This window comes from Heptranchias perlo, chromosome 1 (genome assembly GCF_035084215.1).
Source record: "Heptranchias perlo isolate sHepPer1 chromosome 1, sHepPer1.hap1, whole genome shotgun sequence".
Lineage (NCBI taxonomy): Eukaryota > Metazoa > Chordata > Chondrichthyes > Hexanchiformes > Hexanchidae > Heptranchias > Heptranchias perlo.
Genome location: NC_090325.1, coordinates 35664993 through 35737081, shown reverse-complemented (window position 1 = coordinate 35737081; position 72089 = coordinate 35664993).

Here is a 72089-nt window from a genome sequence, read left to right as displayed (position 1 = left end):
TTACTAAAAAACAGATTATCTGGTCATTTATTTCATCACTGGTTGTGGGATCTGTCATGTTTCCTACATTAGTGAAGTGACTACACTTCGTTAATACTTCATTGGGTGCAAAGCACATTGCGATGTCCTCAGGTCGTGGAAGACGCTATAAAAATGCATGTTCTTTTTTTGCACTGCATCACTGTGACATTTATTTTTCCCGCACCAGTCATTCCTATAACTTGTAAGATTTAATGGCAAATTATAACAGCCAGTTCCACAGATACAAGGAACTGTACTGAAAGTGTACAAGTAATTTCTCTTAAGTTGTGCCCCTATCTATTAAAAGAAAATCAAAAAGTTGGGGTGGAAATCAGAAAGTTGAGGTAAGCAGTTTGATTTTTGGAGAGTTCTAGACTAAAACTTCCACAGACCCTGATGTTGGGGTGGAAATGCAGTTGAATGAGACTTTTGGCCACCGTTTTGATCTCACCTTGACCCCCCCCCCCCACTAAATCTCATGGATGGGGCAATTTAAATATATCAAGTACATACCTTACTTTGAACCAGAAACTCATAATAGCACCCTAACGCTCTGAGGAAGGGGGGATGAAGTGTTAGAGAATTAAAGCATCTTCAGGGAATCGAATGGGCCACGCTCTAAAGGCAAGTGGTACCTCTGGGATCGATTATCTTTGGTCTTACCCTTAATTGGGTCTTTCAGGAGGCCCAGAACAGGACTCACACCTACTCTCAGCAGGTAAGGGAACTACAGGGCCAAGCAGAGGTGAGATGGGTGGATTTCCTGGAATAGCCTGGGAATGTACCTACAAACTTCTGCCGGGATGTGGGTGGACAGGCAGCAGGAGCACCAGTCCTCTCTACTTTCCCGCATCAGGATTGCCATCTTGGCTTAAATGGGGCAGAATCGCGTGGAACTTTGTTCTGCCACAGTTTGCAACCACCTTTCTTGCCCCAGCCACAGCTATGCTGGAATTTCACTCCACCCTTCCCAGAGGGCAGAATACCTACTCTCCTATTTTGTTTCAGAATTGAGTCAAATAGAAAGACTTGATCAATTGGGATTGTTTTCACAAGAACAAAGGAGATTATGCGTTGATTTGATAGAGGTGTTTAAAATTTTGAAGTGATGGGACAGAGTAGATATAAAAAGATTTCTTTCCGGTGGTTGAAGGGCCTAGATTGAAGGGATATGGATATAAGATTATTGTAAACAATTTTACAACACCAAGTTATAGTCCAGCAATTTTATTTTAAATTCACAAGCTTTCGGAGGCTACCTCCTTCCTCAGGTGAACGATGTGGAAATGAAATCCTCGAAATGAAATCGCATTTATAATTCACAGAACAATGCTTGTTGATTACAGACAGTTTTTTCAACTGCCCGTTGCCAAGGCAATCAGTGTGCAGACAGACAGGTGTTACCTGCCAGGTCTCAGAATATACAAATCACCAAAAAAAAAACAACAAACAAAAAAAAACAGAGATGGAGAGGTAGAAACATAGAAAAGACAGCAACTGACCCGTTATATTAAAAACAGATAACATTTGTTCGCTGGTGGGGTAACGTGTAGCGTGACATGAACCCAAGATCCCGGTTGAGGCCGTCCTCATGGGTGCGGAACTTGGCAATCAATTTCTGCTCGACGATTTTGCGTTGTCGTGTGTCTCGAAGGCCTCCTTGGAGTACGCTTACCCGAAGGTCGGTGGCTGAATGTCCTTGACTGCTGAAGTGTTCCCCGACTGGGAGGGAACCCTCCTGTTTGGCGATTGTTGCGCGGTGTCCGTTCATCCGTTGTCACAGTGTCTGCATGGTCTCGCCAATGTACCATGCTCTGGGGCATCCTTTCCTGCAACGTATGAGGTAGACAACGTTGGCCGAGTCACAGGAGTATGAACCATGCACCTGGTGGGTGGTGTCCTCTCGTGTGATGGTGGTATCTGTGTCGATGATCTGGCATGTCTTGCAGAGGTTACCGCGGCAGGGTTGTGTGGTGTCGTGGACGCTGTTCTCTTGAAAGCTAGGTAATTTGCTGCGAACGATGGTCTGTTTGAGGTTGGGTGGCTGTTTAAAGGCGAGTAGTGGAGGTGTGGGGATGGCCATAGCGAGGTGTTCGTCGTCATTGATGACATGTTGAAGGCTGCGGAGAACATGGCGTAGTTTTTCCGCTCCGGGGAAGTACTGGACGACAAAGGGTACTCTGTTGGTTGCGTCCCGTGTTAGTCTCCTGAGGAGGTCTATGCGATTTTTTGCTGTGGCCCGTCGGAACTGTCGATCGATGAGTCGAGCGTCATATCCCGTTCTTACTAGGGCGTCTTTCAGCGTCTGTAGGTGTCCATCGCGTTCCTCCTCGTCTGAGCAGACCCTGTGTATTCGCAGGGCCTGTCCATAGGGGATGGCCTCTTTGATGTGGTTAGGGTGGAAGCTGGAAAAGTGGAGCATCGTGAGGTTGTCCGTGGGCTTGCGGTAGAGTGAGGTGCTGAGGTGCCCGTCTTTGATGGAGATTCGTGTGTCCAAGAAAGAAACTGATTCTGAGGAGTAGTCCATGGTGAGCTTGATGGTGGGATGGAACTTTTTGATGTTATCGTGTAGTCTCTTCAGTGATTCTTCGCCGTGGGTCCATAGAAAGAAAATGTCGTCGATGTATCTGGTGTATAGTGTTGGTTGGAGGTCTTGTGCAGTGAAGAAGTCCTGCTCGAACTTGTGCATGAAAATGTTGGCGTATTGGGGTGCGAATCTGGTCCCCATAGCTGTTCCGTGTGTTTGGGTAAAGAACTGGTTATTGAAGGTGAAGACATTGTGATCCAGGATGAAGCGGATGAGTTGTAGGATGGCGTCCGGAGATTGGCTGTTGTTGGTGTTGAGTATTGATGCTGTCGCAGCCTAACCACGTCAAAGAGCCCTATGGACAGGCCCTGCGAATACACAGGGTCTGCTCAGACGAGGAGGAACGCGATGGACACCTACAGACGCTGAAAGACGCCCTAGTAAGAACAGGATATGACGCTCGACTCATCGATCGACAGTTCCGACGGGCCACAGCAAAAAATCGCATAGACCTCCTCAGGAGACTAACACGGGACGCAACCAACAGAGTACCCTTTGTCGTCCAGTACTTCCCCGGAGCGGAAAAACTACGCCATGTTCTCCGCAGCCTTCAACATGTCATCAATGACGATGAACACCTCGCTATGGCCATCCCCACACCTCCACTGCTCGCCTTTAAACAGCCACCCAACCTCAAACAGACCATCGTTCGCAGCAAATTACCTAGCTTTCAAGAGAACAGCGTCCACGACACCACACAACCCTGCCGCGGTAACCTCTGCAAGACATGCCAGATCATCGACACAGATACCACCATCACACGAGAGGACACCACCCACCAGGTGCATGGTTCATACTCCTGTGACTCGGCCAACGTTGTCTACCTCATACGTTGCAGGAAAGGATGCCCCAGAGCATGGTACATTGGCGAGACCATGCAGACACTGCGACAACGGATGAACGGACACCGCGCAACAATCGCCAAACAGGAGGGTTCCCTCCCAGTCGGGGAACACTTCAGCAGTCAAGGACATTCAGCCACCGACCTTCGGGTAAGCATACTCCAAGGAGGCCTTCGAGACACACGACAATGCAAAATCGTCGAGCAGAAATTGATTGCCAAGTTCCGCACCCATGAGGACGGCCTCAACCGGAATCTTGGGTTCATGTCACGCTACACGTTACCCCACCAGTGAACAAATGTTATCTGTTTTTAATATAACGGGTCAGTTGCTGTCTTTTCTATGTTTCTACCTCTCTATCTCTGTTTTTTTTTGTTTGTTGTTTTTTTTTTGGTGATTTGTATATTCTGAGACCTGGCAGGTAACACCTGTCTGTCTGCACACTGATTGCCTTGGCAACGGGCAGTTGAAAAAACTGTCTGTAATCACCAAGCATTGTTCTGTGAATTATAAATGCGACTTCATTTCGAGGATTTCATTTCCACATCGTTCACCTGAGGAAGGAGGTAGCCTCTGAAAGCTTGTGAATTTAAAATAAAATTGCTGGACTATAACTTGGTGTTGTAAAATTGTTTACAATTGTCAACCCCAGTCCATCACCGGCATCTCCACATCATGATATAAGATTAAACATGGGAAATTTAGGACAGAGAGCAGGAGAAACATTTTTTACATAGATAGTTGTGAGGCTGTGAAATCTGCTACCAGAGTTAATAATTGTAGCAGAGACCACGGCCAGGAATGTTCTTGGAGCTATTTCTGGCAATTTTGGAAATCTGTTCTTTTAGAAACCAATCAATCTCCCATTGTGTTGCACACAAGGAATCAATTCAGGTGGAGAAGGGTTAGCAGGTGGACCAAGGTGGGGGAGGGTAAAAAGAGGAAGGTGGAAGGAGGGCGAAAGGGAGAGAGGAGGGAAGAGGGGGAAGATAGAGTGGGTGAGGATGAAGAGGAAGGGGATGGGAGGAGGGGAAAGGGGAGAAGGGAGGGCAGGGGGAGAGAATGGAGTGAGGGGAGTTGGGACAGGGATAGGTGAGTGGGGACTGGGGATGCAGGAGGGGGGATGAGGCAGAGAGAAGGGGTGGGAAAGAGGGGAGAGGAGGTGCCAAAAACTGATCGGTACAGAGGGGTTTCTGATGGTCAAAATGATGCTCGGGGTGGGATGGGGGTGCGAATGGGCAAAATGCTGGTCCATGTTGAGGGGAGGTTGCGGAATCTAAAGTGCTTCTCAGTATGGTTGAGGGGGTTGGTGAACTATAGAGGGTTACTGTTGGGCCCAGAATGATTCAGTGCAATCTGGAGTCAGGGCCTAGGTGTGGCATAGCCATCAGACTCGTAACAGTTCAGGAGACCAGTCAGGTCTGAATTGAAAGCTATCAGGCCCAGGGTACAGGAAGGACCTTGGGGCTGAAATGAAGGATAGCAATACAGCCCAAAGTGCTGGAGGGATGTTGTGCATGAAGTATGGTCAAGCGTAGGGAAAGAGGTGCCTTCGGGCAAAAAGTTGTGAGGGTGGGAGGTCAGTGGAGGTTCCAAAATTGATTCTGTTAACATTTTTCAAATCTATGCATTTCAGTTACGAAAACATATATTTAAACGTTCGTTCCTATCATTACGCTTTAAATCATACTTGCTTTCTAACAGTACACTCTGACATGCAGTGGGAGCACCAACATTGCTGCAGACCTGCCTGGTGGCTATGGTCTGGAACTGCATGAATATTTAAAACAACCACTGCTTTATCTCAGCGGCTGCTTTATCTGGTAACATTATGCTAGATTTAACATTAATACCACGCATCACAGTGTTACCTGCAGGTTTAACCAGTATTACATGGAATAATGTAACTCACCTTCTGTTTTTAATGAACAAAAGGCAGTGAACATCAGGAAAATCCCTGATCCTTCCCATCTACCAGAGTTAGGCTGAGACCTGGATGTGACAAGAGATGTCTCATGGTGCGGTGGGGGGGGTGGTGAGTGGGGGCTGGATGGATTGCCAACACCGAGAGTTCCCACTTCCTCAGTTCTTAACGGAACCCGGCATAGGATCGGCGGCAGTATGCTGATGAGACCAGGCATAGCAGACTGCCAAACGGCATAAGTGGGCCCCATCTGGGGGGTGGGGGGGGTAGGTCTAGGTTGGGATTGTGGTCTGGTCTCCCGAAAACAAATGATTTTTATTTTAAATGCAGCCCCCTGGGGGCACTTTACAGTTCTTTCCAGAGGAAGCCTCGAACGCCACTGTTCTGGTGCAATTTGTGGCCTCTTTCATGGGCAGGTGCCCAAGTAGTGCGGAAGCTCACCAATCCAATTAAAATTAAGTGGTCTTCCCTGACCCCACTAGTTTTGACGGAGTCAATGGCGGAGGTCCTGGGGAGGGCATATCCTGGCACATACCTCAAGAATAACCCCCCAGTGGACTTTAGGCCTCTGGAAGTCTTGCCACTCTGTTCACAATGTTGTTAACACATAACGTCCAATCATGCAATAGCATAACTTTGTATTATGCTCAAGTGACCTGCATTGCCTGGCTCTCAGGGTTCCATAGTGCTTAGCATGGTATAATGCATTGGGGGGCACCAGTGGCACTGAGGGTTTATAAATGAGGTCACGACCCCATTTAAAAGAGGGGCTACATGCTTGGCATATTCAGTCAAATTAGTTCCTGTCCCTCGAAGGGAGATCTGCTTAGTAGTTGCATTAAGGAGCTGCATGTTAGCCCTTGGATTTGATCATAAATGTCATGGGTTTCGCACCACAGTTATTTTCATCTTCTTAAAGCTGTATGCCTCCTTGTGGGTGTTGGCCGAGGGAACCATAAATGAGCTCTGTTTAAATAGGTCCTATGGGTATTCTACTGGAAATCTTTCTATCTGCAGGTCATGGAAGAAGAAGAATCAGAAGTAGAGGAGACATACAATACAGTAAGTTTGTGTTGATGGGAGTAGTGCATTACAAAGAGACGTAGACAGACTAACTGAGTGGGCAAAATGATGGCAGATGCAGTTCAATGTGGAGAAGTGTGGAACATCCACTTTAGATCCGAGAAAGACAAATCAGAATATTTTCTTAGCGGTGAGAGATTAGGAGCTGTGGAAGCACAAAGGGATTTGGATGTCCATGAGCACAGATCACTAAAAACTAGTGCACAGGTACAAAAAGTAACAAAAAAGTCGAATGGAATGTTGGCCTTTATCTCAAGGGGATTAAAATACGGAAGTGATACTTCAGTTGTACAGAATCTTGGTCAGACTCATCTGGAGTGCTGTGTTCAGTTTTAGGCATCGAACCTCAGGAAAGATATATTGGCCTTGGAGGGGGTACAGCGCAGATTCGCCAAAATGACACCATTGCTTAAAGGGTAAAATTATGAGGAAAGGTTGTATAAACCTGGTTTGTATTCCCTTGAGTTTAGACAGTTGAGGGGTGATCTAATCGAGGTCTTTAAAATGATAAAAGGATTCGATAGGCTAGATACTGAGATTCTATTGTCTCAAGTGAGGGAATCCAGAGCAACGGGGACACAAATCTCAAAATTAAAGCTAAGTCTTTCAGGAGTGAAATCAGTAAGCACTTTTTCACACAAAGAGTGGTGGAAATCTGGAACTCTTTCCCCAAAGGCTATGGATACTGGATCAATTGAAATTTTCAAGGCTGAGATCGATAGATTTTTGTTGGGTAAGGTGTCAAGGGATATGGAACAAAGACGGGTAGATAGAGTTGAGGTACAGATCAGTGATGATCTGATTAAATGGTGAAACCGGCTCAAGGGGCTGATTAGCCTACTGCTGTTACTATGTCCCTACTGGGACATGCAGTGGGCCAATAACGCAGTCCCAGCAACGTGGCCACAGGATCACTGTTGTTTGGGCACTGCATATGGCTGAGGATCTTCTTTCATGTGTTAGTTTAGGACAGCAGTCCCTTACCTTGTTTCGTTCTACTCTTTTTGTGCTCGATGGACCTTCATGCTCATTTTCAAACATTTCAAACTCTGGCATCATTGTTAACTCTATAAGCAATCGTCACAAAAATAGACAAATCAATCAGTCGTTAAAAGCAAAAATTTAGGGGTGCGAATTCCAGTGTGTTGCTCAATGAGACACGCTGGCATTGTAAAGTTACACATTCCCATTTGCCATCCATAATGGATGGAAAGTCATGGGCTGGAAATGTGCAGTTTGGATTTCCTTAGACGTGCAGGGACTTGGAGTCCAGTACACCCAAAGACTAGGAAATGGAACAGTACCTTTCCCTCCCTCTTCCTGCATATGCTAATGAAGCTTCCACCCATATCGGGTCTCTGATGGTGGTTTTGCAAGTCAAAGAGCCCTCAGATTTGCAGACTCTTCAGTTCAATCTAGCAAAAGAAGCAGCAGAGTTTTGACTCAGAGAGAAGGAGGCCCATGAAGAGCATAGTGCAGGCATAGTAGAAGGAGGTGGTCTTGGCAGGGAGTGCCACCTACAGCAACCTTCTCGTGGCTACTTTGGTTGTGGAAAATGGCTCACAACTTAAAACTGTCACTGGCTGGAGGAGGAGCCCTAAGCCTTTCGTCTCTCACCCGGTATAAGAAAAAATCCTTCGAATTCTTGGGCAGGCATTCGGGGGGATGAGGGGGCAATGGGAAGCAGAAGTGGGATGGGGACGTATCAACTGCAGGTTGGTTAGGAATTCTTCGTATCGAGTCTTCCCTATTGCTGCTGCTCAAATGCAATCTGTCACCTCAATGCATTGCGAATGCTTAATCTCATAACTTGTTCTGAAAATGCAGTGGCCTTTGTGTAGCTCATTTACACATGTCGAGCTTTTTCCTTTTTTCTGCCCTTCTAGTTGTGCCACATCAACAGGCAGATGAAGATCAACAACAGGAATCTGGTCCCTCTGTTTCAGCATCACCCAGCCCCTGTTTACCAGTCTCATCATTGCATTTCCCACTCGCAAGCACCAGCCCCGAGACACTCACCTTAGTGAGATAGAAAGGATTTCACATGATGATGCACAGAGCATGAGTGGCCAGGGAGAAAGTCAGGAGTGTGATGGAATACTCTCCACTTGCCTGGATGAATGCAGCTCCAACAACACTCAAGAAGCTCAACACCATCCAGGACAAACTTGATTGGCATCCCATCCACCACTCTAAACATTCACTCCCTTCACCACCGGCGCACCGTGGTTGCAGTGTGTACCATCCACAGGATGCACTGCAGCAACTCGCCAAGGCTTCTTCGACAGCACCTCCCAAACCCACAACCTCTACCACCTAGAAGGACAAGGGCAGCAGGCACATGGGAACAACACCACCTGCACATTCCCCTCCAAGTCACACACCATCCTGACTTGGAAATATATCGCCGTTCCTTCATCGTCGCTGGGTCAAAATCGTGGAACTCCCTTCCTAACAGCACTGTGGGAGAACCTTCACCACACGGACTGCAGCGGTTCAAGAAGCCAGCTCACCACCACCTTCTTAAGGGCAATTAGGGATAGGCAATAAATGCTGGCCTCCCATGAACGAATAAAAAAAAGGGAGAACTGGGAGTAGAAGAGGAAGAGGCAGGATTTGCTGACCAGGAGGACAGGAAACGTCTGTTCTCGGCCTGGGGACTGAGATGTCCTGCTTTCAGTGGCACCGTATGAAAGAAGGCATGCCAGGATGACCAAGAACCAGAGTGACCTAAGTGGCCACACCCACCAAGATGCTACCAACTATGCCTACCTGACAACGATTGTGGGGAAACTGTTTTCTCAGATTTTGGATCAGCCGAGAGGCAGATACAGAGCTGTGCTGTCTGCTACAAGAGCACCTGCAGCTCTCATGCAGCACATGCATATCCAGTGATAATAACAGCTAGCTAGAGCCAGAAACGTAGCTCCACTTCCTTGAAGGCATACTGTAATGCTGACTTCTGAGGGTGGTACCATGAAGTAGTACAGAAGCCAAACTCCATTTTTGCTTATTTCTTCTTAAACCCCTTCAGTCTTACAAAAGCTACTAATGAGAAACCCTCTGCGGCTCTCCAAAGACTTTAAGCATTTTGTCCCCCTATGCGACACCACTTTTAATTGTTCCCATGCTTTTATTTTGACTTACATGCAATTTTAGACTCGTCCGAACTCACACCTCAAGTTATGCTAATGAGTTACCAAAGGAAAATTGGGTGTAAACAGCTCAGCTCCATTTCATTATGTCTAAACATCCATTCTGCTGGTAATAATGGCAAAAGAAGCAAATCTAAGCTAATGAGTGTTGACATGTTATTTGAACATGGGGAGCATCACACACGAGACAAAACTTATGTCACTCAGTTTCCATGTGCATACACTACCCAGCAGGAATTACACTCTTAAACAGTGACAAGTATCAATTGCGCCAGACAAGTGCCAGGCAATGACTATCTCCAACAAGAGAGAGTCTAACCACCTCCCCTTGAGTTTCAACAGCATTACCATCGCCGAATCCCCCACCATCAACATCCCGGGGGTCATATTGACCAGAAACTTAACTGGACCAGCCACATAAATACAGTGGCTACAAGAGCAGGTCAGAGGCTGGGTATTCTGTGATGAGTGACTCACTTCCTGACTCCCCAAAGCCTTTCCACCACCTACAAGGCACAAGTCAGGAGTGTGATGGAATACTCTCCACTTGCCTGGATGAGTGCAGCTCCAACAACACTCAAGAAGCTCGACACCATCCAGGACAAAGCAGCTCACTTGATTGGCACCCCATCCACCACCCTAAACATTCACTCCCTTCACCACCGGCGCACAGTGGCTGCAGTGTGTACCATCCACAGGATGCACTGCAGCAACTCGCCAAGGCATCTTCGACAGCACCTCCCAAACCCGTGACCTCTACCACCTAGAAGGACAAGGGAAGCAGGCACATGGGAACACCACCACCTGCACGTTCCCCTCCAAGTCACACATCATCCCGACTTGGAAATATATCGCTGTTCCTTCATCGTCACTGGGTCAAAATCCTGGAACTCCCTTCCTAACAGCACTGTGGGAGAACCTTCACCACACGGACTGCAGCAGTTCAAGAAGGCGGCTCACCATCACCTTCTCAAGGGCAATTAGGAATGGGCAATAAATGCTGGCCTCGCCAGCGATGCCCACATCTCATAAACGGATAAAAAGAAAGACAGAGATCAGGGGCTCAATTTTCAAAGGGCAGCGGGATGGCAGCGAGGTTCGCGGGGGGGGGTCAATGGGCATGCGGCAAACCCGGATAATGAAAACTTACCATTCCCCACGTGATCGTGAGTTAATTGGTGGCCCTTAACGTGGCCCTTCGGTTTGCCGTCCGAAAGCTGCACACTCGCATCACAGGCAGTCTGCTGGATCGTCTCTATTTAAAGGGCCATTGCCCCAGTGGCTTTTGCTGGAGCAAAGACCAAAAACACACAAAATGGAGCAGCACAGGCACAAGGCTGCTCCAAGGTAACTGCTGAAATGTCTGAGATAGTGTTGCAGGTAAGTGCAAGAATGTCTGCTATGGAGAGAGGGCTAGCTTCATTAAGCTTCAAGCACAGCTCACAAATGAGTCCATTCAGGCCCTGACAACGGGCATGCGGACTCAGGGTGAACTACATTCTGCTGCCTTAGACAGACAGACGGATACATTAACACTGGCCTTACAAGGCATCACATATGTCCTCCAAACTGTTGTCCAGCAGAGTGGTAAGAGTGATGTGGGCCTGCCCCTGGAGAGGGATGATAGCGAAAGGGTACATGGAAGCGGGGACGCCACTCAAAGAACTCCCCCCTCTCACCTGTTGCCCCCCTCTCAACCAGTACCTGCAATGCTGCCTTCTCTCCAGGTGGCTGTGTCAGCCCCTGCACAGATGCAGGTGGAGCAGTCTTTGGGGGACCCTCACGGGCTTGAAAACCCAGAGGGGGGAGATCAAAAGCATCTAAGCAGTCAGGGTATGGACATGAGCAACCTGCCACTACCTCTGCTTCAGCCACAGGGGGTGCACCATGTAGAAGTAGCTGGAAGAGAAAGGCTAAGGATTTGTGATCACAAAGGGTATGCACAAGGGTGTCTGACAGACTGTCATGTTCTTTATTTTATTTGGTTTTTGTTATATTCACATTAAATGTTATCATCCTCCCCACGACTGCCACGTCTTGCCCATTCTTGACTGGCTTTTGTGATAGCACCTTTTCATGTGCTTCACCATGAATGGCGACACTTGATGCCACCCAGTGGGTCACTTTACAGTGGGTGTATGTGTAGTTGCAGGACTGTTTTGTGTGTGGGGGTGGGGGGGGATGGTGTTGGCGCTGGTCTTTCCAGGTGATGTGAGGACTGGACTCTTCTCACTTCCTGATCTTACGAGAACTGTTCACATATGAGTGACTCCCTGGCCTCACGAACAGCCAGGTGAGCCGCAGTTCTGCTCATGGGTTCGTCCTCCTCCTCCTCCTCCTCCTGCTCTTGCTCCTCCTCAATGTGGATGGCAGATGTGGATAGTGAATGAGGGCATGGGGCCTCCTCAACCAGTACCCCTCTCTGTTGTGCCATGTTGTGCAGGACACAACACAACTACTATAATGCGACCCACTCTCGCTGGTGCGTATTGAAGAGCTCCCCCAGAACGATCGAGACACCAAAATCGCATCTTTAGCAGTCCAATCACGTGTTCAATTATAGACGTGGTGGCGATGTGGCTGTCATTGTATCGACGCTGTTGCTCGCTGATGGGGTTCCTCAGAGGTGTCATCAGCCACGTGTGCAGAGGGTATCGCTTGTCCCCGAGGAGCCAGCCCTTAATGGTGTTCGGTGCGTGGAAGAGGCCCGGGATGTTGGATTCCGTCAGAATGAACGAATCATGGCAGCTGCCAGGGAATCTGGCACACACGTGAAGGAATTTTTTGCGGTGGTTGCAAATGAGCTGAGTGTTGATGGAGTGATACCCCTTTCTGTTGGTGAACGGTCCTGGTTCGTGTGAATTACTATATGTGCTCGGATTGCTATATGCGTGCAGTCGATTACACCTTGTACCCGTGGGAAGCCAGCCACAGAGTGGAATCCCACTGCCCTCTCCATCTGGCTGAAGTCATCCATGGGGAAGTTGACGTAGTGCAAGGCCCTGTGAAACAAGCCTTCAGTGACCTGCCTTATGCACTTGTGTTCAGACGACTGAGAGACCCCGACGATGTCCCCGGTGGCACCCTGGAATGATCTGGAGGCAAGGAAGTTGAGGGCAGTGGTGACTTTATCTGCAACAGGTAATGAGATGCCGCTCGGCCCAGCCGGGAGCAGCTCGGCATGAAGGAGGCTGCAGATGTATGTAACCACCTGGCGACTCACTCTCAGCCTCCATATGCACTACTCCTCAGAGAGGTCCAGGAAGCTCAGCCTCGGTCTGTAGACCCTCTGACGAGGGTTGTGCCTCCTGCGACATCGCTCCCTCTGTTGTTCCCCTCTGTGCTCTTGTGCAGGTCCGTGTGGCGCAGCACTGTGTTGTGAAGCTCCAAGTGGCGGAAGTGCACACCATGCCTGATGAGGATGGTGATGTTCCTTGTCCTCGGATGTGCTGGTGAATGCTGCCATCGTGCCCACCCCCCCATCCTGATAATGTCAGTTTGAGTGTATTCAGAAAGTTGGTAAATATGTGTAAACAGAACAATTCAGAAAGGAAACCAAGAATTTTCAGTCTAAACACAAACATCTCCCAGCCAAAAGTTTGTCTGAGAGAACTGAGTGCCCGCTACAATAACTGACCTTTTATCCCCATCTGTTAAAGAGACATTTAAATGTCCAAATGGCTGCTGGCTGAAACATGGCTCCTTCAACATGGAGTGTTTCAGACAGCACGGGAAACATAGACACCATCCAGGACAAAGCAGCTCACTTGATTGGCACCCCATCCACCACCCTAAACATTCACTCCCTTCACCACCGGCGCACAGTGGCTGCAGTGTGTACCATCCACAGGATGCACTGCAGCAACTCGCCAAGGCTTCTTCGACAGCACCTCCCAAACCCACAACCTCTACCACCTAGAAGGACAAGGGCAGCAGGCACATGGGAACAACACCACCTGCACATTCCCCTCCAAGTCACACACCATCCTGACTTGGAAATATATCGCCGTTCCTTCATCGTCGCTGGGTCAAAATCGTGGAACTCCCTTCCTAACAGCACTGTGGGAGAACCTTCACCACACGGACTGCAGCGGTTCAAGAAGCCAGCTCACCACCACCTTCTTAAGGGCAATTAGGGATAGGCAATAAATGCTGGCCTCCCATGAACGAATAAAAAAAAGGGAGAACTGGGAGTAGAAGAGGAAGAGGCAGGATTTGCTGACCAGGAGGACAGGAAACGTCTGTTCTCGGCCTGGGGACTGAGATGTCCTGCTTTCAGTGGCACCGTATGAAAGAAGGCATGCCAGGATGACCAAGAACCAGAGTGACCTAAGTGGCCACACCCACCAAGATGCTACCAACTATGCCTACCTGACAACGATTGTGGGGAAACTGTTTTCTCAGATTTTGGATCAGCCGAGAGGCAGATACAGAGCTGTGCTGTCTGCTACAAGAGCACCTGCAGCTCTCATGCAGCACATGCATATCCAGTGATAATAACAGCTAGCTAGAGCCAGAAACGTAGCTCCACTTCCTTGAAGGCATACTGTAATGCTGACTTCTGAGGGTGGTACCATGAAGTAGTACAGAAGCCAAACTCCATTTTTGCTTATTTCTTCTTAAACCCCTTCAGTCTTACAAAAGCTACTAATGAGAAACCCTCTGCGGCTCTCCAAAGACTTTAAGCATTTTGTCCCCCTATGCGACACCACTTTTAATTGTTCCCATGCTTTTATTTTGACTTACATGCAATTTTAGACTCGTCCGAACTCACACCTCAAGTTATGCTAATGAGTTACCAAAGGAAAATTGGGTGTAAACAGCTCAGCTCCATTTCATTATGTCTAAACATCCATTCTGCTGGTAATAATGGCAAAAGAAGCAAATCTAAGCTAATGAGTGTTGACATGTTATTTGAACATGGGGAGCATCACACACGAGACAAAACTTATGTCACTCAGTTTCCATGTGCATACACTACCCAGCAGGAATTACACTCTTAAACAGTGACAAGTATCAATTGCGCCAGACAAGTGCCAGGCAATGACTATCTCCAACAAGAGAGAGTCTAACCACCTCCCCTTGAGTTTCAACAGCATTACCATCGCCGAATCCCCCACCATCAACATCCCGGGGGTCATATTGACCAGAAACTTAACTGGACCAGCCACATAAATACAGTGGCTACAAGAGCAGGTCAGAGGCTGGGTATTCTGTGATGAGTGACTCACTTCCTGACTCCCCAAAGCCTTTCCACCACCTACAAGGCACAAGTCAGGAGTGTGATGGAATACTCTCCACTTGCCTGGATGAGTGCAGCTCCAACAACACTCAAGAAGCTCGACACCATCCAGGACAAAGCAGCTCACTTGATTGGCACCCCATCCACCACCCTAAACATTCACTCCCTTCACCACCGGCGCACAGTGGCTGCAGTGTGTACCATCCACAGGATGCACTGCAGCAACTCGCCAAGGCATCTTCGACAGCACCTCCCAAACCCGTGACCTCTACCACCTAGAAGGACAAGGGAAGCAGGCACATGGGAACACCACCACCTGCACGTTCCCCTCCAAGTCACACATCATCCCGACTTGGAAATATATCGCTGTTCCTTCATCGTCACTGGGTCAAAATCCTGGAACTCCCTTCCTAACAGCACTGTGGGAGAACCTTCACCACACGGACTGCAGCAGTTCAAGAAGGCGGCTCACCATCACCTTCTCAAGGGCAATTAGGAATGGGCAATAAATGCTGGCCTCGCCAGCGATGCCCACATCTCATAAACGGATAAAAAGAAAGACAGAGATCAGGGGCTCAATTTTCAAAGGGCAGCGGGATGGCAGCGAGGTTCGCGGGGGGGGGTCAATGGGCATGCGGCAAACCCGGATAATGAAAACTTACCATTCCCCACGTGATCGTGAGTTAATTGGTGGCCCTTAACGTGGCCCTTCGGTTTGCCGTCCGAAAGCTGCACACTCGCATCACAGGCAGTCTGCTGGATCGTCTCTATTTAAAGGGCCATTGCCCCAGTGGCTTTTGCTGGAGCAAAGACCAAAAACACACAAAATGGAGCAGCACAGGCACAAGGCTGCTCCAAGATTTAACGATGCCTCACTCCAGGTTCTACTGGCCGGGGTGAGGAGGAGGAGGGAAATCTTTTACCCAGCTGACAGGAGGAAGTGCCCTGCCTCTGCCACCAAGAAGGCCTGGCTCGAGGTGGCAGAGGAGGTCACCAGCAGCAGCAACATCTCCCACACCTAGGTACAGTGCAGGAAGCATTTCAATGACCTAACTAGGTCAGCAAAAGTGAGTACACTTACTGATTCTCCTGCATTCTGTGTTCCACATCACCCCCCACACCCCCACACTGATTCTGCACTGCCAAGACTACTCCATCACATCACTCCTCACACCCATGTAGGGCTCATCCTCAACTTACCTGCACTTCCTCAGCACTTCCGTACCTCCCCATTTGTGACCCCACCCCTACCACTCACCCCAATCCACATCCAATGTGATGTCTGTGTCTCATACTCACCCTCTGATGCATCTCTTTCACAGTCAGCCTCACCCAAAGCAAAGCATTCATTGGCTGACCACTTCACCATCACTCACTCACACGTCTAATTTCTCTCCTTCGAGGAGAAAAGAGCTCAGAATGCACGCAAGAGGGCGAGGACTGGAGGGGGGCCTCCAAAGATAGTGGTCCTCACAGACGTGGAAGAGGAGGCCCTACAGATCAGCCGCACCCTTGAGTGCCTGTCCATCGGGGACGCTGAGACTGGCACCCCACAAACGTCTGGTGACACAACTTTAACATTCATCACACACAATATGAATTGATGATAATAACACTAGGCATGTTGAACATCTCAGTATGACACATCTGTGATGATGCTTAATATTGCCTTCTGTTCTCTTACAGGCCCTTCAACGACCACAGTGATGGCAGAGAGAGATTCCTCAGAGGAGCTCCCGGCCTCTGACGGCGCACTGTCACATCTTAGTGAGCCATCCACCAGCGTAGATACTCACACCTCAGTGGGTCCTAGTAGTCAGTTAGTTGGGTTGGCACCTAGTGAGTCACCACACACATGTGACAAGGGCAGAGACTGGTGGCAGGGGCAGCTGCAGAGAGTCCGCGTCGATGGGCGCACTCCTCTCCAGGCTCTGCTCAGCAGGACACAGATGCTAAACCCCAGGGGCCACCCTTTAAAAGGAGAATGATCAAGGGATTGCAGCACATTTGTGAGGTACTGGAGCAGGTGCCACGCACACTCTCCACAATAGCGCAGAGGATGGAGGAGCCCAACTCCTGCATGAGTGGAATGGTGGCACAGGTACATGAGGGAATCTCTGAGATAGTGTCACAGGGACGTGAGCTACTGTCTGAGATAGTGTCGCAGGTAACTGCTGAAATGTCTGAGATAGTGTTGCAGGTAAGTGCAAGAATGTCTGCTATGGAGAGAGGGCTAGCTTCATTAAGCTTCAAGCACAGCTCACAAATGAGTCCATTCAGGCCCTGACAACGGGCATGCGGACTCAGGGTGAACTACATTCTGCTGCCTTAGACAGACAGACGGATACATTAACACTGGCCTTACAAGGCATCACATATGTCCTCCAAACTGTTGTCCAGCAGAGTGGTAAGAGTGATGTGGGCCTGCCCCTGGAGAGGGATGATAGCGAAAGGGTACATGGAAGCGGGGACGCCACTCAAAGAACTCCCCCCTCTCACCTGTTGCCCCCCTCTCAACCAGTACCTGCAATGCTGCCTTCTCTCCAGGTGGCTGTGTCAGCCCCTGCACAGATGCAGGTGGAGCAGTCTTTGGGGGACCCTCACGGGCTTGAAAACCCAGAGGGGGGAGATCAAAAGCATCTAAGCAGTCAGGGTATGGACATGAGCAACCTGCCACTACCTCTGCTTCAGCCACAGGGGGTGCACCATGTAGAAGTAGCTGGAAGAGAAAGGCTAAGGATTTGTGATCACAAAGGGTATGCACAAGGGTGTCTGACAGACTGTCATGTTCTTTATTTTATTTGGTTTTTGTTATATTCACATTAAATGTTATCATCCTCCCCACGACTGCCACGTCTTGCCCATTCTTGACTGGCTTTTGTGATAGCACCTTTTCATGTGCTTCACCATGAATGGCGACACTTGATGCCACCCAGTGGGTCACTTTACAGTGGGTGTATGTGTAGTTGCAGGACTGTTTTGTGTGTGGGGGTGGGGGGGGATGGTGTTGGCGCTGGTCTTTCCAGGTGATGTGAGGACTGGACTCTTCTCACTTCCTGATCTTACGAGAACTGTTCACATATGAGTGACTCCCTGGCCTCACGAACAGCCAGGTGAGCCGCAGTTCTGCTCATGGGTTCGTCCTCCTCCTCCTCCTCCTCCTCCTCCTGCTCTTGCTCCTCCTCAATGTGGATGGCAGATGTGGATAGTGAATGAGGGCATGGGGCCTCCTCAACCAGTACCCCTCTCTGTTGTGCCATGTTGTGCAGGACACAACACAACTACTATAATGCGACCCACTCTCGCTGGTGCGTATTGAAGAGCTCCCCCAGAACGATCGAGACACCAAAATCGCATCTTTAGCAGTCCAATCACGTGTTCAATTATAGACGTGGTGGCGATGTGGCTGTCATTGTATCGACGCTGTTGCTCGCTGATGGGGTTCCTCAGAGGTGTCATCAGCCACGTGTGCAGAGGGTATCGCTTGTCCCCGAGGAGCCAGCCCTTAATGGTGTTCGGTGCGTGGAAGAGGCCCGGGATGTTGGATTCCGTCAGAATGAACGAATCATGGCAGCTGCCAGGGAATCTGGCACACACGTGAAGGAATTTTTTGCGGTGGTTGCAAATGAGCTGAGTGTTGATGGAGTGATACCCCTTTCTGTTGGTGAACGGTCCTGGTTCGTGTGAATTACTATATGTGCTCGGATTGCTATATGCGTGCAGTCGATTACACCTTGTACCCGTGGGAAGCCAGCCACAGAGTGGAATCCCACTGCCCTCTCCATCTGGCTGAAGTCATCCATGGGGAAGTTGACGTAGTGCAAGGCCCTGTGAAACAAGCCTTCAGTGACCTGCCTTATGCACTTGTGTTCAGACGACTGAGAGACCCCGACGATGTCCCCGGTGGCACCCTGGAATGATCTGGAGGCAAGGAAGTTGAGGGCAGTGGTGACTTTATCTGCAACAGGTAATGAGATGCCGCTCGGCCCAGCCGGGAGCAGCTCGGCATGAAGGAGGCTGCAGATGTATGTAACCACCTGGCGACTCACTCTCAGCCTCCATATGCACTACTCCTCAGAGAGGTCCAGGAAGCTCAGCCTCGGTCTGTAGACCCTCTGACGAGGGTTGTGCCTCCTGCGACATCGCTCCCTCTGTTGTTCCCCTCTGTGCTCTTGTGCAGGTCCGTGTGGCGCAGCACTGTGTTGTGAAGCTCCAAGTGGCGGAAGTGCACACCATGCCTGATGAGGATGGTGATGTTCCTTGTCCTCGGATGTGCTGGTGAATGCTGCCATCGTGCCCACCCCCCCATCCTGATAATGTCAGTTTGAGTGTATTCAGAAAGTTGGTAAATATGTGTAAACAGAACAATTCAGAAAGGAAACCAAGAATTTTCAGTCTAAACACAAACATCTCCCAGCCAAAAGTTTGTCTGAGAGAACTGAGTGCCCGCTACAATAACTGACCTTTTATCCCCATCTGTTAAAGAGACATTTAAATGTCCAAATGGCTGCTGGCTGAAACATGGCTCCTTCAACATGGAGTGTTTCAGACAGCACGGGAAACATAGAAAAATAGGAACAGGAGTAGGCCATTCGGCCCTTCAAAATGATCATGGCTGATCGTTTATCTCAATACCGTATTCCCGCTCTCTCCCCATACCCCTTGATGCCTTTTGTGTCTAGAAATCTATCTATCTCCTTCTTAAATATATTCAGTGACTTGGCCTCCACAGCCTTCTGTGGTAGAGAATTCCACAGGTTCACCACCCTCTGAGTGAAGAAATTTCTCCTCATCTCAGTCCAAAATGTCCTACCCCGTATCCTGAGACTGTGACCCCTCGTTCTGGACCCCCCAGCCAGGGGAAACATCCTCCCTGCATCCAGTCTGTCTAGCCCTGTCACGGTGAGGCAGAATCCTTGCCCTGCCTCAATCATCATAAAATTAAGTACTTTAATTAGTTTAAATATCTTAATGACTGCTTTAAATATCAGCCCGTCTGCTTTAATTGTCAGCGGATCTTCCGGATTCCTGAAGTGCTCGCACGCAGATGCCTCTGCGTGAAACACAGAAGTCGGCGGGTTGGAGCCGGCTTCCTTACCCGTTCCAGATTTTCCCGCCTTTTGATGCCCCCACCCCGTCCCCAACGCATCCGGACTTCGATTTGAAAATTGAGCCCCAGGAGTGGAATATTGACTAATTTTCCTCTCCCTAATGCTGAGATACTGACTAATTGTAGTACCCCTATTGCCACACCAGCAAAGAAATTGGGAGCCATTGGCCCTGATTTTCCCGAGAACTTGCGCCATTGTAATGGCGCATCTGCCGCGTAGGGATCCCTGAACGGTGCAAAAGAAAGCGGAAATTATGGAGTGGGTGACTTGCACCATTAATTCTGCCACTCAGAAGGTAATTATCACAGCACGCCCCATTAAAATCAATGATGATCACAATTTTCCTGCATTTAAGCTAGTTTTCACTCCGCTGCCACTTAGACTGAAAAATAATGGCAGTGGTGGCCTGGCAGCGGCCTGATTTATTGATTTTAAATGCATTCTCTGATTGCTAATGTGTTTGATGATCGGGACTTGTTGAAAAACAGATTCTTAAACAATTGCATTTTCATGTGAATAAAACAATTCTTTTCTTTTAAGTTTTTTTTAAACTATTTCCTTTTTAAGAATTTTTTATTGCTAATCGGCTATTACATAGAATTACATAGAATTTACAGGACAGAAACAGGCAATTCGCCCCAACTGGTCTATGCCATGTTTAGGCTTCCTCCCACCCTACTTCATCTAACCCTATCAGCATAGCCTTCTATTCCTTTCTCCCTCATGTACTTATCTAGGTTCCTCTTATGCTATGCTATTCGCCTCATGGGGTAGCAAGTTCCACAAGTTGTTTTAGCTAAAAGTTCCCTCGAGAATAAATATTTGCCTAAAAAAGACAATTCAACAATTGCACATATGTACAAACAATTAATCCTTGGCAAACAAGACCAAGCATCAGCAGGACAGTTTTAAACAAAGGTATTAGGATCTAGAAGTTGGGTCATGTAGTGCCCATTGTTTCGACACCACACGGCCTCCTGAAGTTCCAAAATGGCATCCGGAACGCACGCGCACGTTTCTAGCGTGACGTGCGCCGGACACCATCTTGGTAAATGGGTTCGCGCAGGTGCAGATAACGAACGCCAGCAGCATGTAAAGTAAGGAGAATATGTAGTAGATCAGTGTGCAATGCTGATTTAAAGGGACAGGTGCGATTTTGGAACTCAACGCGCCAGCCAACGCACAGCTGAACATGTCTTAAACAGCATGGAGAACCCCCCAACCACTGCGCTATTTAGAGGGACCGTGCAGGACTTACAGGTTAGTTGATGGATAATTGCTTTTGGCTGCTAATGCATTTGTACCTGTTTTTGTAGGTCTCCTATACATGAATACTGGGACTAAGGGACATAGCCTAGCACTTAGAGCCAGTTCATGCAGGAGTGAAGTTAGGAAACAGTTCTACACGCAAAGGGTGGAAGAAGTTTGGAACGCTCTTCTGCAACCAGCAGTTGATGCTAGCTCAATTGTTAATTTTAAATCTGAGATCGAACCAAGGGTATTAAGGGATAAGGGGCTAAGACGGGTATATGGAATTAGGTCACAGGTCCACCATGATCTCATTGAATGGCAGAACAGGCTTGAGGAGCTAAATGACGCTCCCACTTGTTGCCTCCTGTTATGGACCCCTTCTCCTGCAAGAAAGTGAGAAGTGTGTCAGTGAATGTCCTGCAGGATGTCTGGGTGATGTGCCTGTCATGGTTGCATAGCTGCCTGTGTGTGTGACCTGTGAGTTGTGGGTGTATGGTTTGCAACAGTGGTAATGTGTGAGGGTGAGAGGAAGCATCTGATTGGAAGAGTTGAGTAGTGATTGAAAGAGTTTGTTGGTAGGTGGGTGATGGGGGGTGTAGTGTGTGGAGCAGTGGATGCGGCTAGTGGTGCAGTTGGTAGGAGACGGCACTGGACAGTTGATCTCACTCACCTTGACCACTCGTGTCAAAGCATTGAACTTCTTCCTGCACTGCATCCATGTTCGTGGTGCTGTGCTCCTGGCATTGACTTCATCCCCCGCTGCCTCCCACTGCCTCTTGAGCATATGTCTGGAGGGCCTCTTGCACCCACCCCTGTGGATATAGGATGGCCCTCCTTCTGTCCACCTCTTGCACCAAGGCCTCTAATGCATCATCAGAGAACCTTGGTGCACGCAATCTCGCAGGCCTGGTACAAACTCAGATCGGCAGATTGGTCAGATCTGGCATGCAGATTGGAGGACGTGGGATTTAGTAGTGCCCAACCTTCATTCAATGTTTTAACATAACTCAACAGTTTGTAAACATAGGTACGCGACCTGCATCTGTGTTTTACGTGTGCGATGTCTGATCTCCCTTCAGACTTCGTGTGGACACATTTCTTATTTTTTGCAAATAAGTGGTACAGGCTGCCTTTAAGAGGTGCGAGCAAATCACACGATATTTGGGCCCCCCCATGCTGGTTAGAAGTGCGAACCTGGTGAGAGCATTGCAGCTAGGCCTGACTGCTGCGCTTCGATCACTTAAGTGACCAGGCAGCACCAATGTCTCGTCACCGGGAGCGGGTTAATCGCGCACTGCAATGCCCATGCCTGGATTCGGAGGTTAACCAATTTAACCCCCCAGGAATCATCAATGGAGTGACAGAAAGTGCAGTGGTCAGTGCCAGCATCACTCCTAATTCATTGCCATGCTCACTGTGGCGTTTTCTAATTAGAAATGCAGGAAAATATGGAGTAAGTTATCAACCGCGAGATTGGCGTGCTGGATGGTGAAATTTGCCATGTACGTAATCCATCTGGCCATTACAGGAAAATCTGGGCCATTGACTTTTATCGCATTTTAGTAAAGTAATTTTATGCAGTGTTGAGTCACTTCTGTGAATACATACCTCACAATAAGAGTTCACTGTTCACAAACACTCACTCACAATGGTGGTTTCCGCCTTTCCTATTAAGGGTTTTTTCAAAGACACATCTCCAGTGGCAGCCAATCCAATGTAATGGAGAACAATAACAACTTGCACTTATATAGCACTTTTCACAATTTCAGAACATCTGAAAGCTCTTGACAGCCAATGAAGTAATTTTGAAGTATAGTCACTGTTGTAATATAGGGAAAGGTGGCAGTCAATTTGCGCACAGTAACATTATATGAACAGCTCAATGAGATAAATGACCAAATAATCTGTTTTGATCATGACAAATCACTTAATAAATACCCAGATGCTAATAATTTTGTTTCGATGACTGATTATTCCCTGAAAAGAACCCGTTCTTGAGATATTGGTGGTTACTGCACAAGACTTCAGTTACCAGCAAAGGGTTTTATGCTTATTGCAAAATTAGGCAACTCAAGGCAAATAGCTTTTTAACAAATTTTAATCGACTTATCCATCTATCTATCAGTCACACTTATATATTAAACCGATATCTGTGATCTTTTTCATGGATCTGAGATGCTGCAGATCAACAAAAACGACTGCAGATTTTTGGCCCTATTACGTGCACTATATCCAATAGATAGGTAGGTGGGTGGGTGGGTAGGTGGTTGGGTGGAAAATCACACCTAGTGGTACCAATGAGGTCAGTGAAGCCCAGTGAGATACTTATCTGTATTCCAACTCCAATTACTTGGAGGCTAGAAGAGACAGCCCTCATCAATTTAGTGCCCCGGGACTCTATGGTAGCAGACTGAGCAACCATGGAGGAAGCACAGACTGCTTTTCTGTAACTGTTTGCCTCCATCAGCCTGCACCTACTAAATGTTGCATTGTTCAGGTGAGAAGTCATTCACCAGGGTACTGCACAGTTAAAGAGTGTGGCCCTGTTTGCCTGTCCACAGCATCATCCTCATCGGACAGCACTGCAATATGTGTGGTAGGTCGAAGTAGGTTGGAGGTTACAGCTGACCATTGATGGGGCCTGCTACTGCATACTACCTTGAGAGTTGGAGCCTCAGCACGTTCCAAATATATTTTCACCTCTGTGTGTAGATGTAGGTGTGAGAGGACCAGCGAGTGATTACAGAACACCTCTGGTGCAGCCTAGCCTGGCTGACATCCCTCTGCTGGTCCTCCTCCTTCAGAAAGCTCACATATATGGTCATACCCTTGGGAGACCCATTGGTGGCACTAATGGAACTATAGCGAAACAAAAACAGTCGAGCAATTAACCTAAAAAATAAGAAAAATGCCCCAGAAATACATCTGGAATAAAGGGAAGTATAGGGCCAGAAATGACACAGCAGACCATCTGACTGATCCCTCAAGTGCCTACTCCTTCAACTATCGGTCCAATTCTCCCTTAAATTTTTTACACTATCTGTCTCCACCTGAGCACTCTGCTAATTGAATCTTCTTACTATGCCCTTTAAATGAACTTCTGTCCACCACTAATCCCTAACAGTCATGGACACACATTATATATAGGCACTATTTGCTCTTGGAGTCCTGCCCGCTTGAATGTCAGAAAATATTGGCAGGATGTAATGACATCGTACTACCCTCATTTTAAAATTTTAAAGAAACTATTTCCGATGGGAGCTTGCTGCCTTTGTTTTAAATGTCAGTGGAAACGTGCATTGTCCGTAAATGGGACAGAGGCCTGGCATAACGGGGTTTCTGCTACTTTTTGTAGTCTGTATGCCCAGGCCCAATTATTACCAGGGTTGAAGACTCTGCAATTGTAAACATTACCAATCCTACATCCAGCGTTTATTGCATTTGCATTGGGACTAGTTACATGTTAGAAATTTGATAGGTGACTGCTAGGTCACGGACACAGCACAGTAGAGTTCTCTGAGTATCCAACACAGACAAGGATAAGACTTCATTCTCCTTTCCAGGGTGACTACATTTATGGTGAAAGTGAATGCTTGTAGGATTTTGCTTTCATTAACAGGTTTGCTATTGTTTTATAAATGCTCACATGAAATACATCTGGTATCTTATTGGTAATGTGATCATGGCTGTACCATTTTTCTTGGTTGTATTCTGTACATTCAAATCTCATTAAAGGACAGTTAGACCCAACAGAGGATATTGTCATCAGACATGCAATCAGTGGCAAGCGAGTGATCTCGACTATAGTTTGAGCCCAGCAACAATTGGTTAAAAAGTTCCAAATGGCTCTGAAGCGAGCTAGTGGTTCAAACGGTGCTGAAACTGTGATTGAATACTTATGATAGATTCTGTCTGTACTGGGAATTGACGATAGTAAACTGATTGAAGTACTCAGTCTGTGCTTTTGACTTTCAAATAGACAGCTGTACCTCAATATCATCGTATCTAGAATTATTAAACAAAACAAAGTGTTGATTGTAATTGATAGCAACAATGGGATTTTCTGAAGCAGACGATGGAGAATAAATATGTAGAATTTTAAATACGACAGCCAAAAAGAGCCCACAAGGATTAGGACCATTAATACAGCAGCCGACTCAGACAGATTGAATGGCCAGTATTCCTTGCAGGATCATTTATACATGAGGAATGGCACCAGGAGAGAGATGAATTCATTCATTAGTTTAAGCTGGCCGCTGAAATTGGTTTCTAGGATTATATAGTAAATGGAAGTTTCTGGATCTTACACATAACAATATCATGCTCTGATTCAAGGGACGTCTACTGACAACATTCTAACATATGTTCTTCTTCTGGTCTTATCAGCACCAATGAGGAGGAGATCCCCAGATGTTAATGTCTACCCTGTCCCCAGCATTTCACAACACCCTGAATCACTTGCCCCAACAGTAGCACGCACCAGAACAGATATATCTGATGGTTTCAGTTAGTGAGTTGCAGGAGAGTACATACTGGATGAATCGGAGTGAGTGAGGAGGAGCAAGAAGATGTGGGAGAAGTGGAACAGAAGCCTGTTGGCCAAAGAGCCAGCTTGAGTCCTCCTTCAGCTACTGAGACCAGGGATTGAAACCCATTGAGGCCTGCCTTCAAGAGAAGTTTGATATCTGAACCCCAATGTTTCATGCAATCATTTTATAGTGTTCCAAGTAAACTTTACAGCCAGTGAAGTACTCTTTTGAAGTGTAGGCACCGTTGTAATGTAAGGAAACGTGGCAGGCTATTTGCACAAACATAGTCCCACAAACAGTAATGAATAAATGACCAATTAAACCGTTTTAATGGTATTGGTTGAGGGATAAATGTTGGTCAGGACACTGGGAGCACTCCGCTGCTCTTCTTTGAAATAATGCTATGGGATCTGTTATGCCCACCTGAGAGTGTAGATGGGACCTTAGTTTAACATCTTACCTAACAGATGACATCTCCAACTGAACAATCCCTCAGTACTGCACTGAAGTCTCAGCCTAGTTTCTAGATTGGGGCTTGAACTCACAACCTTATGACCCAGAGGCAAGAGTGCTAGTACTGAACCAAGGCTAACATGTACACTATAGGAACACTGAGAGTGATCCCTAATAAACATTGTAAGGCATTAAATGAATCAAAAGGCTCTGAATGAATTCTTAACTCCTTGTCCCATCTGGAAATTCACCACCCCTTCCCCCCATCTATGCAGTGAAGTTTGACTGAACGAACTGCAGAACATTGGTGAGAGAGTGGTCACTCCGGAGCCAAACCCTCCCCCCACCCAATAACCGAGGTCATAAGCCCAATCACAGTGGGCGAGATTTTGAGGCTTCCAGCAGAGCGGAAACAGGGCGGTAGAGCTGCAAAAATCACAAGGAAGAACTTACTGCCCTATTTCCGCCATCGCTGTGGCTGGTGCCATTTTGCTGAGGTCACCAGAATAGGACCATCTCCATCTCCAACCCCACTCCAGTTTCCATACTTTTGTGGGGACTGGAGGTGGTTATTGCACTGCTGCCTGAGAAGGGCAATCTACGGGGACCGGTCTGCAACCTGGACTATAAAATCTTTACCAGGGCCATGTCTGCTCACCTTGGCTCAATGCTGGCCCACATGATTCACCTAACCAGTCGTACACAGTCCCGGGCTGCTCCATCCATGACAACATCCATCTGGGCCCGGATCTGATCGATGATTCCCAGAGGACTGGTCTGTTGAGCACATTTCTTTCTCTGGAGGCTTTCCGTTTCGGGACAACTTCTATACGTTGCTGTGGAGTATCTTTGACAACCCCCTTTTGCTTCAGGAGAAGAGCCAGCATTGCTTTTAATCAGGCCAGTTGTATTCGACCTGCATAAAACTATTCTTGCATCTCTTAAGCAAGAGGTCATCTGGACTGGATCTGTGTGGACTGAGCATGGACGCCGTCCTTTCAGCTAATGCTGGGAGACGAGATCCTCATGGTGAGGGATCCTGCTGACTTGCGGAAGACGTGCGAGTGCCAGTAGATGTACTCCACTGCGTCCTCCACAAGGATGAATTGGGATAGATGCTCTTGGCTTTCAGTGGGCCAGTGGCAGTTGCTGGAGGAGCTCCAAGCTTTCACCTACTTGTTATATCTGCGAGACTACTTGCGTCCTGCCGAGAATGTCTGGCAAGCAAACTGGACCAAGCTGAAATGAGAGTTATCGGTCATCTTGGATGTTAGAAAGGATTTCTCTGAGTGCTTTCCTATGGGGTAGAGTGCTGGTCATGTTTTGGGACCAGTTGGTCACCTTGATCCCTCCTCCAGAATTTGTCAGCTAAATCCAAGGGAAGCTGAAACAGATTGATTTCATCTGGGACAATGGGAAGCACAGAGTCCAGCCAGAGTTCTGAGTCTCCCACTTAGGGAGTGCAGTCAGGCGCTGATATGCAATCACAGCCTGGTAGAGACATTCCGTCTGCAGATCCTGCAGAGATAACTGTATGTCAAGGAGCTTCCAAAATGATGTGCACTGGCAATGCTTTTCTTCTGCCAAATACACAGCCTAAATGATAATGGTCACACCTTGGTGAAACATCCCGCCGACCCTTGGAGGTGAGCGTCCCCAGTGGAAAGCCCTGAATTTGGGGATCCTCCCCATCACTGGGGACCTGGGGTGCAAAGTGTTACACACTGAAGTAGCCTCAATTTGAGCCATTTTACTGAGATCCAGGACACGTGCTCATTCTGCAGCCAGGACAAGGTAGTACTCCACATTGTTGTACAGTGCCAGAGGTTGCAGCCCCTTTTTCAATTCCTGAGGGGTCTGCTGCTCAAGTGCAACTGACAATTACATAAAACAAATTCCCAAAACATAAAACAAAGGCCTAGAGTGGGGCTTGAATATACAACCTTCTGACTCAAAGGCAAAAGTGCTACCAACTGAGCCAAGCTATACGACAATGCTACCGCCCCCCCCCCCACCACCCCCTCCCCCTCTCATTCAAGTGTCTTTTGCTTCAATATTCCAATGGACAATTGAACAGGGTCAAGGTCGGGGCTCATTATATCATTAGCAGCAGAGAATTGTATTCCAGCACAATCTGTAACCTCATGGCCCAACATATTCCTCACTCTACTAATACCAACAAGCCAGGGGATCAACCCTGGTTCAATGAGGAGTGTAGAAGAGCATGCCAGGAGCAGCACCAGGTGTACCTAAAAATGAGGTGCCAACCTGGTGAAACTACAACACAGGACTACATACATGCTAAACAGTGGAAGCAACATGCTATAGACAGGGCTAAGCGATTCCACAACCAAAGGATCAGATCAAAGCTCTGCAATCCTGCCACATCCAGTCGTGAAACAACTAACGGGAGGAGGAGGCTCTGTAAACATCCCCATCCTCAATGATGGCGGAGTCCAGCACATGAGTGCAAAAGACAAGGCTGAAGCGTTTGCAAACATCTTCAGCCAGAAGTGACGAGTGGATGATCCATCTCGGCCTCCTCCAGATATCCCCACCATCACAGAAGCCAGTCTTCAGCCAATTCGATTCACTCCACATGATATCAAGAAACGGCTGAGTGCACTGGATACAGCAAAGGCTATGGGCCCTGACAACATCCTGGCTGTAGTGCTGAAGACTTGTGCTCCAGAACTAGCTGCGCCTCTAGCCAAGCTGTTCCAGTACAGCTACAACACTGGCATCTACCCGACAATGTGGAAAATTGCCCAGATATGTCCTGTCCACAAAAAGGACGACAAATCCAATCTGGCCAATTACCACCCCATCAGTCTACTCTCAATTAGCCGCAAAGTGATGGAAGGTGTCGTCGACGGTGCTATCAAGTGGCACTGACTCACCAATAACCTGCTCACCGATGCTCAGTTTGGGTTCCGCCAGGACCACTTAGCTCCAGACCTCGTTACAGCCTTGGTCCAAACATGGACAAAAGAGCTGAATTCCAGAGGTGAGGTGAGAGCGACTGCCCTTGACATCAAGGCAGCATTTGACCGAGTGTGGCACCAATGAGCCCTAGTAAAATTGAAGTCAATGGGAATCAGGGGGAAATTTCTCCAGTGGCTGGAGTCATACCTAGCACAAAGGAAGATGATAGTGGTTGTTGGAGGCCAATCATCTCAGCCCCAGGATATTGCTGCAGGATTTCTTCAGGGCAGCGTCCTAGGCCCAACCATCTTCAGATGCTTCATCAATGACCTTCCCTCCATCATAAGGTCAGAAATGGGGATGTTCGCTGATGATTGCACAGTGTTCAGTTCCATTCGCAACCCCTCAGATATTGAAGAATTCCATGCCCGCATGCAGCAAGACCTGGACAACATCCAGGCTTGGGCTCATAACTGGCAAGTAACATTCGCGCCAGACAAGTGCCAGGCAATGACCATCACCAGCAAGAGAGAGTCTAACCACCTCCCCTTGACATTCAATGGCATTACCATCGCTGAATCCCCCATCAACATCCTGGGGGTCACCATTGACCAGAAACTTAACTGGACCAGCCACATAAATACTGTGGCTACAAAAGCAGGTCAGAGGCTGGGTATTCTGCAGCGAGTGACTCACCTCCTGACTCCCCAAGCCTTTCCACCATCTACAAGGCACAGGTCAGGAGTGTGATGGAATACTCTCCACTTGCCTGGATGAGTGCAGCTCCAACAACACTCAAGAAGCTCAACACCATCCAGGACAAAGCAGCCCGCTTGATTGGCACCCCATCCACCACCCTAAACATTCACTCCCTTCTACACTGGCCCACTGTGGCTGCAGTGTGTACCATCTACAGGATGCACTGCAGCAACTCGCCAAGGCTTCTTCAACAGCACCTCCCAAACCAGCGACCTCTCCCAACTAGAAGGACAAGGGCAGCAGGCACATGGGAACAACATCACCTGCACGTTCCCCTCCAAGTCACACACCATCCCGACTTGGAAATGTATCGCTGTTCCATCATCGTTGCTGGGTCAAAATCCTGGAACTCCCTACCTAACAGCACTGTGGGAAAACCTTCACTGCATGGACTGCAGTGGTTCAAGAAGGCGGCTCACCACCACCTTCTCAAGGGCAATTAGGGATGGGCAATAAATGCTGGCCTTGCCAGCGACGCCCACATCCCATGAACGAATAAAAAAAACCTCTACTTTTCTTTCTGGGTGTCTCGATGGGGTCCTGAGGCAGGTCTGTAAGGGATACCTGGATCGCTGGGGAGCATTCTATCCAGTATTTCAGGCCCTTCAAGTAATCATAATACCATAAATTACCATTAAATGGAGGAGTCAGTAATGCTACCAGGGTACATAACCTTCTGCTTAAGGGCAGCTGCACATTACTTTCTGTTCATGAAGACAGTGGGAATGGAAATAGAAGTCTGCATGGTCACATACAAGCCATTGATAGCATCCTGCACTTATGGAGAAGCTATGACATCGAAAAAATGTAGTGATCTCCTATGTTACTGCCTGCTTTCCATGGGAAGTGGAAGAAGGGATTAGCATTAGTAAACAGGCCAACTGTGCCCTGCTTGATGCATTGATGCGCTGTTAGCAGCAACATTTGGCATATATCCCTTGCTGTTGCTTGAAAGGATCCACTAACTGCTAGCGGCTGTTAAGGTAATCTTAGTCTGGAACTTCTATGTTGTAGAACTTGTCTGAAGGTCATTAGTATGGCACTGTTGTACCCTTCGCACAGGCATGCCACCTGGCAGGGCCACTCCTGGAAATAGGGAAAGGAACATAAGTGCAGCTGCAGACTTGAGAGGCCTAGAGTTATGGGACTGGCAGCCAACCTCAGTGCCTTCTGGCTCCTGTTAGAAACCAGCAGTCAAAAATCCTCAAGACCCAAAAATCCATTGGGAGCAGGTAGTGCTTACCTTTCCATACTCCCTTCCCATGCTGCCTAGCCCCCTCAGATGCTCCGATCTAAGGGCATCATCGGTGAAAGGCCCACTACCAGATTCTTCAGGTGCCCCTGAACATGGATATTCTTCAATCATGAAGGGAGGAAAGTGGGGTAGGCCGACCAGGAACACCCCCCTTTTCTATTATTTTCGTGGCTTTGCTGGCCCTGTGCCTTTTGTGGGTGCAGGGCAAAGGCCATCTGTCTGGAGAAGTGCTGGAAAACGCAAGCCAAGGGGACAGTGACCTTTCCATAGTGCCTGGGAAGTTAGAGTTCCCAGAAATATCAGGGACCTATTTCAATAATTGTCTTCCCAGTGAAGTATAAACAGTGAAAGCAGATCTCCTCAGACATGTCCAGGTGGGTGTGACTTGACACTAATGGCTGGGTAAGGGTCGGTGGAGCAAATTGCCTCAGCTGCAAATGCACTTCCCTTTTGGGCCTTCTCAAATCCTTCTCTTCCACCACTAAAACCAACAAATTGCCTCAGCTGCAAATGCACTTCCCTTTTGGGCCTTCTCAAATCCTTCTCTTCCACCACTAAAACCAACAAATAATGTGGCAACTTAAAATACAGTTGTCAACAAGCCACAGATGGAAAACAGGGAGTAGCTGAAAAATGTAAAATGTAGACCATAATGAAACCATCCACAAAGAAAGAAAGAAGAAAGAATTTTCATTTTTTAGCACCTTTCACAACCTCGGGATGTTCCAAAGCACTTTACAGCCAATGCAGTATTTTTGAAGTGTTGTCACTGTTGTAATGGAAGGAAACATGGCAGCCAATTTGTGAACAGCAAAGTCCCACATACAGCAATGAGAAAAATGACCAGATCATCTGTTTTTATAGTGGTATTGATTGATGGATAAATGTTTGCCAGGACACCAGGAGAACTGCTTATGGGATCTTTTACATCCACCTCAAAGGGCAGATAGGGCCTCAGTTTAAAATCACTACCGAAAGGCAGTACTCCTGACAGTGCGGTACTCCCTCGGTACTGCACCAAAATATCAGGATATAGTATGTGCTCAAGGTCTGGAGGGGGTTTGAACCTACAATCCCCTGACAGAGGCACGCATGCTCCCATTGAGCCAAGGCTGACAAGAAATCTGACAACAAATGCAACACCGAGGCAAAAAAACTGAATGAACAAATATTGTACCAAAACAAAGTTCTGTAGCCAATAATAATAATATATTATTATAACTTTATCTCATTTAGAAGTCCGATTTCCAAAATAGCCGAAGAACCTTCAAAGCAACATCCATTTAAAAAGATTTCAGCCCACTGCTGGTGACAACAGCGTGGTATTCTGTGAGTAAGGGGCAAGAAACAGGTCTAATGTATTTTTTCCTGATAAAATGCTCCCTCCACTGCCCTCCCCCTCACCCACCCACCCACCCACCAATCCGATGCACCCAGTTGCACAACCAGCGCTTAGAAAATAATAGGTTATCATTGATCAATAGACAAAAATAGTGTAGAAATGCTCCAAAGGCAAAGAGGAATCTAAACTAGCCATATTAAAAGGTGATTGGATGTGTCTATCCGCTGAATTGGTGATTTTAGACAATGTGCAAAGAGAGTTGCCACCCAAATGAATTTCAGGTACAAAACTGAGAATGACATAAAACTGACCAAGTTTGGGGTTGCTTAAGGTTGTTGTCGTCAAAAACCCAGGATTTTGCTCTATTTCCACCTTCATAAACCAACAAACCAGTTTGCCTAATCACCATGATCAAAAGTAATTCTTTCTCATCTGCAGGAAGCCAGAGCGAAGTACGGTCTATGACACTGCACACAGCTGCTTCCTAGTGTTAAGTGGGTCAAGATATATTTCTGTGATCTGGTTGATTTATACATCTGTTCTAACCCATTAGCTTCCTTCTGCACTTCCTGAATTTTCTCACCTTTTTCTTTCTACAGTGCAACATAATATAAAATGTGACCTTGAAATACTGTTCTCCCCCAGAACAAAAATAACACATGGGATGAAGATATCTTTTGTGTGCTAAGTGGAGCAAAATCATAAACCCCTTCTTTATGATGTATTTAGAAAGAAAGAACTTGCATTTATATAGCTCCTTTCACACCTGGAGTACTGTGTACAGTTTTGGTCTCCTTACCTAAGGAAGGATATACTTGCTTTAGAGGCGGTGCAACGAAGGTTCACTAGATTGATTCCTGGGATGAGAGGGTTGTCCTATGAGGAGAGATTGAGAAGAATGGGCCTATACTCTCTGGAGTTTAGAAGAATGAGAGGTGACCTCATTAAAACACATAAGATTCTGAGAGGGCTTGACAGGGTAGATTCTGAGAGGCTATTTCCCCTGGCTGGAGAGTCTAGAACTAGGGGGCATAATCTCAGGATAAGGGGTCGGCCATTTAGGACTGAGATGAGGAGAAATTTCTTCACTCAGAGGGTTGTGAATCTTTGGAATTCTCCACCCCAGAGGGCTGTGGATGCTCAGTCGTTGAGTATATTCAAGACTGAGATCAATAGATTTTTGGACTCTAAGGGAATCAAAGGGATATGGGAATAGGGCAGGAAAGTGGAGTTGAGGTAGAAGATCAGCCATGATCTTATTGAACGGCGGAGCAGGCTCGAGGGGCCGTATGGACTTCTACTGCTCCATTTCTTATGTTCTTATGTTCTAGGACATCTCATATCGCTTTACAGCCAATGAAGAACTTTATTTTAAAAAAGTATAGTCACTGTTGTAATGTAGGAAACGTGGTGGCCAATTTGCGCACAGCAAGGTCCCAGGAACAGCAATGTGATAATGGCCAGATAATCTGTTTTTTTAAGTGGTGTTAAGGGATAAATATTGGCAAGGGCACCAAGGAGAACTCACCTGCTCTTCTTCAAAATAGTGCCATGGGATCTCTTACATCTACCCGAGAGGGTGGGGGTCTTGGTTTAACATCGCATCTGAAAGATGGCACCTTTGACAGTGCAGCACTCCCTCAATACTACGCTGGAGTGTCAGCCTAGATTATGTGCTCAAGTTCTAGAGTGGAGCTTGAACCCACAACCTTCTGGATTCAGAGGTGAGAGTGCTACCAACTGAGCCATGGCTGACTTCTTATGCTCACATTATACCTAGCAGTAGAGAAAATCCTCCCCGCTCTACAAGGCTTGAATTGGTCTGGGTAAAGTTTTCTGTTGTCATTTGCAAAAAAGGAATGAATTTAAATTCTTGCATTAGCAAAATGTTAAATTTCATCTCTTATGAGTTCTTCCCACCATGAGGAAGCTCAGGGACAAATTGATGGGGCACAATCAAATATATGTATTAGGTGAATATAGCTGTAATTGTAGTCTTTCTCAAGAAGGGGTGAGGCAATTTCCATTGGAATTGCCACTCAAAAGGCCCGATTTTAATCCTGCCTGCCTGACAAGAGTGGGGCGGGTAGGTGGTTAAGATGGTGGTATAGATTGCTTACCGCTGAGTTCCCAATGTGCTCCCGCCACTGCCATTTTAACCACGCTGTTTTCAGAGTTGGCTGAGGCACCCACCAGAGGCAAGCGGGGACCTCATGAATACATTTATATCGGGATGTTATGATACAATTAGAATTCTGACACCATTTTATCTTCAAATCGTGGAAGCCTCACCCAGTGCACAATCCGCAGGTAAAACCTGACAGGACTGGTCTCTCAGAGCCTCTGAAGCAATGTTTTTTAAAGGGGCACTCACCTGCAGCTATTTGGATCACAGGCCCTTTGTGCTGTTTGGATTGCCAGGAGCATTTCCAGCTTCCAAATTGTTTCTTTCTCACTTTCTGTGCTCCATTACCCTCTTTAAGTAAGTATTATCGGCTTATAATGGGTGCAATTATTGCTAGCTTCATTTGGATGGACGAACACTTAGAGAAAGAAGAGCAGCAGCCTGAACAATCAGCGCCACCAGCAAGTGGGCCTCTCAGAAGACAACAGGTGAGGGGGCCTGCTTGTAGGAGGCCATATCCAGCCCACAGTGTGTACAGACTAAGAGCCACTTTCTTGGATTTATCTGAGGAGCAGTGCATCAGGAAGCTGCCCTTATCCAGCCAGGCTGTTGCAGACCTCGGCAGCCTCCTGAAACAAGACCTGCCGCCTGCTGGACCAAGGGTCCATGCTTTTCCAGAGACTGTCAAAATCACCACAGTCCGTAAGGTCTTTGCAACTAGCTTCTTCCCGTCTGCTACAGGGGATATCTCCCATATCTCCCAGTCTGCAGTGCACTTCTGCATTAAGCAGCTCATCAATGCCCTGTTCGCCAGGGCTAACCAATACATCACCTTCCCCATTGACCTCAACAGTTAACAGGACAGAGCTTGGAGAATTTCAGCAGTGTTAACATCTTAGACAACATTCCTCCCTCAATCACCACCACCAAAAACTTTCAAATGGTTATATATCACATTACTATTCATGGGATCTTGTTTTGTGACAACATTCACCTTGTGATGGCCTGAGAAATGTGATAAGGTGCTGTATAAATGCAAGTTCTTTCTTTTCTTAGCTGGGCTATTTTTCTATTTTTTTTAAATTGTAACGTTATAGCTGTATGACAACCTAACCAAAGTTGGGTTCATGACACCATTTAAATCTCGATCTAGAACAACAACAAATTTCATAGATACAGCACTCCTCGTACGCAGGAACATGTCTCAGGATGAAAGGGATACAGTGGGCGCCAAGCATGGAAAAAAGGGTTAAATATATACAGGCAAGCATGGGGAGCTGAAGGAACAGGGAAAGAGAAGGAAGTTTTTGAAAGCCGGGGAGGAGGGTGGGTGGGAGGTGGCAAGATGGAGGACACTGGGTAAAGAATTTCAGAGGATTGGAGTGTAGCGGCTGAATGATCGCCCAGCAGTGGTGGGGAAGAGGAGCAAGGAATGTGGAACTCGCTGCCACCAGGAGTAGCTGAGGCAAATAGTACAGATATACTTAAGGGGAAACTAGATAACCACATGAGGGAAAAAGGAATAGAAGGGTATGCTGATAGGGTTAGATGAAGTAGGGAGGGAGGAGGCTCAAGTGGAGCATAAATGCCGGTATAAACCAGTTGGGTCGAATGGCCTGTTTCTGTGCAGTAGTTTTGATGTAACTAGATGTAATCACTCACTGCAAAGACAGACGTGAGGCATGAGGGAGAAGATTTCAGCGAGGAAGGTGTCTGGGAATCCGAGGGATGATAAAAAAAGAAGGATCTTAGAGGAAAGATGGGATTGGTGCAAATGGGTGACGTTTTCAAACAAGAAGGAACAGTAGAGGAGGTGAGCTGCGGCGGGATCTCGATATCAACACAGTGTTGCTATTGCAGCAATTTGGGTGGAATACATGGTGCAATTTAAGGTGATTGACAAAAGAATCAGAGACGACATAAGGAAACATTTTTTTACACAGCGAGTTGTAATGATCTGGAATGCATTGTCTGAAAGGGTGGTGGAAGCAGATTCAATAGTAACTTTCAAAAGGGAATTGGATAAATAGTTGAAGGGAAAAAAATTTACAGGGCTATGGGGAAAGAGCAGGGGAACGGGACTAATTGGATAGCTCTTTCAAAGAGCCAGCACTGGCATGATGGGCCGAATGGCCTCCTCCTGTGCTGTACCTACTATGATATTATGATATAAAGCCAGGTGGCGTGGCCTCAGTGAGGGTGAATGAGTCAACAGCATTGAGCTATGTTTCAGTCAGGACCAGGATGTCAAAATGTTCCACCAGGATGAGGGCCTTGTGCCTGATGGAGCAAATATTTTGCAAGATTATGCAGAGGTGGAGGGTGGCCGGAGGGTTGTTGATGTGGGAATGGGGTGATGAAAGGAGATTCATTGGTTGGGATGCACGGGAGAGAGGAATGAGGCAGTTAAGGTGACTACTGGATAGAGTTGGGGACGAGTGCCATGGTGGATACTTTGGAGGGTAACATGCTTGAGGCAGAAAGAGCTGCTCCAGAAGGGACAAGAAACTGGGGAGTAGACAGAAAGAGGAGTTTGGTGGCGGAGAAGCAGTAAGACGGGGTGAGGGGCATAGATGCTGGAGCAGGAGCAAAAGCAAGGTGATAGCATTGGAGCAAAAGGAGTTGAAATGCAGAAAGAAAAGTCCATATAGGACAGACTAGAGAAAAGCGGACAGCATATGTGAATGGTGTTGGACTCTGGGACTCGGACAGTTTGTTATCTGAACAACCAGGTTCAGGTGGGCAGTTAGGAGGCCAGAAACCTGGAATAAGACCAAAGTTGATTAGTTTTGGTAGTAAGGGCATTGAATACAAATTAGTGAGGCTTTAATGAGCTTGTTGCAAAGATCACTCACTCTTCAGTGAAGGCAATAACAATTAGGGACTTCCTGAGAAGAATCTTCATCCTTCAGTTTTTTTCAGTTGTAGCTTGAGGTCAATTGAAGGTTCATCTTTTGCTGATTTTATATTTCATCTCTGAGTCAGAACATCATGGTCTGGAGTTTCCGCTAGCAGCGCAATCGGTAAAATACATCCAGAATGGGCTGGACGCTGTTTTGGTTTTCCTGAGGTGGAGTTAAGCCCAAGTTTCCGCTCAAACTCATTAGAACGTAAGATCTCCCAGGAATCAGCACAATCAAGCAGCTTTTTCGATCGTAGTCATTATTGACTGGAACATGGCCAACAGGGCCTCAAGATGACTGAATTTAAACTAATTTAAACTGAAAATTTGTTCAAGTAATTGATGCAGCTGAGCAAACAGGCCAATAAGTGGTTTCAATTGACTGCTAGTCACAGGACTTATGTACAAAGGGCAGATCAATTGATGGAATTTAAACTCATTTAAACTGAATTTAAAGTAATTGGAAGTAATTGTAGTATCAGTATGGGAAACCGACCTGAGTGAAGCTTCAATTGACTGCAGGTCACTGCAGCTGCAGGACATTACGATGGATTCATGTGACCACGGGTGCCTGAGGGCCCGAGTTTCTAAGCGCAATGTAACAAACAGCCCCGAACAGGCACATTTGGCGGTAACTTCCGCCCCTGGGGGGGCGTGGCCAGTTTTGTGGGCGGGGACTGCTTCAGCAAATGGACTTTTGAACCTTACCACAGCGTGAAAGATCACGGAAGCTCCCGCATAAAGTGGTTATGGTCGCAACTCACTTACGCTTAAAATTCCGCGGTCTTTTGCGCTATTTCATTTAATTCTGCCCAGATTCTGCAGTTATCTGGTCGGAAATCATGCAGAAACTGCGGCCCATGTTTTAAGCTTCTGATCATAGTGCTGCAACAGCTATCAAATTGCAACAAGCTTTATGTCTCAATCAGTAAAATTCCATTCACTGTGGGCAAAGTTGTGGCGTAATTTGAGAGGCAGAAGCTTAATGGGAAGGTTGCAGCTTGGGCGTTCTCCCAACATTATACTAATATTCACAGCAAAAAGACAGTTTTCATAAGCAGACCCATATATCCGATGAATTGAAACTGGCAGCCCCATGTTTGGCGATAATTACCACAGGATGGAAAATTCCCTTTGTACCACGGCATATGGTGAATCAGAGGTGGACATCCAAGTTTTCCTCTCTGCTTCAAAAGGTGAGAAAGGTAACACTGTCAGACTATTGCATTCAGGCGAAAAATAAAGTACACTTATTTACTGTAGTAGATGAATTACATAGAAACTCACAAGAAACTAGAGTCTGAATTTCCTTGTCGTTTTTAGTGGCTATATAAACGGCACAGGAAATATCCTGAGCCAGGAAAATCATCTGGAAGTCATTGTCTCTCGCTGTTCGCCTTTAAAATGCACCCCTCACACTTTTTGAGCTATCCCGTGATCCATTCGCCAAGTCCCCACTGGCCTCATTTGCATATATCATGAATGGTGGTGAACAATTAAACAACTAACGGGAGGAGGAGGCTCTGCAAACATCCCCATCCTCAATGATGGCGGAGTCCAGCACGTGAGTGCAAAAGACAAGGCTGAAGCGTTTGCAACCATCTTCAGCCAGAAGTACCGAGTAGATGATCCATCTCGGCCTCCTCCCGATATCCCCACCATCACAGAAGCCAGTCTTCAGCCAGTTCGATTCACTCCACATGATATCAAGAAATGGCTGGAGAGAGCTCTGTGATCAGCAGCCTGAAGGAAGAGAACGGCTCGGTCACGTCCTCGCAGCCCGACATACTGAGGATCTGCAAATCCTTTTATGCCGGACTGTACGACGCGAAGCCCACAGACAGCGCGGCCTCCCACTCCTTCTTGTCGTCTATCACGGAGGTTCTAGACGACAGCAAGCGGGAGAGTCTGGATCACCCGCTAACTCTGGACGAACTGACAAAGGCCGTCCGATCCTTCGAGAAGAGTAAGACTCCCGGAAGCGACGGCTTACCGATGGAGTTGTACTCGGCTCTGTGGGACTGGATAGGCCCAGACCTGCTGGAAGTGTACGGGGGTATGCTTCTGGCAGGCAGCATGTCAGACTCCATGAGGAAAGGCATCATCACCCTCATCTACAAACGGAAGGGGGAGAGGGAAGAAATCAAAAATTGGCGACCCATCTCACTACTTAACGTGGACTACAAAATTCTGTCCAAGGTCATCGCCAATCGGGTCAAGTCAGCCCTGGAGGTGGTGATCCACCCCGATCAGACCTGCACCGTACCCGGCAGGAAGATCTCTGATAGCCTGGCGCTACTCAGGGATACGATTGCCTACGTACAGGACAGGGGGGTGAACACCTGCCTGATCAGCCTGGACCAGGAGAAGGCCTTTGACAGAATATCCCACACGTACATGATGGACGTGCTCTCCAAAATGGGGTTTGGGGAGGAAATCCGCAATTGGATCCAACTGCTCTACACAAACATCAGTAGCGCAGTTTCAATCAACGGGTGGGAATCAGAAAGCTTTCCGATCAAATCTGGAGTCAGGTAGGGCCGTCCTCTCTCCTCCGTCTTGTTCGTGTGTTGCATCGAACCCTTTGCCGAGTCCATCAGGAGGGATGCGGGCATAAGAGGGGTGACGATCCCAGGCAGCGGAGGCACTCAGGTCAAGGCCTCCCTGTACATGGATGACGTCGCCGTCTTTTGCTCGGATCAGCTGTCGGTCCGCAGATTGATGAGCATCTGCGACCAGTTCGAACTGGCCTCGGGGGCCAGGGTAAATCGTAGCAAGAGCGAGGCCATGTTCTTTGGGAACTGGACCGACCGATCCTTTGTCCCCTTCACCGTCAGGTCGGATTACCTGAAGGTGCTGGGGATCTGGTTCGGGGGGGCCGGGGCGTGCACCAAAAACTGGGAGGAGCGTATCTCCAAGGTTAAGCAGAAACTGGGACTGTGGCATCAACGATCCCTGTCGATCGTGGGCAAGAACCTGGTCATCAGGTGCGAGGTGCTCTCGGTGTTGCTGTACGTGGCGCAGGTCTGGCCCATACCTCGCTCCTGCGCCGCGACAGTCACCCGAGCCATCTTCCACTTTGTCTGGAGATCAAAAATGGACCGTGTCCGCAGGGTCACGATGTACAAATCTCCAGAGAAAGGGGGGAAAGGCGTGCCCAACGTGGCCCTCATCCTGATGGCCACCTTTGTGTGCGGCTGCATCAAGCTGTGCATAGACCCTCAGTACGCAAACACAAAGTGTCACTACGTGCTGAGGTTCTACCTGTCCCCGGTGTTGAGAAGGATGGGCCTGGCCACGCTGCCACGGAACGCTCCGTCCAGTTGGACCGTTCCGCCCCACCTGTCCTTCGTGGAAAGGTTTGTGCAGGAAAACACCTTTGACCACAAGGCGATCAGCAAGTGGTCCGCACGTAACGTCCTCGAGACCCTGCGGGAAAAGGAGATGGTGGATCCTGTCGGTTGGTTCCCCGAGCAGACTGTCAATGTCATTTGGCAGAACGCCTCATCGCCAGAGCTTTCAAACAAGCACCAAGACCTAGCTTGGCTGGTGGTGAGAAGGGCCCTTCCCGTCAGATCCTTCATGCACTCCCGGGCTCTCAGCGCCACCGCGCGCTGTCCCAGAGGAGGCTGCGGTGGAGACGAGACCGTCACCCATCTCCTTATGGAATGTGCCTTTGCAAAGAAGGTCTGGAGAGAGATGCAGTGGTATCTGTCCAGGTTCGTCCCGAGCAGTTCCGTAACACAGGATTCTGTGCTCTACGGGCTGTTCCCGGGGACGCACACTGAGACGGACATCGGCTGCTGCTGGAAGACCATCAACTCGGTGAAAGACGCCCTTTGGTCTGCCCGAAACTTGCTGGTCTTCCAGCACAAGGAGCTGTCCTCGACCGAGTGTTGCAGACTGGCACATTCCAAGGTCCAGGACTACGTGCTGAGGGACGCACTGAGGATGGGTGCGGCCGCCGCAAAGGCCCTGTGGGGAAAGGCAACCGTTTAGAGCCTTCCCGCCATTGTAAACCGAGGGGCTGCAATCAGGGAAAAACCCCCTCGGACAGAATGTAAAATTCAAATTGCTGTAATGTACCTGTAATGAATCTGAAATGGACCAGAAATGAATCTGTCAGCAATAATCTGTGTTGAGTATGATGCAATGAGACACCCAAGAGTGTCATGAACTGCAATGATGTCCAATGTTTTCATTGTACTGCACTTAACGTAACCTGCAAATTGTATAATCTGTATTGTGTACGTTTGGAAAGTGATATGACAACTGTTTTGTATGTACTGCTGCAAATTTTTATGAATAAAGTATATTTTTTGGAAAAAAAAAGATATCAAGAAATGGCTGAGTGCACTGGATACAGCAAAGGCTATGGGCCCCGACAACATCCCGGCTGTAGTGCTGAAGGCTTGTGCTCCAGAACTAGCTGCGCCTCTAGCCAAGCTGTTCCAGTACAGCTACAACACTGGCATCCACCCGACAATGTGGAAAATTGCCCAGGTATGTCCTGACGGCAAAAAGCAGGACAAATCCAATCCGGCCAATTACCGCCCCATCAGTCTACTCTCAATCATCAGCAAAGTGATGGAAGGTGTCATCGACAGTGCTATCAAGCGGCACTTACTCACCAATAACCTGCTCACCGATGCTCAGTTTGGGTTCTGCCAGGACCACTCGGCTCCAGACCTCGTTACAGCCTTGGTCCAAACATGGACAAAAGAGCTGAATTCCAGAGGTGAGGTGAGAGTGACTGCCCTTGACATCAAGGCAGCATTTGACCGAGTGTGGCACCAAGGAGCCCTAGAAAAATTGAAGTCAATGGGAATCAAGGGGAAATCTCTCCAGTGGCTGGAGTCATACCTAGCACAAAGGAAGATGGTAGTGGTTGTTGGAGGCTAATCATCTCAGCCCCAGCACATTGCTGCAGGAGCTCTTCAGGGCAGTGTCCTAGGCCCAACCATCTTCAGCTGCTTCATCAATGACCTTCCCTCCATCATAAAGTAAGAAATGGGGATGTTCACTGATGATTGCACAGTGTTCAGTTCCATTCGCAACCCCTCAAATAACGAAGCTGTCCGAGCCCGCATGCAGCAAGACCTGGACAACATCCAGGCTTGGGCTCATAAGTGGCAAGTAACATTCACGCCAGATAAGTGCCAGGCAATGACCATCTCCAACAAGAGAGAGTCTAACCACCTCCCCTTGACATTCAACGGCATTACCATCGCCGAATCCCCCACCTTCAACATCCTGGGCATCACCATTGACCAGAAACTTAACTGGACCAGCCATATAAATACTGTGGCTACAAGAGCAGGTCAGAGGCTGGGTATTCTGCGGTGAGTGACTCACCTCCTGACTCCCCAAAGCCTTTCCACCATCTATAAGGCACAAGTCAGGAGTGTGATGGAATACTCTCCACTTGCTTGGATGAGTGCAGCTCCAACAACACTCAAGAAGCTCAACACCATCCAGGACAAAGCATCCCGCTTGATTGGCACTCCATCCACCACCCTAACCATTCACTCCCTTCACCACCACGCACAGTGGCTGCAGTGTGTACAGGATGCACTGCAGCAACTCGCCAAGGCTTCTTCGACAGCACCTCCCAAACCCGCGTCCTCTACCACCTAGAAGGACAAGAGCAGCAGGCACATGGGAACAACACCACCTGCACGTTCCCCTCCAAGTCACACACCATCCCGACTTGGAAATATATCGCCCGTTCCTTCATCGTCGCTGGGTCAAAATCCTGGAACTCCCTTCCTAACAGCACTATGGGAGAACCTTCACCACACTGACTGCGGCAGTTCAAGAAGGCGGCTCACCACCACCTTCTCAAGGGCAATTATCGATGGGCAATAAACGCTGGCCTCGCCAGCGACGCCCACATACAATGAACGAATAAAAAAAAAATCAGAGTCGGACCCAGTGGCATGGCTGGGTTTGCACAGCTTATGCGCTCTGGGTAAGTTAGACTGAGGTTTATGAGGCCCAGCAGCTGTTAAGATCACCTGGTCAAAGTGTTTGTGAACCTGACGAGTCCAGAGATTTTAAACCCTGATTTCTACAGCTTGGAAAAACTCTTTAAAGCTGTTGTTTCTTCATTTGTAAGTACAAAAATCTGCACTTGATTCTGACTGCTTCTACTGGCCCTGCTGACCAGAAAATTTTGCGATCTCCCACCACCCACAATCAGGGCTTCTCAGGAATAGGTATTGTATTCCTAAGGGCATATTACTGTATCATGGAGGAGGAGCAGCACAGGATGGAGCTATGGAGAGTCAGGCGCCATTGTAGGAGAATGCAGACACCAGATATTACCCCCATAAAATGTACAGGCATCACAGGTCTTATGAGGAACTCTCTAAGGAGCTGCATTACACTAAAGAGGCAATGGGACATCTCTGTGACAACAATCAGAGGATCCTGAATATCAATGTCCCATGTGCAGGAAGTTTCCATGATGCCTTTATCCTTCAACATTCAGTTCTCTCTGACCCCTTCATGGAAGAGAATCAAGTCAATGGACGCTTTCCGGGTGACAAAGGATATCTTCTGCTCCCATGTCTAATGACCCCAATCAGAGTTACCTGAACAGGAGCAGAGGAGTGGTACATCAAGATACAAGAGCTTTGGGGAAAGAGCAGCAGAGTGAGACTAATTGGATTGCTCATTCAAAGAGCTGGCGTAGGCACGATGGGCCGAATGAACTCCTTCCGTGCTGTATGATTCTATGATTCTATACTTCCACTAAACTGGTTACCAAGAGGACCATTGAGGTGTTAAAAGCACACTTTTGGTGCCTGGACAAGTCAGGAGGGGATCTACAGTATGAATAGTTATAGCCTGCTGTGACCTTCACAACTTTGCAATTCAGGAAGGGCTGCAGAGGAGGCTGGATCCAGAACTACATGGAGCAGTCTGTAAGGCTGACCTGAACTCAGAGAAGTTCTCAGTGATTGTTGCAAGGGGCATCAGAGGACAGATCACCTCAGAAGTCTTCTCCCCATTATAACACAGAGGACATAATCCAGGCTGACACTCCAGTGCAGTACTGAGGGAACGCTGCACTGTCGGAAGTGCTGTCTTTCGGATGAGACGTTAAACCGAGACCCCGTCTGCCCTCTCAGGTGGATGTAAAAGATCCCATGGCACTAATCGAAGAAGAGCAGGGGAGTTCTCCCCGGTGCCCTGGCCAATATTTATTCCTCAATCAACATCACTGAAACTGATTATTTGGTCATTATCACATTGCTGTTTGTGGGACCTTGCTGTGTGCAAATTGGCTGCCGCGTTTCCTACATTACAACAGTGACTGCACTTCAAAAAGTACTTCATTATTTGTAAAGTGCTTTGGGACTTCCTGAGGTCATGAAAGGTGCTATATAAATGCAAGTCTTTCTTTCTTACCTTGACACCACAGTCTGACCTCCTTCTCCCCCACTTGCAAATAAAACAACATTCCCTCAATCCACTACCCCTACTGCAATATGACAACACAACAGCCCTCGTTGCCCATACATGACCATGCCAGTAATCATCACCTGAGTGAATAAATTAGCACCAAATGAATGCACTCTTTCCTGTATGACTGTAGCCTCCATGAGTAACAAAATTACATGTCAGTATAGTTAACTTTAATACAATAATTGCAAATGGCAATCACCCTTCTCTTTCCTAACTCTGTGCTTTCTCTGGGTGCCTACACATGCCTTTCCATCATATATTCTATTACTCCTTCTAAATCACCTGAGGGCGAGAATTGGACCAGTGGTTGGCTGCTCATGATGTGCAGAAGGGTTTAGGGACTGAGGTTGCCCTCATCTCATGTCAGCTGGCTCCCAAGCAGCTTGGCCACACTTCCCACATTCCATTAGCATGATGCTCTGAGGGGGAAGGCTGGAGGCTTGGCATGTGCTGCTGTCCTGAGAGATGGCCATAACAGGTAAATGGACTCCGGCGTCGCCTTTCCACTGGGCCCTGTATCTGTGGCCCCAACGAGCAGCTGGATGGCTAAGACTAAAGGCAGTTATCAGATCCTGATACACACAATTTGGAAGATGCATTGCGTGTACCCAAATGTCTCCAGAGCTGCAGTCTGTGCTTCCATGGATATGGAGACATGGGCTGGTCCCTGGCCACTTCTTAATTGCTGCAGATTTCAACAATGCTACAAAATGTTGCATTGATGTTTGCAAGGAAGAGAAAGCCTCCATGTAGTTGTCACAAACATGATTCCTCCGGGGAGTGCAGCCAGAGCCAAGTCCACAGCCATGGGTGGCTCAGCTATTCATGGGGGGAGGAGAAAGGTCAGGAGAGCAATAGTGATAGGGGATTCTATAGTTAGGGGAACAGACAGGCATTTCTGTGACGTGATTCCAGGATGGTATGTTGCCTCCCTGGTGCCAGGGTCAAGAATGTCACTGAGCGGCTGCAGAACATTCTGAAGGGGGAGGGTGAGCAGCCAGAGGTCATGGTCCATATCAGTATCAACGACATAGGTAGAAAGAGGGATGAGGTCCTACAGGCAGAGTTTAAGGAGCTAGGAAAGAAATTAATGAGCAGGACCTCAAAGGTAGTAACCTCCAGATTACTTCCAGTGCCACGTGCTAGTGAGTATAGAAATAGGAGGATTAAACAAATGAATGCATGGCTGGAGAGATGGTGCAGGAGGGAGGGTTTTAGATTCATGGGGCATTGGGACCGGTTCTTGGGGATGAGGGACCTATAGAGATTGGACGGATTGCACCTCAACAGGGCCGGGACTAATATCCTCGCGGGGAGGTTTGCTGGTGCTGTTGGGGAGGGTTTCAAGTAGCTTGGCAGGTATTTGGGAACCTGAGTGTGGATTCAGAAGGGAGAGAAGCAGAGCTGGAAATGGAAGAGAAAAAATTAGTAAGCGAGTTTGGAAGGCAGAGGAAGCAAAGATTAGAAAATAGACAACAAAAGAGTTTGGTAGTGCTTACTGGTATATACTTCAATGCAAGGAGTCTAGTGAATAAGGCAGATGAGCAAAGGGTATAGATAGACACGTGGAAGTATGATATCTTGGCTATTACTGAAACATGGCTTGAAGAGGGGCAGGAATGGCAGCTCAACATTCCTGGTTACAGGGTTTTCAGACGAGATAGAGAGGAGGATAAAAAAGGAGGTGGGTGGCATTATTGGCAAAGAAACAATTACAGCTTTGAGGAGGGATGATATATCAAAAGGATCATCAAATGAGGCCATATGGATTGAACTAAAGAACAAAAAGGGGCAGTTGCACTGCTGGGAGTATACGATAGACCTCCAAACAGTCAAAGGGAGATAGAAGAGCAAATATGTGGGCAAATTTCTGAGAAGTACAAAAACAGTAGGGCAGTAATAGTAGGGAATTTCAACTACCCTAATATTAACTGGAATACAAGCAGTATAAAAGGTATAGTGGGCGCAGAATTCTTAAATTGCATTCAGGAGAACTTTTTTAGCCAGTACATAGTCAACATGGCTTTGTCAAAGGAAGATCATGTCTGACTAATTTGATTGAATTTTTTGAGGGGGTGACTAGGCGTGTGGATGAGGGTAACGCAGTGGATGTGGTATACATGGATTTCATTAAGGCCTTCGATAAAGTCCCCCACAGGAGACTGGTCAAGAAGGTACGAGCCCATGGAATCCAGGGTGCCTTGGCACTTTGGATACAAAACTGGCTTAGTGGCAGAAGGCAGAGGGTGATGGTCGAAGGTTGTTTTTGTGACTGGAAGCCTGTGGCCAGTGGGGTACCACAGGGATCGGTGCTGGGTCCCTTGCTGTTTGTGGTCTACATTAATGACTTGGATATGAATGTAAAGGGTATGATCAGTAAGTTCGCTGATGATACAAAAATTGGTAGGGTGGTAAATAGCGAGGAGGATAGCCTCAGTCTGCAGGACGATATAGATGGGTTGGTCAGATGGGCGGAACAGTGGCAAATGGAATTTAACCCGGAAAAGTGCGAGGTGATGCACTTTGGAGGGACTAACAAGGCAAGGGAATACACAATGAATGGGAGGACCCTAGGCAAGACAGAGGGTCAGAGGGATCTTGGTGTGCAAGTTCACAGATCCCTGAAGGCGGCGGAACAGGTAGATAAGGTGGTAAAGAAGGCATATGGGATACTTGCCTTTATTAGCCGAGGCATAGAATATAAGAGCAAGGAGGTTATGATGGAGCTGTATAAAACACTGGTTAGGCCACAGCTGGAGTACTGTGTGCAGTTCTGGTCGCCACACTACAGGAAGGATGTGATCGCTTTGGAGAGGGTGCAGAGGAGATTCACCAGGATGTTACCAGGGCTGGAGCGCTTCAGCTATGAAGAGAGACTGGGAAGATTGGGTTTGTTTTCCTTGGAGCAGAGGAGGCTGAGGGGGGACATGATTGAGGTGTACAAAATTATGAGGGGCACAGATAGGATGGATACTAAGGAGCTTTTTCCCTTCGTTGAGGGTACTATAACAAGGGGACATAGATTCAAGGTAAAAGGCGGGAGGTTTAGAGGGGATTTGAGAAAGAACTTTTTCACCCAGAGGGTGGTTGGAGTCTGGAACTCACTGCCTGAAAGGGTTGTGGAGGCAGGAACCCTCACAACATTCAAGAAGCATTTGGATGAGCACTTGAAATGCCACAGCATTCAAGGCTACGGACCAAATGCTGGAATATGGGATTAGAGTAGACAGGGCTGATGGCCGGCGCGGACACGATGGGCCGAAGGGCCTCTATCCGTGCTGTATAACTCTATGACTCTATGACTCTATGACTCTACATAGCAAGCCCAACAAGAGGGGGCAGTTCTGGACTTAGTTCTAGGGAATGAAGCTGGGCAGGTGGAAGGATCATCAGTGGGAGAGCATTTTGCTGGTAGTGATCATAATTCAGTTAGATTTAGCATAGTTATAGAAAAGGACAAAGATAGACCAGGAGTAAAAGTTCTCAATTGTGGAAAGGCCAATTTTATTAAGCTGAGAAATGATTTAGCAAAAGTGGACTGGAAACATCTACTTGAAGGTAAATTAGTGTCAAAGTAGTGGGAGGCATTAAAGGAAGAGATTGTGAGGGTTCAGAACAAACATGTCCCCACAAAGAAAAAGGGTGGGACTGCCAAACAAGAGCCCCCTGGATGACAAGGAGCATACAGAGTAAGATAAGGCAAAAAGGGGAAGCTTATGTCAGATGCCAAGAGCTCAATACTGCAGAAAGCCTAGAGGAGTATAGAAAGTGCAGGGGTGAAATTAAAAAGGAAATCAGGAAAGCAAAAAGAGGGCATGAAAAAATATTGGCAAATAAAATCAAGGAAAACCCAAAGATGGTTTATAAATACATAAAGAGCAAGAGAATAACTAAGGAAAGAGTAGGGTTTATTAGAGACCAAAGAGGTAACCTATGTGTGGAGGCAGAAGACGTGGGTACAGTTCTAAATGAATACTTTGCATCTGTCTTCACAAAAGAGGGGAACGATGCAGACATTGTAGTTAAGGAGGAGGAGTGTGAACTATTTGATGAGGTAAACATAGTGAGAGAGGAAGTATTAAAGGGTTTAGCATCTTTGAAAGTAGATAAATCGCCAGGCTTGGATAAAATGTATCCCAGGCAGTTAAGAGAAGCAAGGGTGAAAATAGCAAAGGCTCTGACCATTATTTCCCAATCCTCCCTGGCTACAGGTGTGGTGCTGGAGGATTGGAGGACTGCTAACATTGTACCGTTGTTTAAAAAGGGAGAAAGAGTTAGACCGAGTAATTATAGGCCAGTCAGTCTAACCTCGGTGGTGGGCAAATTATTGGAATCAATTCTGAGGAACAGCATAAATCATCATTTAGAAAGGCACGGATTAATCAAGAAGAGTCAGCATGGATTTGTTAAGGGAAGGTCGTGTCTGGCTAACTTGATTGAATTTTTTGAGCAGGTAACAAGGAGGGTTTTTTTTTATTCGTTCATGGGGTGTGGGCATTGCTGGCGAGGCCGGCATTTATTGCCCATCCCTAATTGCTCGAAAAGGTGGTGGTGAGCCGCCTTCTCGAACCGCTGCAGTCCGTGTGGTGAAGGTTCTCCCACAGTGCTGTTAGGAAGGGAGTTCCAGGATTTTGACCCAGCGACGATGAAGGAACGGCGATATATTTCCAAGTCGGGATGGTGTGTGACTTGGCGGGGAACATGCAGGTGGTGTTGTTCCCATGTGCCTGCTGCTCTTGTCCTTCTAAGTGGTAGAGGTCGCGGGTTTGGGAGGTGCTGTCAAAGAAGCCTTGGCGAGTTGCTGCAGTGCATCCTGTGAATAGTACACACTGCAGCCACAGTGCGCCGATGGTGAAGGGAATGAATGTTTAGGGTGGTGGATGGGGTGCCAATCAAGCGGGCTGCTTTATCTTGGATGGTGTCGAGCTTCTTGAGTGTTGTTGGAGCTGCACTCATCCAGGCAAGTGGAGAGTATTCCATCACATTCCTGACTTGTGCCTTGTAGATGGTGGAAAGGCTTTGGGGAGTCAGGAGGTGAGTCACTCACCGCAGAATACCCAGCCTCTGACCTGCTCTTGTAGCCACAGTATTTATGTGGCTGGTCCAGTTAAGTTTCTGGTCAATCGTGACCCCCAGGATGTTGATGGTGGGGGATTCGGCAATGGTAATGCCATTGAATGTCAAGGGGAGGTGGTTAGACTCTCTCTTGTTGGAGATGGTCATTGCCTGGCATTTGTCTGGCGCGAATGTTACTTGCCACTTATGAGCCCAAGCCTGGGTGTTGTCCAGGTCTTGCTGCATGCAGGCACAGACTGCTTCATTATCTGAAGGGTTGCAAATGGAACTGAACACTGTACAATCATCAGCGAACATCCCCATTTCTGACGTTATGATGGAGGGATGGTCATTGATGAAGCAGCTGGAGATGGTTGGGCCTAGGACACTGCCCTGAGGAACTCCTGCAGCAATGTCCTGGGGCTGAGATGATTGGCCTCCAACAACCACTACCATCTTCCTTTGCTAGATATGACTCCAGCCACTGGAGAGTTTTCCCCCTGATTCCCTAGGGGACCCTTGCTTTTTGTGGTACCTATTAATGCATTTGATGTAGTCTACATGGATTTTAGCCGGGCTTTTGACTAGGTTCCAAATGGCAGACTGGTCAAAAAAGTAACAGCCCATGGGATCCAAGGGAACGTGGCGAGTTGGATCCAAAATGGCTCAGTGGCTGGAAGCAAAGGGTAATGGTTAACGGGTGTTTTTGCGACTGGAAGGCTGTTTCCAGTGGGGTTCTGCGAGGCTCAGTACTAGGGCTCCCTTGCTTTTTGTGGTATATATTAATGATTTGAACTTGAATGTGGGGGACTTGATCAAGAAATTTGCAGATGACACAACAATTGGCCATGTGGTTGATAGTGAGGAGGAAAGCTGTGGACTGCAGGAAGATATCAATGGACTGGTCAGGTGGGCAGAAAAGTGGCCAATGGAATTCGATCCAGAGAAGTGTGAGGTAATGCATTTGGGGAGGGCAAACAAGGCAAGGGAGTACACAATAAATGGGAGGATACTGAAAGGTGTAGAGGAAGTGAGGGACCTTGGAGTTCTTGTCCACAGATTCCTGAAGGTTGCAGGACAGGTATTTAAGGTGGTTAAAAAGGCACATGGGGTACTTTCCTTTGTTAGCCGAGGCATAGAATATAAGAGCAAGGAGGTTATGCTAGAACTTATAAAACATTGGTTAGGCCGCAGCTTGAGTACTGCATACAGTTCTGGTCACTACATTACAGGAAAGATATGATTGCACTAGGGAGGGTACAGAGGAGATTTACGAGGATGTTGCCAGGGCTGGAGAATTTTAGCTATGAGGAAAAATTGGATAGGCTGGTGTTGTTTTCTTTGGAAAAAAGGAGGCTGAGGGGAGATTTAATTAAGGTATATAAAATTATCATGGGTCTAGATAGACTGGATAGGGAGGGCCTATTTCTCTTAGCAGAGGGGTCAGTGACCAGGGGGCATAGATTTAAAGTAATTGGTAGAAGGATTAGAGGGGAGCTGAGAAGAAATTTTTTCACCCAGAGGATGATGGGGGTCTGGAATTCACTGCCTGTAAGGGTGGTAGAGGCAGAAACCCTCAACTCATTTTAAAAGTACTTGGATGTGCACTTGAAGTGCCGTAACCTACAGGGCTACGCACCAAGTGCTGGAAAGTGGGATTAAGCTGGATAGCTCTTTTTCGGCTGGCACGGACACGGTGGGCCGAATGGCCTCCTTCTATGCCGTATCTTTCTATGATACTATGATTCTATGAAAGAACAACTGTAGACTCGAGAGTCACCCCTGTCATTTGATGCACACCTTTGGAGATTGACCTCAGAGACAGAAGAAAAGAAAGAGAGAAAGAATTTGCATTGATATTGCTCCTTTCATTTCCTCAAGCTGTAACAAATAGCTTCACAGCAATTAAATACTTTTGAAGTGTAGTCACTGTTGTAATAAATATGTGAGTCTGTTTCACATATTCACAACTTTATGGGGAAAATGTTGTTCTCAAGTCTGATCTCACTGTTCAAGCACATTGGTGAGCAGAGTAGAGGGAGCATTACTCTACATTTAACCCATGTTATACCTGCTCTTTGAGTATTTGATACTGATACTGGGTGTATGGTTGCCAACTCTGGTTGGAGGCGTTCCTGGAGGATTGATCACATGTTGCTCTGACTACATATTATCTGAACATGCGATGCCTGATCACGTGACATCTGATCACATGACTATTACGAATGTTATTGCATTTACCTTAGAAAGGTTGGGTCCCCTGTAGTTAGGTATCTTTGCTTGTGGTTTCGTGCCAACAGTTCTTGTGCGAGAAGTTCCAAGAATCAGCCCCCGGTGCTGGTGCTCTCTCCTGTAACCCCCAGATCCTTTTATATTTCTCCTTTTCAGATATTTATCCCCTTCCCTTTCATATTAAATGTTAGTCTCTTCCTCAAAGGCCACATGTGGTGAAGCATCCCACAGTCCACCAGCCCTCAGTTCAAGAATCTTCCTCCTCCCTTCCCACCTGGTCCTTCCACTTTACTGGCTGTTCCTCTCTCAGTGTTGCTCCCACTTCATATTATTGCCACTGCTCCTGGCTCTGCAAACAATGATGGTGCCCACCCCATTCTCCCCCTACCACCCCCGCTTGAGCCCCAATCTCCTGATCCCAAGACTCCATCCCTTCTCTCCCCCCGATTTCAGAAACCCCCCCTCCCACTGCAATTTCAGAGTGTCTTCCCCCGATTTCAGAGGCCCCTCGATTTCAGACAACCTCGATTACTGAGACTCCTCTGAATGTCAATGCCCCCTGATTCTGATTCCCGACTCTCCTGCCCCCTCCTGGCTCTCTGTGGCGGTGGTCAGGTGAAATCACTGAACCGGAGGCTTCTCTGAGCTGCAGCTGGTGATGTCATGGGGGTTGAGGGGGTGCACTGCATCGGAAAATTTAAAGCTATGATCAGCATGTTAATAATCTCCAAAAAAAGGTAAATCCAATGATCTGCTAGAGGCAGTGCACTGGAGACCCATGCCCCATTTCAAGAGACTCCTGGTCATTCCAGGAGGGTTGGGAACCCTAACTGGGGGTGCAAAAAATGGAACATTTTCCAACAAAGTTGTTCGAACTCCCAGGACTGACATCCTCAGTTAAATGAGTGCGGTACTTAGAAAATACATAAGCTAAGACCTTGGCAGATATAAGTAGGAAATTACTCTATGTAAATACTTTAGATAAGGCCGTAACCAACGTCAAAGAATATTATTACAGCTGCAAGTTCCATATCATTTTATGACCAATTGCTGAAAATATAGGTGTTGACTAACATAAATAAGTTCCAGGGAGGAAGAAGGGAACTTTTTTCTTAATTGACCCTATCAGAACTTCTCAGTTCTATGCAAATTATTTCCTATAATTTCATCCAAGGTACTTATCATCCATATTGCAGCAGAGTTATTGCAGATTACTCAAGATATTTAAACATGAGAGAATAGGATTAGTGAGCAGCTGGACTTGAATTATGATGGCTCTTTTTTATGAACATAACCGTTGATTCTTAAGTCATTAAGCAGAAGTCTCCCAGACACAAGAAAATAAAAAAATCTACTTAGAAGAGATGAATGTAAATGATCTACCAGAACACAGATAAAAAGCAGGAAATGAATATGGAAGAGTCTAGGTATCTAGATTATTATACAACACTTAATCAAAAGTAGGGAAGCTGGGTAGCACAGTGGGACTGTCCACTATCCCTTCCTTTCTGGAACATGGGCTTCAATCCGTTTCACACTAAAGAAGATAAATGTCCCCTCTGCTGAAATATGATGTGGAGATGCCGGTGATGGACTGGGGTTGACAATTGTAAACAATTTTACAACACCAAGTTATAGTCCAGCAATTTTATTTTAAATTCACAAGCTTTCGGAGGCTACCTCCTTCCTCAGGCAAATGTTTCAAGAGCTCTGCTGAAATAAGTCAACAAGAGTACAAATTAGTAAAATTATCATAATACCTAATTGATGGTGGAAATAAGCTTGACTGCCATTATAAAAATAATCTTTTCACTGGCTACATTTATAATGTGTGGCTAAAATGGGCAATTCCATTTAATGGACAAAATACAGAAACCCAAACCACCGACTATTGTTTCAGTGTAAAACTATCATCTTAAATGGATGCTTCTGTGATAGACCTCAGGGTCCACGGTGCTTCAGATTATGATATTCTCTACATCATATCTTTTCATTAGGAATTTGTAGCTTACCAGTACTGTAACAAGTTCAAAGGTGTTGTCTGTGACTTTCTGGCCCCGAGATTTATGGGGAGGTGGGGAGGGTGCAGGTGAGGCCGAAAACAGACCAAGAACCCGGCAAGGCCGGGGACGCGGAGATCCTGCCGATCTTTACAGCACGACTTCCTTAACATTTTTTGGCTCCATTTCCTGCCCAGCAGCTGGCCAAATTGAAAGCTTGGCCTGAGGGCTTGAGGAAACATCAGCGGCGGGGGGCCGCAGCCCGGGGACCCTTGAGGACGGTCCCCAGCAATCAGGAGGTCGGAGAGGTCCACTATCAGGAGGGGCAGTAGCCCGCAATCAGGAGAGGGGAGGCCGAAGGCTCCCTTAAGGGGCCTGGGGGGAGCACTCCTCCTCTGGGCCCACAAGGAGTGCTGAAAGAGGTACTTACCTTGGGGAGCCGACAGCTCCCGCCTCCCTTTCACTGCCGAGTTTTCCGACCTCTGAGAAACGCGTGTAGCAACAGTAAAGTTTAAATCAGGCTCCCAATTGCAGTGTGGGAGCCCAATTTAAATATGTTAATTAAATGGCCCACGGCAGGACATTCGGACACCCCAATATGCACCACTATAAAAAAAGGAGGAAGGAGGAAGTCTCCGAAAGCTTGTGAATTTAAAATAAAATTGCTGGACTATAACTTGGTGTTGTAAAATTGTTTACCACTATAAAAAAGGTGGTGTGTTCATACTCGGCGTGTTGGGGTCGCATTCGCTGTTTTTAACTCTTTAACTCTGCCCCTCCCTCCCCCAATCCTCTCCTGCACTTAATTGGGAGGGGGGTAATATTGAGGCCTTTCAGTCTGTCTGTGATTCTCTGTATAAGAGAAGGTGAAAAACACACATTTGGCTGTCCAGCTTTCTTTGTCCCTTAATTATTCAAATAGCCTTACTTTTGAAGGGATAATGATTCTTCTCTGGTACCTGTAATTACATAAAGAAAATGTAAATGTCTTTCAACTGACTGTTTTCTCACCCTATTATTACAAGATGGAACTGGAATCATGCTGTTTGTAGGCCTGATGCTCCATTCAACAGATCAGCCAGCTATTTCTTGATATTAATTGGATATGTGAAACCTGAAGAAGGCAATAATTGAGGAGTGACAGATATGGTGAGTGAGGGAAATGCAGTGGAGGTGGTTAACTTTCAAAAAGCCTTTGAGAAAGTACCTCACAGGAAAATATTGGAAAAGATTAAGGGGTATGGAATTAGGTTAAAAGGTAGCAAATTAGATTAAAAACTGGTTAGAAGGGAGGAACCAGAGTAGAAGTTAAGGGAGTTTCTTAGAACGTTGGACATGGGTAGCAATGCCCACAGGGTTCTGTTTGGGACCGTTTCTGCTAACAGCGTATGTCAATGATTTAGATATAGGGCTAGGAGGAGTGGTGTCTAAATTTACAGATGATGCTAAAATAGAAGGGAAAGTAAATAATTCTGAGGACTAAAAGAAGCAGAAGGGGATATAAATAAGTGGTGGCATGGGCAAAAAAGTAGCAGATGTAATTCAATCAGTAAATGTGAGATGGTTAAAAAAGGCTTTGAATGGGGGAAGCTTGAGTGATGTGAAAGAAGAAAGGAATTTGGGGGTTTCAGGCTGACAAGACATTAAAAGCAGCACCTCAAATCGATTAGGCCTAAAGAAGGCTAATGGAATACAGGATTTTTTATGACAAGAGGTATAAACTATAAAAGACAGGATGCAATGGTGAATCTAAGTAAAACCTTAGTATGATGTTGGGCTTCACACATAGGAAGGATTTTCAGGCAATAGAAAAGGGTACTGCACAGATTCACTCGGGCCCCGAATTTCCTCGCTATCCAAAGGGCTGTTATATGTCAATGGGTACAGTAGCAGAGTGGCTATGTTACTGGACTAGTAATCCAGCGGCCTAGTTTAATAATCCAGGGAACATGAGTTCAAATCCCACCGTAGCAGTTGAGAATTTGAATTCAGTTTTGTTTTTAAATCCAGAAATAAAAAAGTGCTATCAGTACAAGTGACCATGATGCTGTCAGATTGTCGTAAAAATCCTTCAGGGAAGGAAATCTGCCGTCCTTACCTGCTCTGGCCTATCAACGTGGTTGACTCTTAACGCCCCTCCGAAGTGGTCTAGCGAGCGACTCAGTTAGAATCATAGAATCTTACAGCACAGAAGGAGGCCACTCGGCCCATCATGCCTGTGCCGGCTCTTTGTAAAAGCTGTCCAATTTAGTCCCACACCCCAGCTTTTTCCCCATAACCCTGCAAATTAGGCCTCTTCAAGTACATATCCAATTCCCTTTTGAAAGTTCCTATGGAATCTAATTCCACCATCCTTTCAGATAGTGCATTCCAGATCTTAACGACCCTTTGCGTGAAAAGATTTCTCCTCATTTCCCCTCTACTTCTTTTGTCAATTATTTTAAATCTATGACCTCTGGTTACCAATCCACTTGCCAGAGGAATCAGTTTCTCCCAACTTGCTCCATCAAAACCCCTTGTTATTTTGAATACCTCTATTAGGCCTCCCCCAACCTTCTCTGTTCTGAGCAGAACAATCCCAGCTTCTCGAATCTCTCCACATAACTGAAGTCCCTGATACCTGGTATCATCCTGGTAAACCTCCTTTGTACCCTCACCAAGGCCTTGACATCCTTCCTAAAGTGTGGTGCCCAGAATTGTACACAATACTCCAGCTGTGGCCTAACAGTGATTTGTAAAAGTTTGGCATGACTTCCTTGTTTTTATATTTAACGCCCCTATTTACAAAGCATCCCATATGCTTTCTTAACTGCCTTATCAACTTGCTGTGCCACCTTCAAACATTTGTGAATATGTACCCCCAGCGCCCTCTGCTCTTGCAACCTCCTCAAAATAATACCATTTAGATTATACTGCCTCTCCATGTTTTCTCACCCTTTACACTTATCCGCATTGAATTGCATCTGCCCATTTCACCAGTCTGTCTATGTCCTCCTGAAGTCTGCTGTTATGTTGCTCACTATTTACTACATTGCCAAGTTTTGTATTATCCACAAACTCCCTATACCCAAGTCCAGGTCATTTATACATAATGTTAGACTCGAATTTTTGGAGCAAAACCAGACGGAGACGGAACTGCTGACAAAGTTTAAAGTTTATTAGAAAGCTTTGCGCACAAAGGGAGAGTGGTAAGCTTCCTCAAGCTCACACCAAACTCTCAAAGGAACATCAGCACTACAAGCATGTTTATACCTTTCAATAAGCAACACCCACCTGCTGTGAAAGGTGAGGGTACATGCTTACGTAACTACAGTGGGTTTCATTGGGTGGTATAGTCTGCCACTCACTTGTCAGGGGCTACCTTGGGTCGTCCCATGACATTAAACATCTCACATTCCTGAGGAAGACCCTTATCAGTAAACACATAAGTCCCAGACATTGAGACTGCACGGAGGGTCTTCACAAGTCCTGATCAACTCATCCTTCACTCCCTTTTGTGCTGGGGTAACCTTGGAGATATCCACCGCTCCTCCCTTAATCATCCGAAGTGAGCTAGTTAGGATAAACATTGTCAGTTTCGGCCTTGGGTAAACATTCCTTAGCGTGTTCTGGAGATAAGTGAGGTGGTGGCCATAAATCCAACAAACCTGCCTTTGTCAGCTTTTACAGTGTGGGTTACGAACTGCTCCCATAATGGTCAAGTATCCCATCATGCTTTGCTGCTACCTAAATGCTACATGTGCGATTTAACTACTTATGTATGTGCGGATAGGAGTGGCTAATCATTCTTTAATATATATACATATATATATATCAGGTTAGGTAAGGGGAGGCTGGAGGTTTTGGATTTCTGTTCACAAGCCTATTTTTCCAGTCCAACAATAACAAGAAAAGCAATGGACCTAATGATTGTATTGAACTGCTACAAAGAATAACAAACCACATGGACTTCAGCAGTTCAAGAAGAAGGCCCATCACCACCACCTTTCTCAGGGCAACAAGGGCTGGGCAATAAATGCAGCCTTCTTAGCAATGCCCACATCCCGAGAACGAAAACAAAGGTGTCAGAAAACAACGGCATTCACCAGCAGGGGAGTAGCACGAAATTTCCTTGGTAAGTTCATCTCCATATGAGCAGGTGTTAGTTCTGGCATAATTCATTTGGAGGTTTATAATAAATGGCAGGCTCATAATTTAGTAGAGAATCAAGCTGAATACAAGAAGTACAGGGGAGAACTGAAACATGAAATAAGAGGGGTAAAGAGAGTGTATGACAATAGATTAGCAGGTAACATAAAATAACATAAAAGGGAAGTAACGTAAAAGGGAGCCCAAAAGTCTTTTATAAACATATAAATAGTAAAAGGGTAGTCAAAGGAAGGGTGGGGCCGAGTAGAGGCCAAAAAGGAGATCTTCTTGTGGCAGCAGAGGGCATGACTGAGGTACTGAATGAATACTTTGCATCTGTCTTCACTAGAGAAGAGGATGCTGCCAATGTAACAGTAAAGGAGGAGGTAGTAGAGAAATTGGATAGGATAAAAACAAATAAAGAGGAGGTACTTAAAAGGTTGTCAGTGTTCAAAAAGTCACCTGGTCAGATGGGATGCATCCTAGGTTGCTGAGGGAAGTAAGGGTAGAAATTGTGGAGACTCTGGCCACAATCTTTCAATCCTCCTTAGATATGGGAGTGGTGACAGAGGACTGGAGGATTACAAATGTTACACCCCTGTTCAAAAAAGGGAAGAGGGATAAACCTGGCAATCACAGGCCTATCAGCCTAACGTCGGTGGTGAGGAAACTTTTAGAGACAATAATCTGGGACAAAATTAATTGGCACTTGGGAAAATATGGGTTAATAAATGAAAGTCAGCACGGCTTTGTTAAAGGCAAATTGTGTTTGACCAATTTGATTGAGTTCTTTGATGAAGTAACAGAAAGGGTTGATGAGTGTAGTGCAGTTGATGTTGTATATATGGACTTTCAAAAGGCGTTTGATAAAGTACCACATAATAGACTTGTTAGCAAAATTGAAGCCTGTGGGATTAAAGGGCCAGTGGCTGCGTGGATACAAAATTTTCTAAGGGACAGAAAGCAGAGAGTAGTGATGGACAGTTGTTTTTCAGACTAGAGGGAATTGTGCAGTTGTATCCCCCAGGGGTCGGTGTTGGAACCACTGCTCTTTTTGATAAATATTAATGACCTGGACTTGGGTGTACAGGGCATAATTTCAAAGTTTGCAGATGGCACGAAACTCAGAAATGTAGTAAACAGTGAGGAGGATAGTAACAGACTTCAAGAGGACATAGACAGACTCATGAAATGGACAGATACATGGCAGATGAAATTGAACGCAAAGAAGTGTGAAGTGATACATTTTGGTAAGAAGAATGAGGGGAGACAATATAAATTAAATAGTACAATGTTAAAGTGATTGCAGGAACAAAGAGACCTGGGGGTATACGTACACAAGTCTATGAAGGTGGCAGGACAAGTTGCAAATGCTGTTAAAAAGGCATACGGGATCCTTGGCTTTATAAATAGAGGCATAGGTACAAAACCAAGGAAGTTATGCTAATCCTTTATAAAACACTGGTTAGGCCTCAGCTGGAGTATTGTGTCCAATTCTGAGCACCACACTTTAGGAAGGATATCAGGCCTTAGAGAGGGTGCAAAGAACATTTACTAGAATGGTGCCAGATAGGAAAGACTTCCGTTACATGGAAAGGCAGAGAAACTGGTGTTGTTCTCCTTAGAGCAGTGAAGGTTAAGGGGAGCTTTGATAGAGGTGTTCAAAATTATGAAGGGTTTTGATAGAGTAAATAAGGAGAAACTGTTGCCAGGGGCAGAAGGGTCAGTAACCAGAGGACACAGATTTAAGGTAATTGGCAAAAGAACCAAAGGTGACATGACAAAACATTTTTTATGCAGCGAGTTGTTATGATCTGGAATGCACTGCCTGAACGGGTGGTGGAAGCAGATTCAATAATAACTTTCAAAGGGGAATTGGATAAATACTGGAAGTGGAAAAAATTGCAGGGCTATGAGGAAAGAGCAGGGGAGTGGGACTAGTTGGATAGCTCTTTCAAAGAGCCAGCACAGACACGATGGGCCGAATGGCCTCCTTCTGTGCTGTATCATTCTACGATTCACATGTAAAACAAGTGTAAGCAGCTGAACCCACAGGAAGTTTGAGTGTCATAATGGTGTGACTGTTTAAAAGCACTTTGCTGTCTCCTGTCTTCAGAACAACACTGGGACACTGACAGGCAAATGTTTTCTGTCTCAGTTCTGCTCAAATCTCTCCATGGCATCTCTAATCTATATCTTTATTCTATGTTGGCAGCAGCATGGTAACACCTAGTAAAGCAGACAGAGGAGGTGGGAGGAGGAGAATGGTGAAGTTCTCAGAGGAGATCCCTATTGTCCTGGTTACTTTACAGTATGGGTAGAGAGTTGCATGCAGGTTGTCTGTCCAGCTATTCAGGGTACTGTAAATGCCCTGCAGCACAATGGAAACAAACAAAAGAGGAAACAAAAGAAAGAAAATAAAGTTGGGAATTGGCATTCTTTCCAAGAACTCCCATGCGCCTACTGTAAATATAGTAATCAGTTAAACACATATTATTTCTTTTTAGGAGAATAGCTTTCTAAATCCTATAACCCTTACAGATATTTCTCCTACCGACCACATAGCATCATAGAATCATAGAAAATTTACGGCACAGAAGGAAGCCATTCGGCCCATCGTGTCCGCGCCGGCTGAGAAACAAACTACCCAGCCTAATCCCACTTTCCCGCATTTGGTCCGTAGCCCTGCAGGTCATGGCTCTTCAGGTGCACATCCAGGTATTTTTTAAATGAGTTGAGGGTTTCTGCCTCTACCACCCTCTCAGGCAATGAGTTCCAGACCCACACCACCCTCTGGGTGAAATTTTTTTTCCACATTTCTGCTCTAATCCTTCTACCAATCACTTTAGATCTATGCCCCTGGTTATTGACCCCTCCGCTAAGGGAAGTAGGACCTTCCTATCCACTCTATCTAGGCCCCTCATAATTTTGTACATCTCGATCAAATCATCCCCCAGCCTCCTCTGTTCCAAGGAAAACAACCCCAGCCTATCCAATCTGTCATCATAGCTAAAATTCTCCAGTCCTGGCAACATCCTCATAAATCTCCTCTGTACCCTCTCTAGTGCAATTACATCCTTCCTGTAATGTGGTGACCAGAACTGTGCGCAGTACTCAAGCTGTGGCCTAACTAGTGTTTTATACAGTTCCAGCATAACATGCCCGCTTTTATATTCTATGCCTCAGCTAATAAAGGAAAGCATTCCATATGCCTTCTTAACCACCTTATCTACCTGTCCTGCTACCTTCAGGGATTTGTGGACAAGCACTCCAAGGTCCCTCACTTCCTCTACACCTCTCAGTATCCTCCCATTTATTGTGTATTCCCTTGCCTTGTTTGTTCTCCCCAGATGCATTACCTCACACTTCTCCGGATTGAACTCCATTTGCCACTTTTCTGCCCATCTGACCAGTCCATTGATATCTTCCTGCAGTCTACAGCTTTCCTCCTCACTATCAATCACACGGCCTATCTTTGTGTCATACGCAAATTTCTTAATCATGCCCCCTACGTTTAAGTCCAAACCATTAATGTATACCACAAAAAGCAAAGGACCTAGTACTGAGCCCTGCAGCACCCCACTGGAAACAGCCTTCCAGTCGCAAAAACACCCGTCGACCATTACCCTTTGCTTCCTGCCACTGAGCCAATTTTGGATCCAACTTGCCACTTTCCCTTGGATCCCATGCGCCTTTACTTTTTTGACCAATCTGCCATGTGGGACCTTGTCAAAAGCCTTGCTAAAATCCATGTAGACTACATCAATTGCGCTACCCTCATCGATCCTCCTTGTCACCGCCTCGAAAAATTCAATCTAATTAGTCAGACACAACCTCCCCTTAACAAATCCGTGCTGACTGTCCTTGATTAGTCCGTGCCTTTCTAAGTGACAGTTTATCCTGTCCCTCAGAATTGATTTCAATAATTTGCCCACCACCGTGGTTAGGCTGACTGGCCTGTAATTACTCGGTCTATCCTTCGGCCCCTTTTTAAACAACGGTACAACATTAGCGGTCCTCCAATCCTCCGACGCTACGCCTTTATCCAGAAAAGTTTGGAAACTGATTGTTAAAGCCTCCGCTATTTCCTCCCTGGCTTCTTTTAACAGCCTTGGATACATTTCATCCGGCCCTGGTGATTTATCCATTGTACCTGGATAGCTATTCACCACCAGTAGATACAATAAATGAGGCAGAGTCAACCTGATTTCTCATTAATTAAGCATCACTGATTTGAAACTATGATCTGATTTCATTATGTGCTTTCACAAAATACTACGTAATTATTGCTGTCATAAAATTACATGTCCTTGAGTGATTATGAAAAGGTAAACTTTACTTCCTTGTCCTTTACCTATATAAAGGCTTCAAAGTTGAATGCAGTTAGCTAATTCCAAACGGTGCCTTCTGTTAAGTGTACTTCTACATCCAACTATTGGCTGTAGGGGGGAAAAGAAACTTTCATATCTTTTTAATAGCTTTGGTATTTTAAGGCAAATTTAGTTTTGCAAGAATTTTTTTAAAATGTTAGGAAGAGAAAATCAAGCATTTGAGCTTTCAGAAAACACAATGGAACAATCTCTGAAGACAGAAAAGAAAGAAACCCACGGACAGGTAAGGAATGTTCAGGAGATGCATGGCTGGCATTTCAAAGTTATTAAATATAATAGTTATTAATAACCAATTCTCACATGGTGAGTTCCTGATCCCAGTAATGATATGGAATGAGGTAACAAGGGGAAATGAGAAGGAGAAAAGAATCAGAGGGCCAGTCTCTCCATTCTATGTTTCACCCAGTTCTTAGCTACTGGCAAATGAATGGCATTAGTGGAGGCTTGGGATCACTCCAGCCCAGACTTTAAAACTACTATAGACAATGGTTAACAATTTAATTTTACCTGAAGATTGCTAATTCCTGTAATTGTTATACAGGTAAAAAAAAAGACTACTGTCCCAGCCAATATTTAAAAGTACAAAGTATAACAATCTTTTGGGACCTAACTGCTGCACATGTGTTATGCAGTCTGGTCTGTTTGAATCAAATGTGGAAAAATACTTTCCATGTCGTCGTTTAAGGAATTTATTGGGTCATTAAATGTTCAGATCTGTTATGGTAAATGTGATTGTTTTCATTGAACAGTAAGGGGACAGACATTTCATAAGTTTTCAGGAACCACCAGGGCCACATTTGATCCCACAGCCACCACTGGGAATTTGCCATGTGGAGAATTATTGGTAGAGATTCCAAGGCAGAGCTCATTGAACTCAGAAAAATTTGTCCCATACCCCCAAAGGTCAGAATAGTTTTACCATTGCCAGAGATAATGTCAGATAAGAGGTGAATTCTCCTGACTCATCCTGAGCCAAGGAAAACGTGAATGGCACTTGGAGCCCTGCTGTCTTGGCCATTTTATCAATCCTAATCTTACGGTCGTGTGTTTTGGGGTAGGAACATCGGAGCAGGAGTAGGCCATTCAGCCCCTCGCAACTGTTCAATTCAATTAGATCATGGTGGAAGCATAACTTCCACCCTTTATATTCCAGCCCCCTTGAAATGAAGGCTAATATTCCATTAGCCTTTTAAATTCATTTTTGACCACTAGCTTTTAGTGATTTCTGTACATGGACTTACTCTGTTCTAAAAGTTTTATCACACCAATAAAAATGTAGATATTAACTGGTGAAAACACAAATGATCTCTGTTGCAGGATAAAAGGAAGCAAGTTTCCCTAATGAAGGTCTTCCTTGTGTGCCTATTGGCCAGTATCATTACAACTGCAATAGGAGTTCTGGTGCTGGCACTCGTCTATGTCATCCCTCAGTTTTACCCTCAGCACACGTTAGAGCCAAGTTCAACAGTGAGCTCTTCAGATACAAGTATTGATATCAAATATAAGTACCTGTATCACTTGGATAAATCAGAGGTATGAACTCTTTTGGATCATTTTGAAGTAATGTTAATTTTTCTGACTTACATAATGTCGCTTTAACTGTTTGAAAATAATTGTATCTTTTTCACAGACTGTTGTTTTATTTCTTTTGAAATATCAGTCACAATTATTTAGGCGGGGGGGGGGGGGAGAATAAAGTGATGCTGCTCTTGGTTCCCTTTACAATATTCAGCATTAGAGACTTGGGAGAGCATGCCAAATGTGATTCAATGAGGGAATGAAAATTGGTTGAAAAACGCAGGAGGGAAAAGCATTTTGTAAGTCAAAGAAGAGTGGCATTCAGAAATCCGAGCTCAATGTCACAATGACTGTAAGCCTCTGCACTAACAGGTTGCTAGAAAACATCATACATAACCACAAGAAATACCGAGGAATATGAATACTTACTTGCAGGAATTAGTCGCCCTCCATTAGAATACTAACAATCAGAATCAGAAACAATCAGAGTCTCACCTCCCCCATCCCCCACCCCTTCCACGACCAGGCATCAAAGCTTGTTTTCTGACTATGCGCATTTCTGTAATTCCATTTCATAATACAACTGGAATATAATAAATATATAACCAGATTTAATATTACCTGTTTTAGTTTTTAAATGCATTTTGTGATTGGTTTAGTATTATGCTTGCATCAGAATTTCTAACAATTGCACATAAAAACATGCAATTTGTAAATCTTAGCACCTCAACCCATTAAATTGTTAATTCACTAATTCAGTCTAAACAAATATTGCAGAAACAATTAACAATAATATATATTACACAACTAAGGAATCTCTATAATTGACATTGTCTTCACATTATAGAATTAAATGCGCATGAAATAAAATTATTTCTGTCCATGCCAAACTTCTCTTTACTATCCTGAAGCCATCAATTATTTCCAGAGTAATGGTTGTCCTCCAGTTCCTTGCCCATGTGCTCATGGTAGCTCAGCCCAATCTTGTCCTCACTTAATGTCCACATGCATTACTCAGCAGAGATTGCTGGATAGTGACCAGGAGCTGGAACCCTGAGCAATTTTCCCCTCCTTCATCCTGGGACACCGCGCATAAATGAAGTGCCCCTACTGCTGGAAAACTAAATAAAAAAGTTAGATATAATGGCCATGAATTTCCATGAGTTTCCCTGATCTCCCGCTGTAGTGGAAACTCCAGAGAAACTGCATAAACTGCCATTTTTTCCCCTTCATACCATGTCTCTGAGATGCTCCCACTCTCTCACCAGGGAATATCCATTGAATATCAATAAAAGGAACATGAAACATTAAATCTCCTTCTCACTCCCCTGCTTGATACTCTTTGTAGTCAACAATGACTTGCTTTTATATAGTGCCTTTAATGTAGAAGAAAGTACCACAGCCTTGTGAAAATGGACGGCAGTAAGTTAAAAGTAACTAGAAGTGTGTTTAAATAAGATTTACTAGCACACTGAGCATTAAGGCCCAAATAAGTAGAGGGGAGGGGAAAGCATTTTATATTTTGGATCAGGATTTCATGGTTCATTGGTATTCTGTTACAGTCAGTAGTGTGTGAGTTCTGTGGTCCATGCCATCCTTGGTTTATGTTGCATAAACCATCGGCTGCTGCATGTATCTCCTGTATATGGTATCTTCTAAAGTTGTCAGAATTTAGCATTCCATGAAAAATTAATACAGACTGCGTGTTATTAGATGTCCTGCACACAATTTGAAAAGCTGAAAGGAATACAAGTTAACTGATCATTTAACATTGGATCTGTGCTTACTATTCCAGGCCTTTGAGTTTCCTGGTGGTGCTATTCAATGGGGACGATATCGGAAAAATCCAAGTGCTTATGAAAATAAACTATCGATGAAATTTGGGAGGAATATTAATGAAATGCAATCCAAAATGTCTATAGGTACCTTACGTATTGAGAGCAATGGGCTGCGTGTTCCTCACTGGCACTTCAATGCCAATGAGCATGGATATCTCTTACAGGTAAATGCAAAGTCCTAATTCTGTAAACTGATAAGGATAACAATTATTATTATTTATTTATTTCCCATCTCCCAGTTATATTCTCTCATCTTCTGAAGGCAGTGACTTATGCTAGAGTTTGATTCCAAGCATGCCTGTAGCATTGCAGTATCTCATGCTTGTGGCTATTTATCATCTGTAAACCTAGATAATGAGTAACGGCAGGCTATTCAGGCAGTTGAATTTGAACCTGTTCTCACCCGATATCCATGCACACATAATTTTCATCAGATGTCATTTGACAGTGATCAGAAATGGAAACTCCGGCTTGTATTTTTTCCTTACCCCAGGGATGATAAGGCCAATTACACTACCCACACTGCCTGAGATCAGCCAACTCAACACTAACCAGCAACAAATATCACACCTTATAATGTGCTTTTACAGACTGAAACAGGAGAGCTTTTTATCGATTTCTTTATCAAGAAAGCTAACCCACTTGTGCTTTCTAAGTGTATTTTTGGAAGGCCCTATCCATTTTAATTGTAAGCTCTTTTTTGATTGCAGGGAAAGGCGTGGATCGGTGTTGTAGATGATGGAACCAATATCGTCGCAACATATAATGTTACAGCAGGTCAAGTCATCTTCTTCCCTAAAAACACACTTCACTGGGTGAAGAATGTGGGGGAAGAAGATTGTGTCTTCCTCCTCTACTTCACAACACATGATGAACTCTTAACCCTAGATATGGATGATGCATTTTTCTCCACACCAGAAGATATTGCTTCCAGGTCATTAAAGGTCAGTGCACCAATGTCTTCATCACATTGGCCAAGAATTTCCTTGGAGCTGCTCCCAGTCCACTGCCATAATTTCACCGGTAATGCAGCAGAAACTCCGTTTACATGGATAAACAGGTATTCCGCCATACTTTCAGTGAACTTACGGTAGCGGAGTAGGATGAGCTCTGCCTGTCTGCCTGGTTTCCGCCAGACAGGAAGGGTTAAAATCGCCCTTTATAATTTCCTGTAATGGTCTGATCATAAAATAATAAGTAGGTAAAATAAGTAGCAGATTTATTTGAATCAAAATTGTTAGTATCACCATTTGTCAAAGACACTGGGAGTGAAATTGGTCTTGGGTGGTAGTGCACCAGTTTTGGGTGGACAATTGACTGGGGGCACGCAGATAAGGTCCAAGAGTTAAAATCGTCCAGGCCTCATGCTGCTGAGGTCAGTGGAATTTGCCACTTGTCTGCCTGCCCAATTCCCCCCCGAGTTAAAATCGGCTATAAACTCAGAATGGGTTTTAATACCTGTCACTTGCTTACCGCAAGTGTGTGGGACTTTAAGTTATTACTGCAATTTGAGCTCTAGTTCATTATAAGGTGTGTCTTGTAACTTGTGATGCTTGAATGTTAAATCGTTGCAAGTTCACATTAGGTCAAGGCAGAGAGCCATAAACTTGCAGAATCCGGCAAGACAATATTTACTGACTGAAAGCCTGAGGTGACAGAGTTGCAGTTATTTGCTACAATGTACAATAAATCCTTTCTTTCTGTAGAGTACCAATCTGAAATGTATGGGTACCAATTTGAAATGTAAGGGTACCAATCTGAAATGAAACAACTGAGTAGAAATGATCTGGACTGACAACTATTTTCTTTTTGTTCCATTTTGAAGCCTGAAGGAGGAGTTAAATTTATAAGAAGTTTCCACAAACAAAAGGAGGACCAAGCTATAAACCTCCCATCAAACTTGAAGGAACTTATTATGAATGCGAGTTATATCCAGTCTGATGACAACATTGTGTGGAGATATTTTTATGATCTTCCAGGTAATTATCTGAGTATGGAGAGTAATTGACTGGTTCAAATGCTTGCCTCAAAATACTTTGGAGTATGAGTGCTGCTTTTAAGAGTGGTATTTAGAACGGAAAGCCGGACAGCTACAACAATACAGCCTTGGATTCTCAGCTGGGCAATCTCAGTTCAATTCTAGTCTTATGCCTGTTTTGTACCTGAAAAATGAGCTGCTGGCAGTTGAAAATTGGGAGGGGCAGAGGACACCTCGACCACCCCTTTGAGGCCTAAGACCCACCTAATGAAATATTCAGGCAGTCCTATAAATTGGCATTCAGCCTGCCTGCCTGCAACAGGTATTAAGCTGCTTAAATATTCAAATTGGGGCCCAACATTGGTTGTGGGACTGTTATAGTAAAATTCAGGTACAAATCGGCCAAATATGCTCTTCAAAGTTGTACCACCGGTTGAGCGATCTAACCAGGAACTGCCGGAAGCCACTCAAAAAACGGCTCAGGAACATTTTTATTTTTATTTTTGTGGAGCCAGGAAGGAGCAGGAATGCTCACCCTGGGCCCACAAATAAAAACTCCAGCATGCTGCCGGCCCATTCGAGGCAAACCCCCAGGATCACTTATCCCCCAGAATCCGGCCTGCTGCCGGCTCAGAATAGCAGCCATCCTGTTTCCGACCTGCCATAACCAGCAAGCTGCAGCAGGGCACCCGTTTGTCAATGGGGGTCAAGGGGACAGGAGTGGAACTATTTACTGATGATTCCAGAGTTATCAGCTCCATTTATAACTCCTTCAATAGTGAAGCAGACCATGCCAACCTATAGCAGGACCTGGAAAGCACCCAGGCTTCACAAGTACCAGTCAGCATTCACACCACATAAGTGACAGGTAACGACTGTCTCAACCAAGAGACAGCTCAGTCATTTCTCCTGGACCTTCAATGGCACGCCATCACTGGATCCACCACCATTAACATCTTGCGGGTCACCACTGACCAGAAGCTGAACTAGACCAGCCATATCAGCATCATGGCTGTAAGAGCAGGACAGAGGCTGTGTGTTCTGCAATAAGTGGCTCACCTCCTGACCCCTCAAAGCCTCTCCACTATTCACAAGGCTCGTCAAGAGTGTGATAGAATACTCACCACTTGCCTGATCAGCACAGCCACAACACCACTCAAAAAGCTCAATTCCATCCAGGACAGCGCAGCTCACTTGATCGATGCTCCTGCCACAATGTCCATTCCCTCCATCACTGGTGTACTGTAGATGCAGTATGTATGATAAACAAGATACACTGCAGCAACTCACCAAAGTTACTATGATAATGCATCTCTCCAAATTCCCCTTCAAGTCACGCACCATCCTGACTTGGATTTATATCACCATTCTTTCATAGTTGCCTGGGTCAGTATCCTGGAATTCCCTACCAAACACCATTATAGGAGCACCATCACCACAAGGTCTGCAGCGGTTCAAGGAAAAGGCCCACCATGACCTTCTTATAGCAACTGGGATGGCCAATTATTGTGAACTGTCAGCATCGGCCACATTCCGAGAACAAATAAAAAAAATTTTGACTGCCCTGGTTCAGTATAAAAAATGGGTCGATTTCTTAGCTCTGACTGGTCGTCCTACCTAGGACTTCTCCTGCTACCTCGTGTTGCACTCACCCAGTGAGCTATTTAGATAGATTGAGTCATTGAATTACATTGAGTTACATTCAAACTACATTACAGAAACAGGCCATTCGGCCCAACTGGGCTCTGCCAGCATTAATGCTGCACACGAGCCTCAGCCCTCCCTACTTCATCTAATCCTAACAGGATAAGCTTCAACTTCTTTCTCCCTCATGTGCTTATCTAATTTCCCCTTAAATCCATCTATGCTATTTGCCTCAGCTACTCTTTGCGGTAACGCGTTCTACATTCTTACCACTCTTTGGGTAAAGAAGTTTCTCCTGAATTCCGTCTTGGATTTATTAGTGATTATATTTATGACCTCTAGTTTTGGACTCCCCTTCAAGTAGAAACATTTTCTCTACGTCAACCCCATCAAACGCTATCATTATCTTAAAGACCTCTATCAGGTCACCCTTCTCTTTTCTCGAGAAAAGAGCCCCACTCTGTTCAGCCTTTCCTGATAAGGATATCCTCTCAGTTCTGGTATCATCCTTGTAAATCTATTTTGCACCCTCTCCAATGCCTCTATAACATTTCTATAATATGGAGACCAGAACTGTGCACAATACTCCAAAAGTGTGGTCTAATCAAGGTTTCATACAAGTTTAACATAACTTCTTTGCTTTTCAATTCTATCCCTCTGGAAATGAACCCCAGTGCTTGATTTGCCTTTTTTATGGTCTTATTAACCTGCGTCGCTACATTTGGTGATTTGTGTATCTGTACCCCTAGATCCCTTTGCTTCTCTATCCTGTTTAGACTCTTATTATCCAAACAGTATGTGGCCTCCTTATTCTTCCTACCAAAATGCACCACCTCACACTTATATATATTGAAATTCATTTGCCAATTACACACCCATTCTGCAAGTTTATTAATGACCTCTTGCATTGACGCATTCTTCCTTTATATTAACTACATCCCCCAATTTGGTGTCGTCCTCAAATTTTGAAATTGTACTTCCGATTCCCGAATCCAAATCGTTAAACGAAATTGTGAACAACAGGGGTCCCAGCATCGATACCTGTGGAACACCACTTCCCACCTTTTGCCAGTCTGAGTAGCTACCCTTAACCCCTACTCCCCGTTTTCTGTTTTGTAGCCAACTTGCTATCCATTCTGCTATCTGTCCCCTGACTCTAAATACTCTGACCTTAGCCACGAGTCTACAATGTAGTACCTTACTGAAGGCCTTTTGTTCACATAGAATAATTTAGTTGGGCAACTGCCACTGATTTGAGAAGTAGTTTGCAGGTGACAGTCAAAATGTTATGCTCTGATTAGTTTTCTTTATTCAAGTCAACAAAAAATGGTTGTGAGAGTGATATTTGGTTGATTTTTTTTCAGGAAACTGTGCTAGATCCTGAAAAGGCCGAAAAATATTTTAACCAGAATTAGTCCATGTGCTAAACTACTGACCAAATTACTAGAAATATCAGCAATATCTTGCCATGTTGACAGATAGATAGCTGCAAGCAGTTTGTATGCCATTGTGTCTATGAGAGTGAATATATAAAGACAGTGGGGGTGAATTTCCACCGGGATTCTCCCACTCATCTGCTGTAACTTTGGTGGAAGTGCTACAGAATCCCCAGAAAAATGTCATCTTATCTTATGTTTTTTCTGACGTTCTAGGGTCCAGAAATTACACATACCCAGGTGGTATTATTCAGTGGGCGAGATACCAAAGAACAACAGCAGGACTGACAGACAATGAGAAAGTGTTCGGTGACTCACTTCATCAGGTAATTTCTTTATTACCTTTCTCAGTCAGTGGTACCTATTGACATTTACTGGACCAGGAGAATGCAAGTATGTATAAGCACATGTGGCATTAGGAGTTTTGCTGATAACATGGGGCATTTTTATACATCTTTTAGGAAACTTGTCTTTTCACAACAGGGATAGGTTTCAGTAGAACAAAAGAAAGCGTGAAATAAGAAGATGCCATCGGCCCATCATGTCCACTCCCTCCATAGACCATGTACATTCTGCTCTACCATGGACTGTCCCTTACCTAGTTAATCCCCTGAGGAAAAAAAAATCCACAAAGTTTCTCATATGAACCATAGAACCATAGAGGTTTACAGCACAAAAGGAGGCCATTCAGCCCATCATGTCTGTGCCAGTTCTTTGCAAGACCAATCTAAAACTGAATAGAGCCATAGAAGACTTGATTTGCACATTTTTTGTTGAATTAAAACTGAACCTTAGGGAACTGGTTGATTCACTGGGCCCAAATGCTGTTCTTTCATCTCTTGGACCTGTGTTTGAATGCAGTAGAGAATGTTATAAAATTATTTGCTAAT